Source organism: Elaeis guineensis, chromosome 2 (assembly GCF_000442705.2).
Source record: "Elaeis guineensis isolate ETL-2024a chromosome 2, EG11, whole genome shotgun sequence".
In the NCBI taxonomy this organism is placed as follows: Eukaryota; Viridiplantae; Streptophyta; class Magnoliopsida; order Arecales; family Arecaceae; genus Elaeis; species Elaeis guineensis.
This window is the reverse complement of record NC_025994.2, coordinates 21,047,220-21,119,308: the sequence shown is the minus strand read 5'-3', so window position 1 is coordinate 21,119,308 and position 72,089 is coordinate 21,047,220. Positions and strand designations below refer to the sequence as shown.

Below are 72,089 nucleotides of genomic sequence, written 5' to 3'. Positions count from 1 at the left end.
GGGGCAGGAGGTGGAGAGCTCGGCGCGGGGGTGCGACTGCGGTAGTGGCGATGAAGGGCCGGCCTCATCTTCAGACTCCTCCAGAAAGCCGAGATCGAGGTCGGGGTATCTGCTGGCCACCTTCTCTCGGCAGAGCTCGAACCCCTTTGTGAACGCCTCCAGGCCGAACTGGACGTTCAGTTCCCTCATCTCGCGGAGGCCTTGAACTCCTCCACCGCAAGGGCCCTGGCCTCCGAGACCAGAACCGGAGTTTGCTCGGCCAAATGGGCAACCTCGGCCTCCGCCTTCCTCACCGACTCCTCCAAGCTTCATCTCTCCTCCTCCCGGCTTGTCTCTCCTCTTCCCGGGCTTGCCCCTCTCTCTCCAGGGCCTCCTGGAGGGCGGCTACTTCGGCCGTCTTCGCTTGAAGGCGAGCAACCTCGGCCTGACAGTGCTCCTCCCCTGAAGGAGGTCCCTTCTCATGCGGCTCGACGCCTCGACATAGGCGAAGAGCTGGTGCCCAATCTGCAAGGACGGATAGAGAATTACAACAAAGGCCGAGTGACTATGCAAATAAACATCCGCTTACCTCAAGGAAGGACCCCAAAGAATCCCAACCCCGCTGCTCGGGATCGGCGCGGTCGATCCTCTCCACGACGTCGGACAGAATGCAGCCATCAAGCAGCCGCCTGATCAGGTCCTTGTCGTTGAAGGGTTCTCTGATCCCCCCTCGGAGCAGACGGACTCGTCTGCAGTAGCTCGTGGCTGCTCGCCCTGCGAGCCACCGATTTCTCCTCCTCCCCGCAGCGGGCGCCTCTGTAGGGCGGGCCCCGAAACGGGGCCCCAGTCGGCGGGCTCCTTGAGGAAGCCCGGGGGGCCGCTGGCTCGGCATCCGAAGGAATGTCGATGGCCGGGGTCGCCTGGACGGGCGCAGCCAAGCTCGTCTCCTCCACCCTGGCCCTCTTCGCCGATCCGGAGGCCGTCGCACCCTTTTCTTCTGAGCTCTCATGGCCTTGGCGAGCATCCGCGTGGCTTCGGCGTCCATTGCTAAAAAAAAAAAAAAAAAAAAAAAACAACAACGACAGGAAAAGAAAAGAAGAAGGAAGAAGCGACACCGATCAGTCCAGAGTCAAAAAAAAAAAAAAAAAAAAAGAGAAGAAGAGAGAAGAGAAAAGAAGGGAGAAAGAAAGAGGAAGAAAAGAGCGGGAAGAAAAAAAATAATAATAAAGAGAAGAAGAAGGCAAGAAAAGAAAAGATAAATACTTGCTGGATCCTGAGGGCTCAAGCCGATGTTGAAAAGAAGCTGCTCCCTCAGAAGATTAGGAAGGGAAGGAGCGGGATAACTTAGAAGCTTCTGGCGGCCTGGAGGTCGTCCTCTCCCAGGCCGGGAGCCCGACGGACGGAATCCCTCAGAGACCCCCAAGGGGGCAGGCCCAGTTCTAGGGTCGGGCAGTAGACGAAGAGAAATTTCCCCTTCCAGTTGTGAATCGAGGAAGGGGCGCCCTTCAGCAACCCCTTCTTACCAAACTGGGGGGAGAAGTACCACCAGTCCTTCGCTGAAGGATGGCGTTTGAAAGTGTAAAAATGCCTGAATAAGGAGAGGGACGGTTGGACCTCAGCTATGTGGCAGAGAGAGAGAAACCCTATCAAGAACCTAAAGGAATTCGGGGCCACGGAGGCGAGGGAAATGTCCAAAAAGCGGAAGAAGGCAGCAACAAAGACAGGAAGCGGAAGCCGGAGTCCGGCACGGAATGCCTCCTGATACAGACAAAAGCGACCAGGAGGAGGAGCGCTGGCCCGGTCAGAGGGGCCAGGTAGCTCCAGGTCGTACTTCGGAGGAACCCCGTACCGAGCCCTTATCAGAAGGAGTTCATCCGGAGTCGACGAACATGGAATGGCGCCCGGAGCAAAAATCGGGCGAGGCCCTGCCCCGGACGCGGGTTCGTCCGCAGAGACAGGGACCCGGGGGTTTGAAGCAGAGGAACTCTCGAAACTACCGGGAGCAGAAGAGTCAGAGGACATTTTGAACAGTTTCGGAGGGAGAACCTAAAGGATCCTAAAAAGGCAGACCGAAAGGGAAACGAGACGCCGAAGGCCAACTCGGAAGAAGACACAAAATTAATGAAGAGAGGAGAAGCCCCTAGGCGGTGAGAAGAAGGTTGGCACTAACCTATATTGCTCTGGGGACCTGGGGAGCGAGAAACGGGAGGCGCCTACGGCTCGAGAAGACGTTCACTAGAGCAGGCTCTCGAAGAGAAGACAGACGCCAGCAAAAAATCAGAAATGGAGTAGGACGCCTGAAGGGGGGAGGACGGGTTTAAATAGACCCTGGGATCCGACGCCATAATGATCGCGAATCCCCCCAGGCCAGTCCGCACCCGACGCGTGTCCCACTCCCCCTGGCAGACGGCTAAAAGCGGCTGGCGGTTGGCAGGATCATAATTGCGCCGTACCTAGGCCAGTGTACCTGTGGGATTTTCGAAGCGTCCCCTCGTACCGCTCCAATTCGAAAAGACTCCGGCACGCGCTAATTTAATGCCAAAATATCTGGAGACGGCAGGGCGCAGGATTCGAAGGGACGGTTCCGGCTGTACCCATCTTTCTCTCTGTGTACTTCCTTCATTTGAAATTCAAACTCGAAAGTAGGGGGACTGGTGTTGGGTATAAAATACCCACAGTCGAAACCCTCGACGGAATCGGCAGCACAGCCCCGCCTGGACTCCTACGGGAGTCGGGCTCCACCGCCGACGGCAGAACAGCTCCGCCCGGACTCCTACGGGAGCCGGGCTCCGTCCTTAGTATCAGCTACTGGTAAGCTCCGTCCGGACTCCAACGGGAGCTGGACCTCATCTTTAACTTTGATTGCAGGAAGACTCCGCTCGGATTCCTACGGGAGCCGGGCTCCACCGCTGACAGCAGAACAGCTCCGCCGAACTCCTACGGGAGCCGGGCTCCGCCTCCGGCAGCAGCACAGCTCCGCCCGGACTCCTACGGGAGCCGGGCTCCGTCCTTAGTATCAGCTACTGGTAAGCTCCGTCTGGACTCCTACGGGAGCTGGACCTCATCTTTAACTTTGATTGCAGGAAGACTCCGCTCGGACTCCTACGGGAGCCGGGCTCTGCCGCCGACAGCAGAACAGCCCCGCCCGGACTCCTACGAGAGTCGGGCTCCACCGCCGACAGCAGAACAGCTCCGCCCGGACTCCTACGGGAGCCGGGCTCCACCGCCGATAGCAGAACAGCCCCGCCGGACTCCTACGGGAGCCGGGCTCCACCGCCGACAGCAGAATAGCTCCGCCCGGACTCCTACGGGAGCCGGGCTCCGCCTTCGACAGCAGCACAGCTCCGCCGGATTCCTACGGGAGCCGGGCTCCGTCCTTAGTATCAGCTACTGGTAAGCTCCGTCCGGACTCCTACGGGAGCTGGACCTCATCTTTAACTTTGATTGCAGGAAGACTCCGCTCGGACTCCTACGGGAGCCGGGCTCCGTCGCCGACAGTAGAACAGCCCCGCCGGACTCCTACGGGAGTCGGCTCCACCGCCGACAGCAGAACAGCTCCGCCCGGACTCCTACGGGAGCCGGGCTCCACCGCCGACAGCAGAACAGCCCCGCCTGGACTCCTACGGGAGCCGGGCTCTCCATCGGATCTGGAAGTGGAGGCTTCTTCACTATCCTAACCTAATGTTGAACGGCTCTGAGAATAATATCGTATTCTGAAGCAATATCAACTCTTTGCACCTAGTGTCGATGGTGGGTGAACTCTCCTCCTTCAGATCAGGTGACCTTCTATGTCGAAGAGCTTCGGACGGACTTCGATTTTTGATTTCGGAGTTCGTCTGAAATCTTCAGGACTATTATGGTCTCTATCCCACTCAGCTAGCATCGAATTCGGTTCGATTTATAATTAGCTTGCTTTGTTGTATTGGTTAACACCGATCGAGTCTCATCTTTCTCTTTTTCGACCTTCTTTGTTCTCTGTCCCCATTCTAAGGCCAAGGGTTGGTGGTTCTTCAACCCAAGAAAAGGCCTTTCCTTCATTACCGATCTTCCATCATCAATTCACAGATGAAAGAACTAATTCTTTTTTGTTGCTTCATCTCTTCCCTGGGGCTTCCCTTCACGCTGGGGTGATCTGAGGATTGCCCCAACGAGAACAGTCGGGTGGAGGTCGACAATTGGGAAGACTTTCACCGATTGAAAGATATGGTGATTCCACTGCAGAGAGAGCTGATGACCGAACAAACTCTCTACGATGTCGATCATAGTTTGGTCACTAATTTAGATATAGCATAGTTGATCACTTTTATTTTTTCTTTGTTTGTTTCTGAATTGTACTGACTTCCTTATTTTGATTGTAGCTATGCAGTCAAGGGTGCGAATATCGACTATCGATATTCGCTAGCATGCTGCCAAGTGGAGGGCAGCGGCATCCGAAGCTGGACCCTTCCAACCGCCGAAGAAGGATCGGGCAACTACATCTGTGCAGGCGAGGGAATCTGACGTACCATGGATGTCGGTTCCTGAGCCGGTTCTGACGTTGTCAGCCCCGACAGTGCTCTCCAACATGTCGTTTGCTGAAGAGGGGGCTGCAAGAGAAAATGAGGCTGTCGTAGCAACATCAATAGCTCCACCAACTGAGGTTTGGATCGAGGTGGAAGCTACGGTCGAACCTGAACAATCAATGGCTGCGCCAGTCGCTCCCCCAGTAGGGCTCTCTCAAGCGTAGTCAAGCTCTAGCTTCTCCGTATTTTCAAATATGAAACTACCGACAGAAGATCGAGGGAAGGCACCGATGATTTCGACGAACGATGCAATGTCGGTGGGTCACACAGTTCACTTTGACATCAGAGTGTCCAAGCATGAGTTGGCCTTGTCCAATCCGATATTGGCCAGGCAGCTCATCCAAGCTGCTTTTCTCCCGATCGATCGGGAGAACAGAAAAAATAGAACTGTCACTGAGATATTCTCTTCTTTTTACCCGATGATACTCGGGGTAAATTTTCTTTCATATTTTTTTTTGTAATCTGATCCGACGTATCCTCTGTTTGCAGTTGGTACATGACATGTTCGATCTGGAGGCCGACTACAGGAAGGTTGCCAACTTCCATCGGACATGGATGAATAAAGTGGCGGCCGCCAATGCTGAGAAGGCGGCTGCCCTTAAGCAACTTCGGGTGGTGACCAAGCGGGAGGTGAAGCTTCAGGAGAAAGGCTCCCATCTGTCCGTCGATCTTCAATCCTCTGGAGCCGAACTTGAGTCGGCTCATCAAAACATCTTGGCTCTTGAATTGCGGATTAAGATCAAGAAATATTTCATCCACTGACTTCGATGAGAAAAAAATAGATGCATCCTTGAACTTGAAGCCGAACGTGGACGACATCGGGCCAGCTTGGAAAGATTGGCACTAGCTGATGAGGAATCAGATTCCACAAGAGCTGATGCAGAGTTGGCTAAGATGGAAGCAGAGTCGGCAAGGGAGGCCCTGAACTGGGCAATCAAGGATTTCAAGAATTTAAAAGAGTTCAAAAAAGAGATCCTCGAAAGCAGGTTCGCTTCCTACTGTGCCGGGTATGAGGATGATCGAGATGCGGCCGAAAAATTATATCCGAATCTTGACTTGAGCAGCATCGTTCCTCCAGTGTCAGAAGATGGAGCTGCTGAAGAAGACACTGAGCCGACTCAAGATAGAGCACCGACAGCACCAGAAGTTGTCCAAGTCCTCGATGCTACATCAGAGCAAAGAGACAGAGATGGTGACTGATGATCGATGTAATTTTTTATTTTTTTTTATAATCAAATACTTGTATTCGAACTTCAATCCAATTCTTTAATCTTTTTTTTTCAATGAATGAATTTTTTTTTCTAAGTATAAACTCTCTTCTGTGTGTTTGTAATATTGTAGAGTAATTATCGAATTATCGAATATCAAACTGAATATTTGATAGTACTTGTAGAATTTGTCTGTTAGTCGAATATCCATTTAACTACTGAAAATCAATCGACAAATCATACGTTCGACAGTACTTGTAGAATTGTCCATTAGTCGGATATCCATTTGATGTATTTTTAAGCATTAAGATAGACGGTAATAAGTCGAATACCCTATGTCCGATCTTAGTCAGGTTAGTACGTCAAGTTATTTAATAATCGGTGACAAGCCAAAAATTCTTCGACTGACCGTAGTCAAGTCGATATAATTTCAATCCAATCTTGATCGTATTGGCATAACATTCTGCTTAGTTAAGACTAAGTCGGCATAATAGTCATTCGACTATGATCGGCTTTTATAGTGAAAAATCGAAATATGTTTGGTACCGAGATAAAATCGGTATTGTGGCTTTTATAGTGAAAGCCAAAGTATAATTGATATGTCAATTTTTATAGTGAAAAATTAAAATATAGTTGATAATCGATGAATTGATCATCCATCTGTCGGTCCATTATCACTTTATAGTTGGCTGAAACTTATGATTCTGAAATTTAATGTTTCATTCTGAATAATGTATACACGGACAATTTTATTGATAATACATTTTTAAATTATCTATATTTCATGTTCGGAGAATGGTTATTCCCTCCAGAGTTTCTAGCCGATATGCATCCGGTCGAAGTGTCTCTGTTATTCTATAGGATCCTTCCCAGTTTGGAGATAACTTTCTCTGATCAAGAGGTCTTGAGACTTCTACTTTCCTTAAGATCAGATCTTTAGGATGGAAGACTTTCAGTTTAACTTTTGCATTATAATATCGATCTATCCTTTGCCGATAGGCTGCCATCCAAAGTTGAGCTTCCTATCGAACTTCTGAAAGTAGATCTAGATCGGCTCTCCAACATTCGAAATTGCTCGGCTCACTGTATTGCTCAACCCTTGTTGAAGGTAATTCGATTTCAAGTGGGATCATCGCTTCTGTTCCATAGGCTAAAATGAATGGCGATTCTTCCATTGGTATACGAGGGGTTATTCGGTATGCTTATAAGATCGGATATAGTTCTTCTACCTAGAGGTCTTTAGCTTTATTCAGTTTGATTTTGAGTCCATGCAGAATTGTTCGGTTGGTTACTTCCACCTCTTCGTTGGATTGTGGATGGCCGACTGATGTGAGTTTATGCGTAATATAAAATTTTGCACAGAACTCTTTAAAATTTTGATTATCGAATTATCGATCATTGCTAATAATGATGGTGTGTGGCAAACCAAATCTACATATAATTGATTTCTGAATGAAGTCCTCTATCTTGTTCTTAGTGATTTGTACCAAAGGTTCAGCTTCCATCCACTTGATGAAGTAATCGATGGCGACCACTATGAACTTTCTCTGATCAGATGCCAGAGGAAAAGGATCAAGTATGTCAATCTCTCATTGTGCGAAGGGCCATGACGCAATAATTGATGTCAACTGACTTGTCGGTTGGTGTTGTATATTTGCATATCTCTGACATGGTTCACACTTTCGGACAAGTTCAGCCATATCTTTCTTCATGATGGGCCAATTATATCCTTATCGTAGGATCTTGTAAGCTAGAGCTTTACCCCTCAAGTGATTTTCAAAAATCCCTTCATGAACCTTTCTGAGTGCATAATCGACATCTGTTGGTCCCAATCACTTCAATAAGGAAAGAGAGAATGACCTTTTATATAGATGGCCATTCATTAAAATGTGTTGAGAGGTCATCTATCTAAGTCGTTTGGCTTCTGAGGGATCAGCAGAGAGAGTCCCATCAGTCAAGTACTGGACAATCGGATCTATCCAGCTTGGTTCATCAGTGAGTTGTAGCACTTTCTTGACTTTATCAATACTTAACTATTCAAGGCATTCGACGAATGTCCGACCTAGCAAGTTGAAGGAAGTAGTTGCGAGTTGTGAAAGTACATCGGCTTGAGCATTTTCTGTCATTGGGATGTGAAAAATTTTAAAATACTTTAATGTTGAAGTGAGATCTTTTACCTTCTGAAGATATTTTATCATAATAGGGTCTCGGACTTCAAACTCGTCCTTAACCTATCCAGTAATCAATTGCGAATCGATGAAGACCTTCAGGCTATCAATGTCAAGCTCCCTGACAATTTTTAAGCCGGCTAAGAGTGCTTCATATTCGACTTGATTATTCGAAGCTTTGAAATTGAATCGAAGGGTGTATTCGGTAATAATCCCTTCAAAATTTGTAAGGATGAGACCAGCTCTACTGCCTTGTGCATTAGATGCTCCATCAATATATAGCATCACTACCGACGTCAAGTTGGATTCAAGAGTCATGGCCTGTTTTATTTTGTCATCAACTTCATCTTCAGATTTATTATCAGATATTGTACATTCGACGATGAAGTCGATCAAAACTTGCACCTTCATTAATAGCTATGGACAATATTGTATATCAAATTCACTAAGCTTTATTGTCCACTTTGCCATTCAACCCGATGTATCAAGTCGATGCAGGATTGCCTTCAATAGCTGGTCTGTCAAGACAATGATGGGGGGTGCTTGAAAGTACGGATGAAGTCATTGCGATGATATGACTAGAGCGTAGATCATTTTCTCCACTCTCGAATATCTCACTTTGACATTGTGAAGCACCTTGCTGGTATAGTAAATCTGTCGTTGAATTTAATTTTTATCTTCTTGGATGAGTATCGAACTGACCACTTTCATTGAAGTTGTCAAGTAGAGATACAGAGTTTCTCCCACCTTTAGTTTTGTCAGTAGTGGCGAGGATGCAAGCTATTTTTTCAGATCTTCAAAGGATTGCCGGCATTCATCCGACCATAAGAAATTTTTTGTTTGCCATAGGGTCTTGAAAAAGGACAAGCATCTTTCGATCGATCTCGAAATAAATCAACTAAGTGCGGCGATCCTTCCTTTGAGTTGTTGTATCTCTTACTTTAAGCTCGGGTGCTTCATGTTGATGATGATTTTTATCTTTTCGAGATTGACCTCGATTCTTCGTTGTGACACAAGAAATCTAAAAAATTTTTTGAAAGTCACTCCAAACGTATATTTAGTCGAATTTAACTTCATCTGATGTCATCAAAGTGTGTTGAAAGCTTCCTCCAGATTTCGAATATGATCTGAAGTTTGGGGGCTTTTCACCAACATGTCATCCATATAAACTTCTATGTTTTGCCTGATCTATGCTTTGAAGATCTTATTGACAAGCCATTGATAAGTGGCTCCGATATTTTTTAAATCGAAAGGCATTACTTTATAGCAGTAGATGCCTTTGTCGGTTATGAAGGTTGTATACTTATCTTCGGATGCCATCTGAATCTGATTGTAGCCTGCAAAGGTGTCCATGAAATTTAAGAGTCGATGATCCAAAGTTGCATCAACTAGTTGATCAATCTTTGACAAAGAAAAGTTGTTCTTCGGACAAGCTTCGTTCAAATTTGTATAGTCGATGTAGATTCTCTATTTCTCATTGGTCTTTCTCACCATCACTACATTGACGAGCCAATCAGGATAAGTAGCTTTTCTGATGAAGTCAGCTGCGAGGAGCTTGTTGACTTCTTCATCAATGACCTTCTGTCTTTCAGGAGCAAAAGGTATTTTCTTTTGTCTCACCGGCTTGACCTTCGGGTCAATATTGAGTCGATGAGTTATTACTTTTGGAGAAATTTCTAGCATGTCTGTTGCCGACCAAGCAAAAATATCAGATTTGCCCTTAGTAGATTTATTAATTGCTGCCACTCTGGATTAGACATCTGCGATCCAATTTGGATCGACTTCTCAAGATCTTCTTCTTTTAATGGGATGAAAACTAGTTGTTCGGCTGATTCACCCCTCTGTTCATTTTCTCTGTGGTCTAATTTATCAACGGACAGTCTTCAGATTTATTATTTTGTATGAAAACTAAGAAGTAGCATCGAGCAAGTTATTGATCTCTACATATCTCTCTGACTCCATTTCTTGTCAGGAATCAAACTAATAGATGATATATCAAGACTACTACTCTCAAGGCGAAGTCCAAGTCGTTCGAGTATGGCATTATAAGTCGAAGGAACTTGAACAATCATGAATGTCAAGAGTATAGTACTCTGTTATGGTTCAGTTTTCATGGTTAAAGAAAGAGTAATTTTCTCTTCCACAATAACAGCATCTCCAGTGAAACTGACCAATGGCATCGAAACTCTTCTGAGTCGATCAATCGATAGTCACATTTGAGAGAAAGTCGAGTAAAACAAAATATTTGTTGAGCTTTCATTATCTACAAAATTTTTTTTTACATCATAATTAGCTATCATTATCAAAACAACGACAGCATCATTATGGAGAGTTTGAATTCTCCAAACATCTTCTTTCAAAAAAGTAATTACATCATCGAGTCATCATTTCTTCACCGACTCTTCTTCGAAAGTTGCCCTCTAGTTTGGTCGCCCGAAGATCATGTTGATTACTCCTGCAGTCGGTCGATTGTTGATAGTCTTCTCAATTTATGGCTGAGGTTGTTGGTCAGCAGGAGGTTGAGTTGGTTGATCCTTTCGAAACTTCCTGAGGTAGCCTCATCGAATCAGGACTTCTATCTCGTCCCTGAACTAGATGCACTGTTCGGTATTGTGCCTATGATCATGATGGAACTGATAGTACTTCTTTCTATCTTGGCTCCTCGATGGTGCTTTCATTGGTGGGAGGTATCGTAAGTCTTCTGCTTCTTCGATCTCCATCAGGATCTGCGCATGAGGAGCAAAGAGAGGAGTGTAGGAGTCATATCTACCATAGTTCGGCTTCGGACTCCGTGTTCGAGGTGAAGTTCGCTTATTGACAGTCAGCCTACTTGATTCAGTCAGAGCTTCATTTTTCTTTTGTTTCTTTTTCTGACCTTTTCCATCTATTTGGCATCGATCAGAAGCAGCTTCATCTGCATGAATATATTTGTACGTGCACTCTAAAAGTTCAGCATAGGTCCGAGGAAGAGTTTTATCGAGAGAGTAAGTAAATCTGGATCTCTTCATATCCCTTTTCATTATCGATATAGCCATATCTTCATTGAGATCCCTGACCTCTAGTGTGGCTGTATTGAAACGAGCCATAAAGTCTCTCAGTGTCTCTGTCTCATCTTGCTTGATTGAGAAGAGACTGTCAGATGTCCGTGGCGGCCTTCGGTTTGTGCTAAAGTAGGTCGTGAAAGATTGCTCAAGCTGCTCGAAAGAGTTAATACTCTCCGACTGAAGTTCAAAATACTAGGCTCGAGTAGCCTTCTGAAGAGTTGTCGAGAAGTCAATGCATAAGAGGGCATCGATTGTCCTTTGGATCATCCTGAGAGCCTTATAGCTCTCCAAGTGGTCGATCAAATCAGTAGAGCCATCGTATGACTCCATTTGCGACATCTTGAATCGAGAGAAAATTGGTTCATCCAAGATGTGCCGAGAGAGAGGCTGGGCAGTGTAGAAGTCGTAGTCGTTGGAGAACTTTCGATCTTCCACTTGAAGTCGGACGAGCTGACGATCAATATTTTGAAACTTGCATTCATAGTCATCAAGTCGTCATTGCTGAAAAACTCTGAGGGTGGAACCTCCTGAAGAACTCGAAGAAGGAGAAGCAGAGGCATCCGTGGCCATTTTTCTTCTTGATGTTGTGAGCATGAGAAGGAGAAGGAGAACGTCGTGAATGATGGATGGCATGATGAGAGTATCGAGAATGTGATTGTCCATCTCGACGGGAGTGTCGAGATGATCGCTCCGAAGATGAGGAGGGAGAGCACTGTGGAGGACAGTAGCTGTGCCTAAACGGCACTGACTAAGCCATCGATTGCTCCACCGACGGCTGCTGCTACTGCTGGATTTGCTGTTGCTGAAAACTTTGAACCACCTCAGTCAAACTTTCATTTACTGCATGAGTGCAGTAATCTGTGCATCTGTGGTGACCACAAGATGCGAGGAATTGGGCTCTACCACCGGAGGTGGGGGAGGAACATCTTTTCGATGGGAAGACTGTCTTGTCGATCTAGTCAAGTGTTGAGCTCTGGTTCTCAGTATGATTGACTGTGGCTTCCTCCTACCTAGTGCACCAATCTATTGCGGCCAACTTCCTGTCGTCTGTCGTCGGTGAAGAGCACCTGCAAGATAAAATTCTCACAGATCCGAGTTGTGTCCGGCAGGAACCTTCCGATGCTTAAGTCAAAGAGGGGGTTGGTGAACAGTAGATAAAAATATATAGTGTAGCAAAGTCTTGGCCCAAAATTATCTTATCCGTGCTGCTCGTTTACCTCTCCTTTTATAAATGATTCTGATGTAATCGCCGAGCACGTGGTCTTACTTTTTATGCCGCTAAATTATCAGGCTATAATTATGGAGTTAGTGGGTTGTTTATTCCCACTAATGGCCGTGACAAGTAGTTGATAACCGTTCATAACGGTTAGAATAGTTGAGCAAATAAGCCGATTGTATGTTGGTAATACTGATAAGTCGGTAGAAGATCTGAATGTCAATCGGCTGGTAACTCTGATATGCCGATGGTATTCGATCAAAGATTAATTAAGTCATATGTTGTTGGTTGATAATAGCCGACTCTCGATTGGTCAATCGATTGTGAATCGATGTAATATGTTCATTCGATCAATGTAGAGTCGGAGTCGGGGGTCGGTTAATTTATTCCAATAATTGCCCCCCACTCCTAAGTCAGATCGGGCCAGAAAATTCTGATCCATTTTTGCAAGTGGGCTTTTTGGCCCAGCCCCCGTAGCCCATGGGCTGAATTAGGTTAGGACCAAGTTAGCCCGTGGGCCGGCCTACTTGATTTTTTTTTAAAGGATTTTCCTCCTCTCCTCCGGTCTCCCCCTCTTTTTGCTTCGACCGTGATACAGCAGCAATGATGCATCACGCCCGACCTCCTCCGTGCCCTCCCCTCCCTCCTTAGTGGTCCCACCTCCTCCGCACCTCCCCCCGCTAGTGTGGCAGAGAAATTTCAAAAAGCTTCAAATTATTTGAGGGCGTTGGAAGGATAGATCATCATTTTGAAGTCTTCGAGAACATCAATGAGGTTCTCAATCTCAAGGAGGGCAGGCTTCTTCTGCCTGGTCCTCTCCGTGTCCCCTATCTCGGCAGTAGCCATGACGGTCGCACTGATCTTGGAGACAATGGTCTGGGCCCAGGAGAGGAGGTGGAGTCCAACCGTCTTCCTCCTTTTGTTGTGGTCACTGTCAGGAGAGGATGGTGAGGCGGAGGTAAGGAGGTAACCCAAGGTGAGGCATCCGGCACCGACGAGGAGGGTGGCAGAGATGGCAAGCAGAAAGAGGGAAGACCCCATGAGGAACAGCGTAGCCACTACCGATGGTGGTGGATTCACACCGCCGGCAACCGCAGGATGGGCGAGGTTGAGGGCTTGATCACTGGAATGGAGAGAAATTTGGTTATCGAGTGGAGAAGTCAAGTGCCGAAACGTATCCCCCCACTGGTGCTTCCCTCTCCAGCGCCACTGCCTCCTCCCCACAAGTGGCGCACCGAAGGGGGTGGGTGCGGGTCGGCTGTCGGCAGAGAAAGGTGGGATGGAGGATCAGTCAGGGTTGGGGGGGTGGGACTTGGGAGGAAGGGAAGGGAAAAACCGAGAAGTGTGGAAAAGAAAAAAACAAGTGGGCTGGCCCGGCCCTAATCTATAGCCCACGTGGGCTAAGGTCGGGCTGGGTTTTTCTAGCCCATTTTAACAAGTGGGCCAAGCCCAGCCCAGCCCCCATACTCACAGCTCACATGGGTTAGGGTCGGGCTGGGCCAGTCCATTTTGGTAGCTCTAGTCAAGAAGCAGCAAAGGTGCTAGATCGTGGTAACCGAACATTAGTGCTATCCGGGAGGCATAGAGAATGTGTCATCTTCTCGTTGGTGTTTGTCGGCGGTGTGCGGCTTTAGGCATGATGTCATGAGTTCATGGGATCATTGCTATGGTGGTGTTCTCTATCGGAGGACGTCTTTCCCCCATTTGAGCATTGTTTCGGTCGACCGATCATCCAAGAAATACCTTCTACTATTTTTCGCTGACCATCTGTTCGACAAAATTTCAAGCCACTCTCCGACCATCATTTTCCCCTAGTTCTTTCATCAAACAGTAAGTGGTCTCTTATGAAATTATTTTAATTCATTTGATTGGTTTATGTCTTCGTGTAACTGCTGTCGTTTGAAGTCCTTTCAAAAAAAACTTTCAAGGTGATTGTGATTGCAGTAGAAATGTTTTGGGTGTGTATGTTGTGGTTTTGTTTTTTTGGTTAACTCAGGCTACTGAAGCTTTATAAACTGCAATCTAAGAAAGAAAGAAAGAAGAATTCATCTTTATTAATCTAAACAATGATGCAACTGAAAATGCTAGAGTGTTTGTCATTCTTGAATCTGTTGGAGAACTAATTAACAATATGCAAGAAATCAATAGCTTTCTAAACCTGGATAATGTTATTGAAGCTTAAGCGCAGGTATGAGCATGCGTTTTAATATCATGGTAACACCATATGTTTCTTTTAGTTATATATAATTTCTTATAAGACTAAGATTAGGGTATAGAATGCTTACAGTGTACCAATAAAGTATCCTCTTTGGATGATTACAATTTAGTTTCTAGGTCTTTCAAGAGAAGAAAATTCTAGGGAGTTGGGGAATTCATATTCTGAAAAAAGACTCATTAGTCTAGGTCTCTTATGTGTTCACAGAATCAGCCGGGCAAATATGTTAAAATCAGGAGAAAAAATGTAGGTTTTAGCAGCAGTTGATGTGCCTAAATGAGATTTAATTTCATTTCTTAAGGTGACTATTAAAACCTATACATCCCTCATGTTTTCAGGAAATTGGTGCTGGGCCGCAGCGACCACCACCTGCCTCAAAATAAGTTGCCGCTAATCTTCTAGTTATTAATGTGACTGAGGAAGTCATTCCTAGTTTGGGCACAGAAACACATTGTGCTACTTGCCAGGAGAACATTGTTATAGATGACAGACTCCAAGAGCTACCTTGCAAGCATCTCTTCCATCCCCTGTCTGAAACCATGGCCGGTAACATGGCACTTTCTTTATTATTGTCATAATAAACTCAAGTACTGAACAAAATACTATCAAATAATTTTCTGTGATCATTTTTATCTTAGCTTTCTCTTTTACTAACATACAGGATGAGCACAACTCATATCCACTATTCACAACCAACCAGCAGGGCACATCAACCCACTGCATTGCAGTCTATTGTGTTTTTTTTCCTTATAGTCTACATGTATGATTAATCTTAACTTTCAATTCATATACATCATATATACAGCCTCTTGATTGCATTATCATCATATTATCATCATATATACAGTGCGGTACATCTGAATTAATCTTTATTTATGAACTATATAGGAAATGAGTTCCATATAAGGTGCAAGCTCAATGCAAGATATTGATTTAGCAACAGATTTGAGGTGCTCTCCGCGACGACTGGCCATTATGATTGATAATTTAAATAGTGCATAGGATGTGACGGTACACTGGGTTTGCATTGCATAGTATGATTAAGTGATAAAGGAGAGGAAATATTGTGTCAAATGCCCAAACCCAATCAAGTGGATAGGATGTGGCAGTACACTGGGTTTGGCAGATTTGGCGGTACATTGGGTTGATTTAAATATTACATCATGACCTATTGATATGATTGATTTTATCCCAATGCAATATGATAGATAGGTTTGCATTAAATATATCTTATATATCTATGTATACATAACAGCTTCTGATTCATTGTTTTTTGCTTGGCGTAGGTCTGCATGTGGTATTTTTATGTTGATGTACATGGCCTATTGGGATGCCATGACATTGGCACTAAGATAATTCCTGCAGAAATTGGGCATGTGACAGTAATTTGAGACAGAAACTTGTGATAGAAACTAGGCATATTCGTATACAAGTGTGATAGAAACTGGGCACGTGACAAGAATTTGTGATAGGAATATGTGATAGTTCAATTGTGCATATACTAGAACAACAACCTTTTACAGGTCTATGATTTAATAAGAATTTGAGTAGACTCGTACATATCTAATAAATTTGTACAAATCTGCATATTTTGTGATTTACAGGTGTGATAATTTTCAGGTGTATGATTTACAGGTGTGATAATTCATGTGTGATAATTTTACAGATTCATTCAAATTTGTACTAACTTTTGACTGTTCCTTTGTCACATCTTATACAAATCTGTTTCTGTAATGAATGCCAAGTTTCTTGCGGATTTCAATGTTGGGATGGAGTAGAATTCCATCAATTGGTTATACTTGTATGTTTGCCCCTGCTCCGAAGAGACTGAGAGATTGAGAAAGAAGATGTTTGAATTTTAACAACCTCAGAACAAAATTTAAAATTCTCCATTTTCAAAAGCCAAAATATGAGACGGCTCTGTTAGTCTATTTTGACACCATAAACAAAGCTTCAGTAGTTCTCTTTTGTAAATATACTTTCCCAGGCCATCATGGTTCAACGGTCAGATCGGGTCGAGGGGATTAGTATCATTGACATGTGTTTAAAGTCTTCATGGGTTTAACGGTCGATACTAATGGGTCCGTATTATAGTACCGGCTCGGGATCGGGTTGATATCATGGTTGGCTCAATTTCCACACAAGGGTTTAATGATCGGATCAAGCGGGTACATGTCATGGGATCGGATTGAGATCAGACCGACATCATGGTTGACTCAGGTTCGCCATACATGTTTGATGGTCGGATCGAGAGGGTACATATCATGCTATTGGATCGGACTGACATTGACATTAGATCGAGTTTATCGGTAACATGGTGTCGGCTGGGGACTGGATGGAAATAGTGATTGACTCGAGTGTCCGAGTAGGGTTGGACTTACATCGACCTAGACTTGGATTCCATTATTGGGTGCAATCGGGCTGACATCGATCTTGACTTATATTCTGAGCATGGATTTATTGATCCAATCGAGTGCATAGGTATCATCGATGCTGACATCGAGCTTGACTTGGATTTGAAGAATGGGTTTAGTGATTCAATCAATTGGATACGTATCATTGGTGCCCGCATAGGATCGGACTTATATGGGACTTATTGGTATCATGGTGTTGGCTCCAAAAGGTACATATTATGGTACCGGCTTGGGATCGCACCGACATCGAGCTTGACCCAAATCATGGTCGAGCCATTTTAATCTCCATCCAATTTGACATGAGCTAGGGTAGAATCAAGTTCGGAGCATGTGTTTAGTGGTTCTTGCAATTGTATATGTATCATTGATTCGAAGGTGTGATTGGGTTGACATAGACCTAGACTTGGATTCGAGTATAGATTTAGCGGTCCAATCAAATGGATAGATATCATCGGTGTTCGAGTAGGATCGGATCGACATCAACCTAGAGAGGGTAGGATCGAGTTGAAATCGGGCCAACATCATAAGTTTAGCGGTCCAATTAATTGCATAGGTATCATCGGTGCGAACATCGAGCTTGACTTATGTTCGAAGCATGGGTTTAATGGTTCAATCATTAAGGGTAGGACCGCACCGACATCGACCTAGGCTTAGGTTCTAGCATTGGTTTAAGGGTATGATCAAGCTAATATCGACCTAGGCTTGGGGTCCGAGCATAAGTTTAGCGGTCCAATCAAGTGCATAGGCATCATCAATGCGGACATCGAGCTTGACTTGTGTTCGAAGCATGGGTTTAATGATTCAATCATTAAGGGTAGGATCGCACTGACATCGAGCTAGGCTTGGTTCAATCATAATTGAGCAATTTGTGCCTATATCGAACTTAAAATTAATTGGACCCAAATGAGCCATTTTTAGCTCCATAAAATGAGTTAGATTCAAATCAAATTTTAGTGATAATCCATCAAGGCGAGGGGATGCTGCATGTGCAGAAACACAGTGGGTGAGGGTCTGGCGGTGGAAGATGGTCGGATGCGGGCAAAAGGAGGGGTGCGGCAAAGGGAGGGGGGCACCGAATGAGAGGGGCAACACCTGCTCATGTTAGGAGGGGGCAGCCGGTGAGAGGAGGGGGTGAAGGGGGTGGTGCTGGGAGGAGGGGCCGAAGGGGAATGCCTGCTCGTGTCAGGAGAGGGCGGCCAGCAAGAGTAGGGGCCGGCGATGCTATCGTTGCAGGGAGGCCATAGGTATGGGGATGTAGCGGGTGAGGTTCGGGGGGTTGGAGATGCTCGTATGCGGCGGGGGAGAGCAGGGGGCCATGACGCTGTCGGTGCAGGGAGGCCGCCGCTGTGGAAGGCCGCCAATAGGGGATGCTACAGGCGATGGGAGGGGGCGACGAAGAAAAGTGGGGCACTGAAGGAATGGAGAATGGGGTTATGCTATGCTGGACAGAGATGTCACGCAAAAAAATAAAAAAAATTAAAAAGTAACTATGGGTTACCTGTTGGTAACCAATAGGAATCAAATACCTTAATTAACCTTACCTAATCAACGGCCAGGATGTTTTTTCATTTTCTATAAAATATATTAAAAGAATATCGTAGCACAACCCTTAAATCAAATATTAGTTGATGGAGAAATTAATTGTTTAGTCAACCAAATGTGTTCATCAGGTTTTCCATTATGTCTACATAAAGGTTAATGTGTTAGGATTAGAACTGCAAGTCAAATCTGCTATGCAGGGGGCTTTGGAAGGACTATCATAATTCAGGGTTAGATAATTTGACTATAGCATTTCTTTCCAACAAAAAAAAGAAAAAGAAAAAGGCACAGGACTTGACTCTAAAGTTAAATATCCTCTAGATATTATGAAAGATATGAGAAGTAAAGAGAGAAGAAAAAATCATATTGACACAGTAATTAACGTGGTTCGCAGTATGTCTACTCCACGAGCGAGGACACAGCAAAAGAATTTCACTATAATAAAATAAAGTAAAAAATAATAGTTATCTCTCAAACTCAAAATTTCAATACACCCAAATCTCACAAAAAGAAAAGCTCTCAAGTCTAAAACTCTCACTCTCTTGCCTTCTTTCAGATGGTGGTATAGAATAAGAATATATATAATAAGGAGAGAGAAAATAGAAGAGAATATTCAAAAAATAGTACTATCGGTTATGATCGATTCTCTTGATAGATTTTTTTAATTGCTAAAATCGTACTATTGATTATGATTGATTCTCTTGATAAATTTTTATACTTACCAAAATTGTACTGCTGGTTATGATTGATTTCTGTAACAAATTTTCTCAATTACTGAGATCATAGTTGACTTTTGATTATTGAAATCTTGGATTGATTTTATTATTTCTTTCCTTCTTAACTTGATTCTATAAAATCAATATGATTTAGATTATTCTATCAAATTGATACCATAACAAATATACCATACGATAAAATGAAAACTTAGCTCATTATTTTAGAGCCATATAACAAATCTCCATCTTGGCTTAAAATTGGATCAAGCTACACCAAATATAGTAGAAATCTTCTCCATCTTTTCCACTACTTCTCGAAAGAGAAGAAAAAAAAACTCAAATACTGCAAACACCAACCAAATCCAAGCAATGCTTGAACTTGACAATTGGAAGAGACTTTGTTAACATATCAACTGGATTATCTGCAGTACCAATTTTAGTTACAGTAACATCACCCTATGAAATAATATCACGAATAAAATGATACCTCACGTCAATGTGCTTTGTCCTCTGATGAAATATTTGATCTCTAGTCAGATGGATAGTGCTCTGACTATCACAATAAACAACAGTCACATCATGTACCAAACTGAGTTCACAAAATAAGCCTTTCAGCCAAATAGCTTCTGTCACTGCAATGTACTCAGCCTCTGTTGTCGATAAAGCAATAATAGATTGTAAAGAAGCTTTCCAACTAATAGCATATCCACCAAGAGCAAATACATAACCTGTAATAGATCTCCTCCTATTAAGTTCTCCTATAAAATCAAAATCAACAAAACCAACTATATTGCTGCCATATCTTCCGAACTCTAAATAAACATTAGAAGTACCTTGCAAATATCTAAATATCCATTTCACTGCGTGCCAATGCTCTTTACCAAGATTAGACATATATCTGCTAACAATACCGACTGCATGTGAAATATTTGGATGAGTACAAATCATGGTATACATAAGACTGTCAACAGTACTAGAGTAAAGAATGCCAGACATTTGATCTTTCTCATCATCTGACTGAGGAGATAAATTAGCTGAAAGCCTAAAGTGGGCAGCAAGTGGAGTACTAACCGGTTTGGCATCCTTCATATTGAAACGTTTTAATATTTTCTCAATATACTTTTTTAAGTTAAATGAAGTAATCCTACCTTCTGATCTCACTGAATCTTCATATCAAGAATTTTTCTGACTGCTCCCAAATCTTTCATCTCAAACTCACTGCTAAGCTATGATTTTAATCTGTCGATCTCAGACATATCTTTAGCAGCAATAAGCATATCATCTACATACAACAGTAAATAAATAAAGGATCCATCAATAAGCTCTTTAAAGTACACACAATTATTGTATTTGCTTTTGAAATAACCATAATCTATCATGAAAGAATCAAATCGCTTATACCATTGTCGAGGAGCCTGTTTTAATCCTTATAGCGATTTCTTGAGCAAGCATACATGATCCTTCATGCCTTCAATAACAAAATCTTTAGGCTAATGCATGTAAATGGTTTCTTCAAGTTTTTCATGTAAGAATGCTGTCTTAATATCAAGCTGCTCTAACTCCAAATTATCATGGCAACTAAGAAAAGTAACACACGAATAAAGCTATGCTTGACTATTGAAGAGAAGACATCATTAAAATCAATACCAGCAATTTGACTGTAGCCTTTAGCTACCAAATGTGCTTTATATCTAGCATCTTCTACTCCAAAGATACCTTCTTTCTTCTTGAAAATCTACTTACAACCGACAATCTTTTTTCTTGCAGGTGGTTTTACCAAGTCTCAAGTATTATTCTTATGCAGAGACTCAATCTCTTCATGCATGACCACTAACCACTTAGCAAAATCAATATCAGAAATTGCTTCTGCATACGTAGAAGGCTCGCTAACATCACCTGTCTCTTGAGCTATAGATAAAGCACAAGCAACAAAATCAGCATGACTAGATTGTGCAACATAACTATACCTGACAGGTGGCTTTATCTCCCTCCTCTGTCTATGCTTGGCAATACAGTAAGGCTCATCTTGTTGTGAAGTCTGCTCTGAATTAACTTTTAGCATCTATTCTGAATGAAACTCAGGAGTAAAATCCTGCAAAGGATTAGAATCAACTACTCCTAGCTCCACCTGCTTGATGTTACCTTTAATCTGTGTAGATTTAGGGCTAATAGTATTTTTCTATCTAGGATTAATCATAGTATATTCATCAAAAGTAACATCTCTACTAATCATAAACTTTAATGATTTGGGATCAGAATACCATAATCTAGGCCCTTTCACCCCAGATGCATAGCAAAGAAAATTATATTTTTTAGCTCAGGCTCTAGCTTTTCTTCATCAACATGAGCATATGCAAGACAACCAAATACTCTCAAATTAAATAATTAAGGGGATTACTGGACCATACCTCTTCAGGAGTCTTGAACTCGATAGCTAAAGTAGGAGATCTATTTACCAAATAATTTGCAGTGGAGATTGCTTCTGTCCAGAAGTGCCTAGACAAGCCAGTATTCAAAAGCATACATCATGCTTTCTCCAATAAAGTTCTATTCATACGCTCAGCTATCCCATTCTACTATGATTTGTGCCTCACAGTCTTATGTCTAATAATACCTTCATTCTTACAGTATTCATCAAACTCAAAAGAATAGAATTCTAGCCTATTATCAGTTCTGAGTCGCTTAATTTTTTTACCAGTCTGCTTCTCTATCATCACCTTCCACTGCTTGAAGTTCTTAAACACTTCACCCTTGTGCTTCAGTATGAACACCCAAGTCTTTTTGGAGTAATCATCAATAAAAGTTAGCATATACCGAGCACCACCTATGGAAGGAACACGTGAAGGCCCTCAGAGGTCAGAATGAATATAGTCTAAAGTAGCTTTTGTTCTGTAAACTCCTGCATTGAAGCTAACTCTTTTTTGTTTTCAAGAACACAATGCTCATAGAAATCCATTGTTCCCACACTTTGACCACAAAGAAGACCTCTCTTACTTAAAAGGAGTAGTCCTCTCTTACCCATATGACCAAATTTCATATGCCACAGCTTGGTAAGCTCTGAGTCAGACATGAAAAATGTAGAAACTGCAATTGAACCTATAACAGTAGCATCCTACAAGACATATAAATTTGGAAACAGTCTCTTTACTTTCATAGCAATCAAGGCACCTCTACTGACCTTCATGACTCCACCTTCAAATAAATATTTGTACTCTTTAGCATCAAGAGTACCTAAAAAAACTAGATTTTTCTTCATCTCAGGGACATACCGACATCTGTTAAAGTCCTCACCACACCATCATGCATCCTAATTCGAATTGTTCCTATCCTACAATTTTATAAACTGCATTGTTACCCATTAGGATAACTCCGCTGCTCACAGTCTCATAGGTAGAGAATCAGTCCCTATTGAGACATATGTGGAAAGAACAAGCCGAATCCATGAGCTAGTTATTTCTAAAATAAGCATCACTGGTTGCAATCAGAATATAGTCAGCACCATCATAATCTTTTCCACAACATTAGCTTCTGCCTGTTTTTCAATCTTTTTCTGATCCTAACCATATTTGTTATTCTGTTCTTTATTTTTTAATTTATAACATTCAGATTTAATATGCCCCTTTTTCTTGCAGTAATGACAAGTTAAGTTTTTATTTCTTGACTTAGACCTATACTTCTGGCTACTATTATCCGAACCTCTATCATTAGACCTTCTCTTGGCAACTAAAGCATCACCCTGTCTTTTGATAACACTCTCAGACATATGCTTTTCAAGTAGCTCTTTAGAAGATAATGCAACTTTAACATCTTCTAAAGATATAGTTTCTCTATCGAAAAAAAATATTTTCCTAAAATGCTTATAAGAGGGAGGTAAAGAATACAATAATAATGGGGCCTCATCTTCCTCTTCAATCTTAACATCAATAGACTTTAAATCTATAATAATAGAATTAAATTCATCAATGAGTTTTATAGGTGTACCTTCAACCATACGCAGTATGTATAAATGGTGCTTCAAATATAACTTGTTGGTAAGAGACTTTATCATCTACAAAGATTCCAACTTCAACCACAAACTGCAGCTATCTTCTCTGAAAGCACCTCTCGCAAAATCCATCAGACAGACACAAGTGGATCACTGTCAAAGCTTTATCATCCATCTCCTCTTTCTGCTCTTCTATCAAATTACTGGACATCTTCTCTTTTCTAGCAGTACCTTTTTCAAGCCTTCTGTGTTAGAACTGCATGCATCTTAATTTGCCATAAATTAAAACTGCCGATACTATCAAACTTCTCAATATCAAATGACGAAGAAGCCATAGCGATTGATCTCACGAAACTGGCTCTGACACTGGTTTGTTATGAAAGATATGAGAAGTAAAGAGAGAAAAAAAAATCACACTGACACAATAATTTACGTGATTCGGCAGTATGCCTACTCCATGAGCAAGGACAAAGCAAAAAAACTTCACTATAATAAAATAGAGTACAAAATAATAGTTATCTTTCAAACCCAAAATCCTAATACACCCAAATCTCACATAAAAGAGAAGCTCTCAAGTCTAAAACTCTCATTCTCTTGCCTTCTTTCAAATGGTGGTGTAGAATGGGAATATATATAATAAAAAGAGAGAAAACAAGAGAGAATATTTAAAAAATAATACTGTCGGTTATGACAGATTTTTTGACAGGTTTTCTTAATTGCTAAAATCGTATTGTCGGTTATGACTAATTCTCTTGATAGATTTTCTTAATTACCAAAATCGTACTGCTGGTTATGACTGATTTTCTTAACAGATTTTCTCAATTGCTGCGATCATAGTTGACCTTTGATTATTGAAATCTTGATTTTATCATTTTTTCCTTCTAGATTTGATTCTGTAAGATCAATATGATTTGGATTATTCAGTTAGATTGATACTATGATAAATATACCATACGATAAAATTGAAACTTAGTTATTATTTTAGAGCCACATAACATTTCATGTTACCATGGTACTTCTGTTTTGTTTTTTTTTTTTTTTAAATTATACTTTTGTTAAACATGAGTATTTCAGACATTTTGCCTCTGTAGCTCCACATGTTTTGCATGATATGCTCAGAATTTATCACTTTTGTTCGAGCCAAACCACTTCTGGGAATTTCTTAACTACACCTTTGTGCATGCGACAAACGCAGCACTTCGTGCTAGATAAGAGAAACCTGAGAAGAAGAACAAAAGGCATCTTTTGACGTAGTCTAAGATCCCACAATGAAAGGAGCCTGATGCATCAATTAGGCAGGAAGCTAGCAAATTTTCTGAATAACACCTTGGTTATTGCAGACTTGGATCTCGACGAAGCAACTAAAGAACTATCATGATGACGTATCTGTTTGCTTCATTCTTTTGGCTTTGTTTCAGATATTAATGAACAACGCTTCGATTCATGGCTCTAGATTAGCCGTCATGCAGTAGCTTGGTTGGCATATGCCCTCAAAGTGCTTGTCCCAAGAGGACTCCAAGTTTCAAATCCTGGGTATTGCTCAAAATGCTGGATCTAGATACCGTATGGAAGACACAGAATATAATATCAATGAAACCATCCCACACTTGGCTACGTGAGGACAAAATAATGGTCCACTGGTAAGAGCCAGTAATATCTAATTTATAAAAATATTTATAAAAATAATTTAATTTTTAATTTATTTATCAAAATGATGCAAATAGGATAAAACATCATTCAAAATGATATTTTTGATTGCCACCTCATTCCATCCAAATTTCCAGTAGATGAAAATAAAATAAAATAAAATCGCCATTTGAAATGGCATTTTTGAAAGCATCATTTCAAATGGCATTTTCAAAAATATTATTTTTTTTTTATTTTATTCCAAAAATATCATTTTATCCCAAAAATAATATTTTATCCCAAAAATACCATTTTATCTTTTTTTTTCATGTTATCCCAAAAACGTCTTTTATCCCAAAAACCATTTTTTTCCTTTTTTACGGTATTTTTTATTTTTTTAATTTTTTAAGATATATTTTTTTGAGATATTTTTTAAAAAAAATAATTTTAAAAGAAGATTGTAATTTGAAATGATGATTTTTATTTGAATTAAAATTATTTTTTTTTAAATTTAAAATTTTTATTTTTATTTTTTTCTCATTTTTTTCTTTTTTTTATTTTATTTTTAATTTATTTAATTTATTTTTTAGGGATATTTTTTAACAAAATTAATTTTAAAAGGGGATGTAATTTGAAATGATGATTTTTATTTGAATTAAAATTAAAATTTTAAATTTTTTTATATATTTTTTTTAAAAATAATTTGAAATGGGGATAGTAATTTGAAATGATATTTTCTATTTGAATTAAATTAAAATTTTATTTTTTTAAATTTTAATTTATAATTTTTATTTTTTCCCATTTTTTACTTTTTTATGGCATTTTTTATTTTTTTATTTTTTTGAATTCAAATTAAAATTTTAATTTTTTTATAATTTAAATTATAAATTAATTTTTTTTCATTTTTACTATTTTTTTATTTTTATGGTATTTTTTTAGGTATTTTTTCTTTGTTTGAAATATTTTTTAAAAAAATTAATTTGAAATAGGGAAAGTAATTTGAAATGATGTTTTTTATTTGAATTAAAATAAAAAATTTTATTTTTTTAATTTTAAAATTATAATTTTTATTTTTTCTCATTTTTTTTATTTTTTTTTATGTATTTTTTATTTTTTTAATTTTTAAAGATTTTTTGAATATTTTTTTAAAAAAATTAATTTGAAATGGGAAAAGTAATTTGAAATGATGTTTTTTATTTGAATTAAAATTAAATTTTTATTTTTTTAAATTTAAAATTATAATTTTTATTTTTTTCTTTTTTTTTGATTTTTTTATGATATTTTTTATTTTTTAATTTTTTAAATTTTTTTGGGATATCAAAAACGCTATTGTTTCTTTTTTTTTTTCATTTTATCCCAAAAATGCCATTTTATCCCAAAAACACATTTTATCTTTTTTTTATTTTATCCCAAAAATATATTTTATCCCAAAAACGCCATTTTATCCCAAAAACGCATTTTTTTTTTTTTACAGTATTTTTTATTTTTTTAATTTTTTAAGATATATTTTTTTTGATATTTTTTAAAAAAAATTAATTTTAAAATAGATTGTAATTTGAAATGATGATTTTTATTTGAATTAAAATTAATTTTTTTAATTTAAAATTATAATTTTGATTTTAAATTATAAAAATATTATAAAAATCAAAATTATAATTCAAAATAAAAATTTTAAATTTAAAAAAATTAATTTTAATTAAATAAAAATCATCATTTAAATTACAATCTTTTTTTAAAATTAATTTTTTTTAAAAAAATATCTCAAAAAAATATATCTTAAAAAATTAAAAAAATAAAAAAATAGTAAAAAAGAAAAAATGACGTTTTTGGGATAAAATGACGTTTTTGGATAATATGAAAAAAAAGATAAAATGGTATTTTTGTGATAAAATGATATTTTTGGATAAAATAATATTTTTGAAATAAAATAAAGAAAAAAAAATAATATTTTTAAAAATACGTGTGAAATGGCGTTTTCAAAAACGTCATTTTAAATGGCATTTTCAAAAACACATTTCAAATGGTGATTTTATTTTTATTTTTTTTCATCTACGTAAAATTTAGATGAATGAATGAGGTGAATAAAAATGTCATTGAGTGTTTATTATTATATTATTTTATAATAAATAAAATTAATTTTTTTATATATTTTTTTAAAATTAATTAATAAATACCCACTTGTTCGTCGGTTTAACGCCTCCATGACTTTGATGGCGATAGGGTGGAGATGGATCTGATTAAAGTCACATCTGGTACCTGTTGCCTGCAATCATCAAGATGGCAGATGCCTTCACATGTCATGTCTGTTGACATAAGCACTGTTGCTGATACGGAATGCTGCCAGATCGGTCTAAAATTCTAAATTTCTTGCATCGGAGGTAGAAAGAAATGGAGATACTCTGGAATGATGTGAAGATAAAACTTCCAAATGGGATCAATTAATTAGCATTTAGCACCCAAGAACTTCTTGACACTCGAAGAGAACCAACAGAATCACTGTTGTTGGAACAACTTGAAAATAATTACATTTTGTACTCTAAGGAAGACATTACATCCTCATCTGGCTCGCTAATAACCTCGAGTACCAATGCTATCTTTATTCTGATACTTGTGGCTGCTAATGTGTGAAAGATGTGGAATTTCTTACGTTTCTAATATAGATTTTTGCTTGACTGCAACCAAGAACAGCTTGTCATCTTTCAACTTGGACACCAATCATACGGCTTCAGTCACAGGGCACTAGTGCTTCATAAGATCACTGTGGATTCAAGGAATCCATCCAATTTTCTGGCTGCTTCTCCTTGCACTTCATTAGTGAAAGCCTCTGGGCTGATTCTTTCTGATGCGATTCTTTTTTGTGTTGCTGAGAATTCTCAAGCTCTGCCTCAAAATGTCGATCTCCCTATCTCTTTTAATGCCCTCCTTTTCCATTGCTGCTATGCGTGGTCTCAGTGTTTGCAAGGTCTCCTCCTTGTTCTTCAACTCCCTGTGCAGCCCTTCGATCATGCCTTCTTCAACTCCCCAGCAGAATCATTCACCCCTATAAGAGAAGATCATAAGAATCATGACATGTCTAATGATGTTCGTCTCTCTAAATTTTTATAAGATTATCAATGGAATACAGAATAGCTGTTAAAACGAAAGCTGGAAAGATTATGAAACTATAGTTTAATCACCACAGCAAGAAGTGATATAATTTAATTAGTAGTTTATCTAGGGAAAGGATAGTGAAGAGAAACATATTTTGGAGTCAGCGTTACCTGCTAACTCTAGCATACTGGCTCGGATCCACAAATTCACATTGCCGTAGGATGAAGTTCTGTGGACCTGATGTTGACATCGGACCAACCAACCCAAACCAGACGTGATATTGAAGCCATTGACTTAAGAAGAAAACTATTCTAGTGAGGTTTGGATGAGCTAACCTCATTTTAAACCCAGGCTGACCTTATTAGAAACCAATTCAGATAAGCTCTAGTCAATTGCTGCTGTGTCTCATGGCACCGCTTGTGTTTGTCTTTCTTGATTTTCCACCAACTTTTCATCTGACAGAATTATAGTCGTGTGTTATAATATCTCTGTTAGGATTTAACACTTCGAGATTCGATCTATATTGAGCCTACAGCGAGATCCGCGACGACGAACAGAATCCACGAGTCCAAGATCACCTCAAACGGAGTCCGAATGAACGAAATACACTCGATTGAAGTTGGTACAAATTTGAAATGGCAGAGGCCGATGCCGGGCCGCAGAGGCAGCGGTGGCGCGGCCACGCGTGGCAGCGCCCGACCAGGCCTCGAGCGCGTGGCCCAGCATGCGAACACATGGGTGTGCCTGCATGCGAAGCGCGGCCCAGGCCCAGCGTGCAGGCGCGGGCCATCCCAGCCCACGCGGGCGCACGTGGGCACGGCCCGTGCGTTTCTCTTCACGCGGTCTATGCATAGCGCGTGGACCGGCGGTCCACCGAGGACCCGCATGAACCAAGAGGACGTTTTCCCTCGTTTCTCATGGTCTACCATGGACCGAGAACCATTTCCCCTCGATTCTCATGGTCTATGGGGTTTTTTGTGGATCATATGCGATCGGACGGCCTGGGGCGCTGTTGGTCATGATCTGAGGGTTCTGGGAGATTTTTTGGATGCTGTGAGAGTCTATAACCTATTCTTTTATGGTTTTAAGCCTTTAAAAGATCTGTTCATGGAACAGGGGTATGTGCGTGCGGCTTTGTTCGACAGAGAACCTAGAGAACAAAAGCGAGGCACCGACAGGAGCAGGAGCAGGAGCAGGAGCTTTAGGCAGACTATTGAACAGCGGACAGCAGTCGCTTCAGGAGTTCAGAGGGATCTTTCTAGAGAAAGAGCTTTTTGAGGGAGAGCTTTCTGTAAGGAAAAATTGGATGTACAAGATTAAGGGTCTGATCTCCTCTTATAATTTTTTTCTCTTTTCTCATAGTGAAGCTTGCATGCCCATGGAGGTGAGCTTTTTCTGGTTGATCTACGTATTTGATTGTTTTCTGTTTTATTTCTTTTTTCTTCCTGCTGCGACGCACGATATTGAAAAGGTCCTAAGAGGTGATGTCCTAACCAGACATCCACTATCAAGTGATATCAGAACGAGGCGGTATCTAGACACAGATTGCAGCGGTAGTGAGTAAAATTGAAGATAAAAAAGACAAGATCAATCAAGATGGAGATCAATAAGTTTGATAGAAAAAGCAATTTTCTTTATAGTAGGCAAGGGGGAAGGACGTACTCATCCACCAAGAGTTAATCGATGCTCTCTTATACGAGGAGAAGCGACCATCATGAAGATGGAGAATTGGAGGTGGCTCCAGATGCAGACAGTGAGTACCATCCGCATATACCTAACGGATGAGGTGGTGATCCATGTGCTTGACGAGACTTCCCCGACGATGCTGTAGTCGAAGCTCGAGAAGTTGTACATGATGAAATCTCTCACAAATACTCTTTTTCTCTGGAGGTAGTTCTACCAGCTGTCGATGACTAAGGGACAGAGCATGCAGAAATATCTCAGCCACTTCTAGAAGATCTTCACCGACCTCCTCAGCGTTGATGAGAAAGTTGAGGAGAAGACCAGGGCGCTGGTCTTGCTAGCGTCGCTCTCTCCTTCATATGAGTCCTTAGTAATTACTTTTCTAGTGAGGAAGAGCACCATCAAGATGGATGAGGTCACCATAGTGATTCTTCAGAACGAGATTCTTAGGAGGGAGAATCCAGCTTAGAGCTCAGGTGGCGGCAGCTCAGCTTTGGTGGTTTCTAGAGGAGCAGGAGATGGTAGAGGAGCGATAGAAGATTGCGATGAGGGTGGTCCAAGTTCAGAATGACGGACTTGAGCAAGACTAGATGTTATCAGTATGATGAGTTGGGTACTTAGCTAGAGATTGCTCTCAACTCAGAGATCGGACGAAGGCTACTGCAGCGACGGCAGTAGCGATTTAGAGGGTGATGTCCTGAAGATATCTGATAAGGTATCTACTTCTTTCCAGCAGCAAATTTTAGATTCTGCATGCACCTATCATGTATATTACAGAGAAGAGCAGTTTGACTCTCTTGAGAGCAGTGAGGGCACTGTTTATCTATCGAATAGATCGAGCTGTGCGATCAGAGGCATCGAGACGGTCAGCTGGAGAACACATGATAATGCAGTGAGAAGATTGGGAGAAGTCTGATATATATCTGATTTCAGATAGAATCTTATCTCATCAGCAAACTGGATTCAAGAGGCTACAAAATGGTAGCTGGTGGAAGAATCCTGAAAATATTGCATGGTGATAGGATTGTTCTGGAGGGAAAGAAGAGGATGAGAAAATATTACTAACTGATGGAGAGTCCAGTGCGAGGTGGAGCTTCAGGAGTCAGGAGGAGCTCAGAGCGAAGTGGAGCTCCAGATGGAGGTAGATCGGGCATGAGATACGAGATTCGAAAAGATGAGAGGCGATATCGCAAGGTGAGATTTTTATTACTGTAAGATGATACCCGAGCAGATCTCAGGTCAAAAGGAGCACAGCATATGACAGAGATGTGATCGAGCGATCTGACTCGACTCTTATGTTTGCCCATCCATGATCAACAGACGATTGTCCCAAGACATGGGGCGAGGAGATCCAGAAGCTCTCAGAGTTAGGAGGAGGCCGAATGTCGAGTTGAGATGAAAATTGTTAAGATTTGACGTCTCAAGATTTGATTCATATTGAGCCTACAGTGAGGTCCGTAATGACGAATGAAGTCCAACGAGCCCAAGATCACCTCGAATGGAGTCTGGATGAACGAGATACGCTCAATTAAAGTAGGCACAAAATTCGAAGCGATGGAGGTCGATGGTGGTCGATGGAGGCAGCGGTGGTGCGGCCATGTGCGGCAGTGTGTGACCAGGCCATGAGCGTGCGGCCCAGTGTGTGAATGCACGAGTGTGCGCATGCGAAGCGCGGCCTAGGCCCACGTGCACGGGGCAGCCCATGCATTTCTCTTCACTATGCGTTGACCGACGGTCCATCGGGACCTACATGAATTGAGAGGGCGTTTCTCCTCGATTTTTCACGGTCCATCATGGATCGGGAGCCATTTCCCCTCAATTCTCATGATCTATGGAGTTTTTTTGTGGACCATATCGCGATTGGACGGCCTAGGGTGCTGCTAATCATGATCCGAGGGTTCTAAGAGGTTTTTTGGGTGCTGTGAGAGTCTATATTCTATTCTTTCACGGTTTTAAGCCTTTAAAAGACCCTGCTCACGGAACAGGGGGTATGTGCATGTGGTTTTGTTCAGTAGAGAACCCAAAGAACAGAAGCGAGGCATCGACAAAAGCAGGAGCAGGAGCTTCAAGCAGATTGTTGAACAGCGGACAGCGATCACTTCAGGGGTTCAGGAAGTCTTTTTAGAGAGAGAGCTTTTGTGAGAAAGAGTTTTCTGTGAGGAAGAGATTGGGTGTACGAGGGTTGAGGGTGTGATCTTTTCTTATAATTTTTTTCTCTTTTCTCATAGTGAAGCTTGTATGCCCCGTGGAGGTGAGCCTTTTTTGGCTGATCCACATATTTAATTATTTTTTATTTTCTTTTTTTTTTCTTGCTATGATGTACAGTATCGAAAAGATCCTAGGAGGTTGTGTCCTGGCCAGATATCCACCATTAAGTGGTATCAGAATGAGACGGTACCAGAACGTAGATTGTAGTAGTGGTGAGCAAGATTGAAGATGGAGAAGACAGGATCAATCAAGATGGAGATCAATAAGTTTGATAGAAAGAGCAATTTCTCCTTGTGGCAGGCAAGGATGAAGGATGTGCTCATCTACCAAGGGTTGATCGATGCTCTCTTATGTGAGGAGAAGCCGACTACCATGGAAGTGCAGGATTGGAGGTGGCTCCAGATGCAAACGGTGAGTACCATCCACATGTACCTAACGGATGAGGTGGTGATCCATATGCTTGGTGAGACTTCTCCGACAATGCTATGATCGAAGCTCAAAGAGTTGTATAGGATGAAATCTCTCACCAATATTTTTTTTCTCTGGAGACAGTTCTACCAGCTGCGGATGACTGAGGGACAGAGCGTGTAAGAGCATCTCAGCCACTTTCAAAAGATTCTCACCGACCTCCTTAGCATTGACGAGAAAGTTGATGAGAAGATCAGGGCACTAGTTTTGCTAGCGTCCCTCCCTCCTTCATATAAGTCTTTGATGACTGCTCTTCTAGTGGAAAAGAGCACCATCAAGATGGACAAGGTCACCATGGCGATTCTCTAGAACGAGATTCTCAAGAGGGAGAACCTAGCTTCGAGCTCAGGTGGCGGCAACTCAGCTTTGGTGATTTTTGGAGGAACAGGAGGTGATAGATAGAGTGACAGAAGATCGCGATGAAGGTGGCCCAAATCCAGAACGAGGGACTTGAGCAAGATCAGATGTTATCAGTATGACTAGTTGGGGCATCTAGCCAGAGAATGCTCTCAACTCAGAAATCGGACGAGGGCTACTGCAGTGACGGCCAGTAGAGATTCAGAGAGTGATGTTTTGGAGATATCACGAGGTATCTACTTTCCAGCAGTAGATTTTAGATTCTGCATGCACCTATCATGTATATTGTAGAGAGGAGTAGTTTGACTCTCTGGAGAGTAGTGATGGCACTGTTTATCTATTGGATGGATCGAGTTGTGTAATAAGAAGCATCGGGATGATCAGCTGGAGGACACATGATGGTGCAGTGAGGAGATTGGAGGAGATCCAATACATATCCAATTTTGAATGAAATCTTATCTCACTGAGCAGACTGAATTCGAGAGGCTACAGGACTGTAGCTGGTAGAGGAATCCTGAAGGTGTTACACGATGATAGAATTATTCTGAAGGAAAAGAAGAGGATAAGAGGATATTACTACCTGGGGGGAGCCTAGTGCGAAGTAGAGCTTCAGGAGCCAGGAGGAGCCCAGAGCGAGGTAGAGCTCCAGATAGAGGTGAACCGGGCACAAGATGCAAGACTTGAAAGGATGAGAGGCGATATTGCAAGGTGAGATTTCTATTACCGCAGGATGATATCCCAAGCAGATCTCAGGTCAGGAGGAGCACAGCATATGATAGAGATGGGATCTAGCAGTCTGGCTGGACTCTCATATTTATCCATTCATGATCAGCAGACAATTGCCTCAGGGCATAGGGGCGAGGAGATCTAGAAGCACTCAGAGTTATTAGGTCGAATGTCGAGTCGAGATAGAGATTGTTAGGATTTGACATCTCAAGATTCCATCTATATTGAGTCCACAATGGGTTCGCGATGACGAACGGAGTCCAACGAGCTCAAGATCATCTCAAATGGAATCTGGATGAACGAGATACGCTCGATTAAAATTAACACGAAATCCGAAGCGACGGTCGGTGGAGGCAGTGGTGGTGCGGCTTTGTGTGACAGCATGCGACCTGAGGGTGAGCATATGGCCCAGTGTGCGAATGCGTAGGTGCGCAGCCCAGGCCCACGTGCGCGGGCATGGGTGCGGCCTGCGCGTTTCTCTTCACGTAGTCCACGCGTAGCACGTGGACCAACGGTCCATCGGGGATCCGCATGAATCGAGAGGGCATTTTCCTTTGGTTTCTCATAGTCCACCATGGATCGGGAGCCGTTTTCCCTCAATTCTCGTGGTCTACGGGGTTTTTTCATGGACCACATCATGATCGAATGGCTTGGGGCGCTGCCGGTCATGATCCGAGGATTCTAGAAGGTTTTTTGGGTGCTGTGAGGGTCTGTATCCTATTCTTTCATAGTTTTAAGCCTTTAAAAGGCCTCGTTCACAGAGCAGGGGGTATGTGCGTGCGGTTTTGTTTGGCAAAGAACCCAAAAAATAGAAGCGAGGCACCGACAGGAGCAGGAGCAAGGGCTTCAGACAGACTGTTGAATAGCGGACAGTGGTCGCTTTAGGGGTTCAAGAGAATCTTCCTAGAGAGAGAGCTTTTGTGAGGAAGAGCTTTCTGTGAGGGAGAGATTGGGTGTACAAGGGTTGAAGGTGTAATCTCCTCTTATAATTTTTTTCTCTTTACTCATAGTGAAGCTTGCATGCTTCGTGGAGGTGAGTTCTTTTTGGCTGATCTACGTATTTGATTATTTTCTATTTTATTTCTTCTTTCTTCCTACTGTGATGCGCAGTATCGAAAAAATCCTGAAAAGTGGTATCCTGGCCAGACATCCACCATCAATCTCAACCGGATTAAAGAAGTTAAGATTTTGTTTGGAAAGAAGGTACCAAAAATTGTCGATAGTTTTTTTCCTACTAGAGGGCTGTAGTTGGAAGGGGAAACAAGCAGAAAAAGTGAATCAAGGAAAGGATGACTGATTTGGTGAACTATAGAAGTAACTTTGTAGTTCAAACTGATGGATGTGAGCTGGTTGTGGGGTCATCGGAGGGAGGGCTCCACTCATTTACCATTAGCTGATATTTAGAGATTTTTAAGGGGGATTGCTTTGTCGAATATTCAGCATGTCTATAGGATTACGGATAGTGTTACAGGTTGGATCGTATTTTCTATTGCAGAGCATTCTAATGATATTTTATGGATTGATGAGGAGTCTGTTCTTAGATCTTTTGGTAATATTATATTTTTTAATTCTTTTTGGATGTGTTTTGTGATGGCCCGGCCCGAATAAGAATCTCAGCCCAGAATCAGCCAAAGCCCAAATGAAAAAAAAACAGAGGAGAAGAACTCTCGAAGGGAGTCTTCTTCCTCCTCTCGCCAGCTCCCAATCGGAGTCGGAAAGAGCCCCCTTCGGCTCTATTTAAGGAGGAGAACCCTCCTCTCTCCCTCTCATCGAGAAATTCCGAGGCAAAACGGCAGAGATCGCTGAAAAATTCTCACGGAGACCCGTCCCTGTGCTCGTCCAATTACTCGTCGGAAAAGCCTCGCCGGCGTCAGAGGTAAGCCTCCTCCCCTTCCTCTCTTCTCCCTTTTCCTTTCCGTGTCGATGTGCATGCTCGCCGACGATCGGAGTCGTCGAATTTTGTTGCGGAAGAAACTTTTATTTTTGCCATTTTTCTTTGATTTCTGACATCGGTGGTCACCGCCGACCACCGGTTTGGCCCTCCTCTTGTCGTTGGATCGCCTCCCTCCCGCCGACGGTCGTCCCACGCCGGTTGCACCGTCGGCCGACCAGCCAACAGGGGATTGTGAGATCCCCTGTTTCGGTCCAAAGGAACCCATGGGAAGAAGGAAGGAAAAGAAAAAGAAAAAGAAAAGAAGAAGAAGGAAAAGAAAAGAAAAAGAAAAGAAAAAGAAGGAAAAGAAAAGAAAAAGAAAAAGAAAAGAAAAAAAGAAGAAAAAGAAAAATAATATAACAATAATATAATAATAATAAATAGGATTTTCTCTCCTCTCTCTTCCGTGAAGAAAAAGAAAAAAAAAAGAAAGAAAAGAAGAAAAAAAAATAAAATAAATTAATTAATAAATAATGATATAAATAATAAAATATGAAAAAAAAATTTCTCTCTCTTCCCTCTCTTTCTTTAGCCTGAACTAGTATTTTCTCTCTCTAAAATTGAACTTTCTCTCTCTAAAATCCTCCCTCTAGATTATTTCTCTCTCCTAAGATTTCTAGAATTTTGAGAAGAATGATAATGAATTTAAATGATCCTCGTGATGGATTTTTGATCTGTGATCGTCGGACGGTACACCGACATCCACTTTGATCAGATCAGGTATTTTGAGATTCTATTTTTCATGATTTTATTGAATTATCCACATGATAATCTGAGCATGATTTGATCTGATCGATCGAATTTGTTGAATCATATTGTCTAAAGAATTCAAAATGAGTTTTCTATCTCTAGAATTTTCTCTCTCTAGAATTTTCTCTCTCTAAAATATTCTCTCTCTTGATTGATTCTCTCTCTAAAAAGGTTAGTGAATGAAGAAATTTTTTTTAATAGTCATGATCTGATTCTAATGAAGAATCCTGATCCATGGTTATCAGACATCGTACTGGCAACCACCTTAATCAGATCATGAATCTTTAGATTTGATCATCCATGATTTCGATCTAGCCATGACTTGATTTGATCATGTTGATTTCATCAATCGAGATATTGGATCAATCGTAATATTGGATTCTGTCGCCTGATCAATTCGAATTGTACCTCATGAATTCTCTCTCCTCTAATTGTCTCTCTCTACTTGATTTTATAAAATCGATGAAGAAACTTCGGTCCTATCACTTCGAATCCAATTTGATCTGATAGTCAAATTTTGGATCGTTTAGGTTCTAATTAAATTTTGATTAGATAAAATTAGATGATCGGACTCAATCTAAACCGTTGAAATATAGTATTCATATTCTTCTAATTATTGAAATTGATTCTGTATAGGATTGTGGATGTTTGATCATGGGATATCGCGATATGATCTACGAACAGAATTTTTGAAAGAAAAATTTATAGAATTATGTGAGTTTATTGGAATACGTTTGAGGTAAGTAATATTTTATTTTTTTTAGATTTATCAATAAATTATAATATATTTTTTCTGACATGATTTGTGAAATGATGCATGAATTGGATGAATGGTATTTTGTTATGAAAATATCTTATTTGAAATGTTATGATGAAGCAAGATTGAACATATTGATTTTATGATGCATTAAATTGATTTATTTCGATACTATATGATTATATATTTTATTATCAAAATTAGAATATGAAATATGATTTTTGAAGAATTATGATATAAGAAACATTATGAATTGACAACCTGACTATGTAAAGGACCCTGCCAATGAGGGCATATATGTTGGCAATTGATTTATCCTGAGGGTTCATATCGCCAGCGAGACCAGCGACAAACCGTCAGAGAGACTAGCGATTTCGAAGGACTTTGCTGCCAGATGATTCGCAGCTCACCGTAAGAAGATACGCGGTGTTATGACTCTGCCACAAGAAAAATATGGTTATAGCTCATGGTTGACGAAAAGAATTGAAGAACGAAAGAAATTGAAAACTGGAAAGAAACTTGAATTTTCGAAAAAGAAATGAATTTGGCATGAATTATATTGCATAATTGGAAATTAATTTGAATTGATGAACTCTATATGCTTATTTTCTATAAATGATTATTTACTTAAATGCCTGATGAAATCTGTTGAAAAGTGATCATTGCTTATTGGGCTGTCTAGCTCATTACCTCCTATTTTTACTATTTTTACAGATATTGAGGAATTAAGATGATACAAGATATGAATGGAAGAGTGATCAAAAGCAGAATCTCTATACTTTTATTTTCGGTTGAAAGTCTTATTGAATTTGATGTAAGGACTATGAATCATTGTTGAATTTATTGAGACATTAAAGAAAAAATTTAGGTCGTTATATTTTGGATTTAAATTATTGACTAATTATTCTGCTGTTGTTTTAGGATAGTATGATAAGATGCCTTGCATGCTTATGGGAAGAGTTTTCTATAAGTATGCGACGGTTGCCATGACCCTCGATTCATAACCTCGAATCGGGGGCGTGACAATTAAAGTGGTATCAGAGCATAAGTGGATGAATTATGAAACATAGAATCAGATATAGAATGGGTATAAGTGGATAGACACTAGAGACATTATAGTGTAGATCTTTGATGATTGTAGTGGGAGAAATATTTAAAAATTTTGATTAAATATTGAGATTATGTATAAAAAGATCGCAAGAGATTATGATATATGGAGTTTGAAATATGATGGATAATTTATAGATCATGATATGATTAGTTAGATCTTGATCGAAAGTAATCACAAAAGGATTGACATAAAATTTTATTGTGCATTATGGTTATTAATTTGATCATAGGTTATTCAAGTGAATCGTAAGTTCAAATTCGATGTGAGAATAATACTATGATATTACTTTTAGTTGAGAAGTTGACTATTATTGACAAGATAAAGATTTGATGATAATATGTTGTTCCAGGATGGACTAAGAAAATCTTTTATGATGCTTGATTGGAATATTTATCGAAAGTGAACTTGATATGTGGATTATATATAAAGTGGCATATTAAGATGAATGCATATTTGGAGATATTGCAAAGAAGCCTATTTCTTATTGATGAAATTAATTTTGAGATTGTAGAATATTCATCATACTAGAATCTTTAATCATCATCCTTAGATCTAAATAATAAATCTTATTATGTCTTTTGGAGACTACATGATGTGTATGAAATTTTAATTTAAAGATTTCGTATCTAAGTTGATCAAGAGATTTTCTGATATTATTGTTGAGGTTGTTAATAAAAAATTGATATCTTTAGATTAAGATAAAAGATTTGATTTATATTTATTTCAGATTAAGGGATCCATGTGAATTTACAATTTAAAAATTTTGGATTTAGGAATTGATACGGAGTTCCTTTGCTTTTGTTAACGAGGTCCCTAATTGAATCTACTATTAAATAGAGATTTGATTTTTTTGAAGTTTGTATGATTATTATGAAAGGATATTTGATAGATATTGAAGATCCTGATGATAGAAATTTAAAAAAAAATAATGATTTGAAATTCATATATATTCTGATTATATCCAAATTTGGTGGAGCATCGAAGGATTTTCTCATTGATTTAACTTATAAGAATTTTTGTTTGAAAATTATCAAATTAAATTGATATGAGAATTAAGATTTGATTCATATTGATTATAGTAAATCTATATGATGGTTTTAAATATGATATTGGACTCAAGGGTTAATCAAGATTATTGTACACTAGTAAAAGTATGAATAAGAATCAGAAGTTAATCTTTGGCTTCAATTAAAATTTAAAATTTAAAATTTTTTTTCTATTGATAAGGTAAAGAAATAATTTGATCAAAATTTTTTTGGTGAAGCTAAAAAATTTTGATTGCTAGATCAGAGTGCGCAGCGGAAGCATGGTAATCTGGATTACTTTGAGTAAATCAGAAATATTGATTCTTTGAGTCAAAGAATTATGATAGATGATATGATTTGATACAAGAAATTTATTGATATTAGAAAGAATAATATTTTAAAAATTTTGAATTATTTTAGATATCCTAATGTGATTTTTAAAAATGGTGCTTCCACCTACTATGCTACAAAAATAATTAGCATCCTAATTCTAGGATGAGTGGACCTTTAATTTTTGACTTTAGATTTAGAATATTTAGAGATAAATTTTTCTATCCTAGAATTAAATTTTATAATTCTCTATTTATTAGAAAGAATTTGAGATTGTTTATCGAATAATGATTTTGATTTTAAATTATTATACTCAAATATTTAGCTCCAGGGTATAATAAAATTTGAAGTTTGAACTCTTTTGATCATTATTATTTCTCTGACTGAATAGAAAAGATTAAGGTTATCTATTGATATTGACGATTATTCTACGAAAGATGGATTGGAGTTATTTATAATTTAATTTGATAATGAATCGATTAATTAAGAGTTGTTAATATTTAGATAAAGAAAATTGATATACTTACTTAGAATAGAGACATTGATTTTGATTATAAGAAAAATATAGTTTTGATTTAGATCAATTTTTGAGTTATTAATTTTTATTATGGAATGACTTAATGATAAAATTTGCTTCAAGAATTAGAATATTTAAGAGTTTGAGGGTTTGAGTAAGAAAATTTCGATGATTAGAAATAGTGATATTGATTCAATCAACAATGGTAATATTGATCTTTATGAAATGACTTAATGATGAAGTTGTATCGAGAATTAAAATATCAAAAGTTCGAGAATGAGAGTGAAATGATAAATCTTCAACCTTTGAAAGTACGAATAAGAGAAAATATTTTTGAATTTTGATTGATTGGGATGTCATCATATGATTCACATAAGTATGTTTTTCCTATCTTATGATGGGTTGAAATTAAGAGTGGATAATATTAAAAAAAATGAATGATGATGATGAATGAAGTTCTTATGCAAGAATAGAGACATTTATTTTCTTCTACCTACAAGAGATGGATTTAATTTTAATTTGAGTCGTGAGATATTGAACATGATTTTTATAAGAAATGAGATTATAATTTCAAAATCCTGAAATATTGAAAATCTTTAAGATGTTGATCTTGATAAATAAGAAAATGAATGGTTCCGTTTCAGATCAATATTTGATGTATTAACTTTTTCTTATAAAATGATTTAAGAATGAATTTTATATCAAGAATTAAAATATTGAAATATTTATGGATGAGATTCAAGTAAGAAACTATGAAGACTCAAGCAAGAAAAATTTCGAGGATAAAATTTCTTTTAGAGGGAAAGAATGTGATGGCTCGGCCCGAATAAGAATCCCAGCCCAGAATCAGCCAAAGCCCAAATGAAAAAAAAAAAACAGAGGAGAACTCTCGAAGGGAGTCTTCTTCCTCCTCTCGTCGGCTCCCAATCGGAGTCGGAAAGAGCCCCCTTCGGCTCTATTTAAAGAGGAGAACCCTCCTCTCTCCCTCTCATCGAGAAATCCCGGGGCAAAACGGCAGAGATCGTCGGAAAATCCTCACGGAGACCTATCCCTGTGCCCGTCCAATTGCTCGCCGGAAAAGCCTCGCCGGTGTCGGAGGTAAGCCTCCTCCCCTTCCTCTCTTCTCCCTTTTTCTTTCCGTGCCAGTGTGCACGCTCGCCGGCGATCGGAGTCGCCAGATTTTGTTGCGGAAGAAACTTTTATTTTTGCCATTTTTCTTTGATTTCCGATGCCGGTGGTCATCGCCGACCACCGGTTTGGCTCTCCTCTTGTCGTTGGATCGCCCTCCTCCTACCGACGGCCGTCCCACATCGGTTGCACCACCGGTCGGCCAGCCAACAGGAGATTGTGAAATCCCCTGTTTCGGCCCAAAGGAACCCACGGGAAGAAGGAAAGAAAAGAAAAAGAAAAAGAAAAAAAAAAGAAGAAGAAGGAAAAGAAAAGAAAAAGAAAAGAAGAAAAAGAAAAAGAAAAGAAAAAAAATAATATAATAATATAATAATAATAATAAATAAGATTTTCTCTCCTCTCTCTTTCGTGAAGAAAAAGAAAAAAAAGAAGAAAAAAAAATAAAATTAATTAATTAATAAATAATGATATAAATAATAAAATATGAGAAAGAGAGTTTCTCTCTCTTCCCTCTCTTTCTTCAGCCTGAACTAGTATTTTCTCTCTCTAAAATTAAATTTTTTCTCTACTTTTTCTCTCTAAAATCTTCCCTCTAGATTATTTCTCTCTCTTAAGATTTTTAAAATTTTGAGAAGAATGATGATGAATTTAAATGATCCTCGTAATGAATTTTTGATCTGTGATCGTCGGATGGTACACCGACATCCACTTTGATCAGATCAGGTATTTTAAGATTCTATTTTTCATGATTTTATTGAATTATCTACATGATAATCTAAGCATGATTTAATCTGATCGATCGAATTTGTTGAATCATATTGTCTGAAGAATTCAAGATGAGTTTTCTCTCTCTAAAATTTACTCTCTCTAGAATTTTCTCTCTCTAAAATATTCTCTCTCTTGATTGATTCTCTTTCTAAAAAGGTTAGTGAATAAAAAAATTTTTTTAATAGTCCTGATCTGATTCTAATGAAGAACCCTGATCCATGGTTGTCAGACACCGTACTGGCACCCACTTTAATCAGATCATGAATCTTTAGATTTGATCATCCATGATTTCGATCTAGCCATGACTTGATTTGATCATTTTGATTTCACCAATCGAGATATTGGACCAATCGTAATGTTGGATTGTGTCGCCTGATCAATTCGAATTGTACCTCATAAATTTTCTCTCCTCTAATTGTCTCTCTCTACTTGATTTTATGAAATCGATGAAAAAACTTTGATCCTATCACTTCGAATCCGATTTGATCTGATAGTCAAACTTTGGATCGTTTAGGTCCTAATTAGATTTTGATTAGATAAAATTAGATGATAGAACCCAATCTAAACCGTTGAAATATGGTATTCGTATTCTTTCTAATTATTGAAATTGATTCTGTATAGGATTGTGGATGTTTGATCATGGGATATCGCGATATGATCTACGAACAGAATTTTTGGAAGAAAAATTTATAGAATTATGTGGGTTTATTGGAATGCGTTCGAGGTAAGTAATGTTTCACTTTTTTTAGATTTATCGATAAATTATAATATATTTTTTCTGACATGATTTGTGAAACGATGCATGAATTGGATGAATGGTATTTTGTTATGAAAATATCTTATTTGAAATGTTATGATGAAGCATGATTGAACATATTGATTTCATGATGCATTAAATTGATTTATTTCGATACTACATGATTATATGTTTTATTATCGAAATTAGAATATGAAATATGATTTTTGAAGAATTATGATATAAGAAACATTATGAATTGACAACCTGACTATGTAAAGGACCCTGCCAATGGGGGTATATACGTTAACAATTGATTTGTCCTGAGAGTTCATGTCGCCAGCGAGACCAGCGACAAACCGTCAGAGAGATCAGCGATTCCGAAGGACTTTACTGTCAGATGATTCGCAGTTCACCGCAAGAAGATACGCGGTGTTATGACCCTACCACAGAAAAAATATGGTCATAGTTCATGGTTGACAAAAAGAATTGAAGAACAAAAGAAATTGAAAACTGAAAAGAAACTTGAATTTTCAAAAAAAAAATGAATTTGGCATGAATTATATTGCATAATTGGAAATTGATTTCGAATTGATGAACTCTATATGCTTATTTTCTATAAATGATTATTTATTTAAATGCCTGATGAAATCTGTTGAAAAGTGATCATTACTTATTGGGCTGTCTAGCTCATTACCTCCTATTTTTACTGTTTTTACAGATGTTGAGGAATTAAGATGATACAAGATATGAATGGAAGAGTGATCAGAAGCAGAATCTCTATACTTTTATTTTCAGTTGAAAGTCTTATTGAATTTGATGTAAGGACTATGAATCATTGTTGAATTTATTGAGACATTAAAGAAAAAATTTAGGTCGTTATATTTTAGATTTAAATTATTGACTAATTATTCCGCTGTTGTTTTAGGATAGTATGATAAGATGCCTTACATGCTTATGGGAAGAGTTTTCTATGAGTATGCGGCGGTTGTCATGACTCTCGATTCATAATTTCGGATCGGAGGTGTGACATGTTTACTCTAAATTTATATGGATACTCTATCTTAAGGAGCAAAGAAAAATACCAGCTGGCACTTTGCTTCCTTTACAACTCAAATTAAAAAACAAAGAAAAAAAAAAGACTGGCGGATGCCTTTTAGAGAGTAGGGGACAGGTAGAGTATTAATAGACATATTCATGTGAAGTATAGGCAGAAATATGTCATTTTCACGAAACAGTTTCTGAACGAAGCCGCATACTTTGTCGTTCTCATTGTTTTGGCAGTTCTCTAAGGAACAAGTTTCCTGCTACGGAAATGAACACGACAATGCATCCAACTCTGTAGGCATTCAAATGTAAAAACTAGGATGAACAAGGGAGGGAGTTCTTAGTTTTCTGTTAGTTACTGGTGTCTACATTTTGGTTAGATGCTTTAGTAATTCCAGGAGCATAAGCTTTAGTCAATGTTTTTTTTGATTTGAGCTCTTATTGATCGACAGGAAAATACCAAGGGTTGGAAGTTATAATATATATAAAAAAAATAAGAACAGGGTGTGGCTTTAGGTTCAAAACCGTGTTCTTAAAGCATTAAAGATATAAAATGGCATGATTTTTCTCTCGGAAAGTTACAGCATTATTTATTTACGAATTAATGATTTTTTTTTTTTTGGAGTTCAGAAATAATCTTATCCTACTTTCTTCTGTTGCATTTCAGAGAGATGATTCATATTAAAGCTACATTCAATAAGTTCTGTTATACCATATGCCACCAGCATTAGGACAACATGATTTACTTGTGCCCTTGGATTCTATCAAAGGAAGTATCTTGGTAATTAAATGGCAACTTCCACCAAAAAATATGGCGACTGCAAACATGAAAAGGATTTAAAAAAGAATGCGTTCCATAGATTAATAACCAAAGCTATTTCACATAATCTCGTAATGTGGAACAGAATATAAATTCTGGTAAGGAATGTATATCCTATAACCATATCCTCATTTTTTAAGTAATGTACTCCACCTTAAAGTGTATACAGATGTGCACTCACTCCATTTTCAATTCAATTCTTAATTATTAGAACATAATTATATTCTTCCTAGTTTTCGTTTTTTCTACTCCGACCCCAACTACATTAATAGATTGTTATGACTTGATTTTTGAAATGGATTGTTATGACTTAGTTGAGTAAGTTTAGCTAAATTGGTCATGTATAAGGCTTGTAGATTGGAGGTGCGAATATGTTTTCCTTTACACTAGTCCTCCTGCCGTCTCTGTTTCAGACAAAGTCATCATGAAACAAGCACAGGTGACTGATGTGAAGTTTCTATAGATCTTTGCAATCTTGCCTGGTGAATCATTAGAAAAGTGAGATTTGGAGCAGATCTCAGAAGAATCCAAGCAAAATGCGGCTACATTACCTTGTCGGGTCCTCACGATGAGGTCGTCAAGCTCGGTCTTGATGGCAAGCTGCGTAGAGCTGCTTCCACTTCTCCACCGCCTCCTCCCTCCGCGCTTGCTCCTCTTTCATGTGCTCCACAACGTAATCAGTGCCTACTCGATTCCACTTCTTGTCACCTCTGCTTGCTGTCACCGCACCTCCTCCAAACTTCTCATCCTATCCTCCTCCTCCCTGAGCCTCTTCCTTAGCTTCGCCGCCTCCTCCTTATGCTTCTTCCTCTCTCGCTTCCACTCATCCTCCTTCCTTGCAAAGACCGCAGCCTGTTGCTCATGGACACGAGCCTCCTTCTCCCTCGCACGTTTCATCTCCTTGATCTCCTCCTCTAGGATCTGGATTTTAGCCTTTGAGTTCTCTGCACGTTTCATGGCATTTGGTGTAACAATTGCTGGTGACGATGCCCATTTTCTTCGTGAGAGCTCTTTGGCTTTCCCTCTCTGCTCTCTTCGATATCCTTAGTGCGGTTATAAGAAGGAGCTGGACTATGGGGCCATGGGAGCTGCAGTCGAGGTTTTGCGTGCGTTTGGATGTTGATGGGAAATGGACATAAACAGGTTGGAGGGAGAATCTCGTGGAGCAGGGAATGCCATCCCGAGACCTTCTACTGGCTGGGGTGGCTACCTAACAATAAGTTCTGCGATAAATGTGGGTGACAGAGTGTGAAGGGTCGCGCTCCTTCCCCTGTATGCATCCAACGTGAGAGACCTAGAGAAGAGTAGGGGTGAGAGAGCTCTTTTCCTAAATAATATAAAAAAAAAATTATTTATATAAATAATTTAAAATTTAATTTTTTATCAAAATAATATAAAAGAGAAAAATGTCATTTTGAATGGCATTTTCTCGCTGCCACATCATCCCTTTTTTTTCACGATGGCATTGTCCCGAAAAAAAAACACCATTTTGAATGGCGTTTTTAAAAACACCATTCAAAATGGTATTTTCTATTTTTCCCATAAAAAAAAAATCGGGAAAGAATGGGAAAAAAATAAATTTTAAAATTTTAAATTAATAAAAAAATTAAAATTTTAATTTTGAATGAAATTTAAAATATAAAAATTTAAATTTGTAATTAAAATAAAAAAAATAATTTTAGATGATTTTTTTTGAATTATTTTTTTAAAAAAATATCTAAAAAATCTTAAAAAATTAAAAATTTAAAAATATCATAGAAAAAGAAAAAAAGAGAAAGAAATACGAAAGAAATAAAAATTTTAAATTTAATTCAAAAATATCATTTCAAATTCTTGTCAAAAATATTCAAAAAAATTAAAAAATAAAAAGTGTCATTAAAAAATTAAAATTTTAAAAAAATTGAAAAAAATAAGAATTATAATTTGAAATTTAAAAGAAATAAAATTTTTAAAATTAATTGAAATAAAAATATCATTTCAAATTACTTTCTCAAATTCAAATTAAATTATTTAAAAAATATTCAAAAAAATAAAAAAATAGCCTAAAAAAATTCATAAAAATAGAAAGAAATATAAAAAATAGAAAAATTATATAATTATAAATTTGAATTAAAAAAATTTATAATTTGAATTAAATTTTGATAAAAAAATAAATGCATAAAAAAGTGAAAAAATGAGGAAAAAATTGAAAAAAAAAAGAAATTTATAAATTGAACTTTAAAAAAAATAAGAATTTTAACTTTAATTCAAATAAAAAATATCATTTCAAATTACGTTATCCATTTTAAATTATTTTTTAAAAAAATTATCTCAAGAAAAGAAAAAAGTATTGTAAAAAAATAAAAAAATTCTAAAAAAGAAAAAAAGAAAAAAAATATAATTAAAAAAAATAAAAATTCTAATTCTAATTGAAAAACAAAATTTTTAATTTTTAATTTTAAAAAATAAAATTATAATTATAATTGAAATAAAAAATATCATTTTAAATAACTAAATTAGTTTAAATATAATTATTTAAAAAATATTTTAAATAAAGAAAAAGAATACGTAATAGAATGCCAAAAAGATAAAAATAGAAGGAAACTAAAATTATAATTTCAAATGATAAAAATTTTAAAATAAATTTCAAAAAAAAATGTCATAAAAAAATAAATAAAAGAGAAAAATGGTAATAAAATAGAAATTATAATTATAAATTAAAAAAATTAATTTAAATTTAAATTAAAAATTATCATTCAAATTACTATCCTCATTATTTAATTAAATTTATTTATTAAAAAATTATAAAAAATAATTAAAGAAATTAAGGAAAAAATTAAAAAAACCAAAAAAAAGAAAAAAAAAAGGAGAAAACGTTAAAGAGAATGGCATTTTCTCCCTCCCCCCCCCTCTTCCCTACTTCTCCCTTCTCCCTCTTCTCCCTCTTCCCTCTTCTCCGGCGTCTCTCCGGCGGCACGGCGGCGAGCTCTCGACGGTGGTGAGCTGCCTCCTCTGGGCGGCGGGCCCCAGGCCCCGACGGTGGGCCCCGATCCCCTCCTCTCCCTCTTCCTCTCTCTCTCTCTTCCTCTCTCTCTCCCTTTTCCTTGGCCACCGGCCACAGACGGTCGGCGACAGGCCGCGCGCCCCGACGGCGGGCCCCGCATCCCTGCGGCGGGCCCCGACCCCCTCCTCTCCCTCTTCCTCTCTCTCTCTTCCTCTCTCTCCCTTTTCCTTGGCTGCTGGCCACAGACGGCCGGCGGCGGGCTGCGCGCCCCGGCGGCAGGCCCCGCACCCCGGAGGGGGGGTGGGGCGGCGGGCCCCATCGTGGTGAGGCGGCGGCCCTCTGTGGCGAGCCCTGACCCTCCCCTTCTCCGACGGTGGGATACGACAGGTCCCACGCGATGGGCTGCGATGGCGGCGAGCCCCATGAGCTCCGACGGTCGCTCTGTGACGGTTTCCGACGGTGGCTCCGCGACGACCCTCGCGATGGATCGTCTATTTCAATCTTTTTTTTATCTCATTAATTTTTTTTATTTTTATTTTTATCTCATTAGATTCAGATGTATTTTAAAATTCAATTCGATCGTATTTTAAAAATTTTTAAATATATTATATTTCATGAAAATGTAGACCCGTCAATTGACCAATGTAGAATATTGTATGTTATCTATATAAAATATATATTAAATATATATTTTTGTATGAATATCATAAAATATATATATTGGTCAATTGATTGTCCAGTTTGGACAGTTTGAAAATTGTATTTAATTCTATAGATAATTACATTATTCGAATGATATGCGGAGGGTTCGAGAGAAATTTCGGACAGTATTTTTCTTTAATTCTCCTCACACATTTTGAGTCGTGTTGGGAGAACTAAGGAGAAATGCTGCCGAAATTTTTTTCGGTCCTTTTTGTGTATCGTTTGATTAATATAATTAATCTATAGAATTAATGCAATTCCCGAATGGGATAGGATCGACGTGTATTTCTGTGAGATTGTATTTGAATTTACGTGTTTAATATCCTGAGATGAACTGAATTTTGTGTTTAAGTTGTATTGTGTGACAATATTGGGTTTAAATTTTTTTTAAAATATATTGTGTCTTATTTTTTAATACATCTGTGATAATATCGTTATTTTAGATTCATTAGCGTATTATTGCTTACGATCCGCGGTATCCCGATCCTCGAGACAGCAGTATTCTTACATTGCAGGAGCACCATCGATCACAGACTATTTTAGATGGCGGCGTAAGCATTACAATCCTATTTACTATTTAAATTTTTATTTTAAAAATCATGTACTGCATCTAATTATTATATTTTATTGTACGAGCCCAGACACCTTCGTCTATGATGATCCGATGCTGACTTCTGGAGGACAGAGGACATCCCACATAGAGTGTTAGATTATTTACGATATTTGAGATTTTATGGAGTATATCGGATTGGTCGTATACAGATGGATGTTGGTCTTATTACTGCTTTGCTTGAGAGATGGCATCCAGAGACACACATTTCATCTTCCATTTGGTAAGGCGACCATCACTTTACAGGAGTTGATCCCATGCTTACCATTCTGGAGTGGCAGGCTTTGTGCTTGCGATTGTTAGGGTTTGAATCCAACGCATATTTTTTCGATCATTCACGACTCAGGATTGAGTGTTTGGATGATCGTTATCGACATTTTCATATTGCGGATGATGCACTAGAGGAGATGATGCAGCAGTATGTTAGGGGTCAGGTGCTGCGGTTGTTAGGTGGTGCCTGTTACCCGATGCTTCATCGAATAAGATGAAGTTGATGTTTTTGCCATTATTAGAGGATTTAGACTTCGCTCGTCGACTCAGTTGGGGCAGTGCAGTACTAGCTTGCCTATGCAGAGCTATGTGTCGGGGTTCTTATGCTGATCAGAGCGAGTTTGAAGGTTATCTTGTATTATTACAGATATATAAATTAAAAATTTTTATTTTTAATATTTAATTATATTTTACATTGGGTATATCATCTATTTAGTTTTTGAAATTTGCAGATTTGAGTATGGGAGCGTATGCCGACTATCAGTCCATTACGACGACAATTGCTCGAGCTGCCATCAGAGCAGTAGGATCCTGATGTTCCATTCAGACTAGACGGATCATTGGGATATAGATATCAAAATATTATTTTTTTTATTTCAAATTTACTATTTTAAATTTGATAAAATTTATTTAACATTAATACATTGTGAAACAGATGGAACGTTGCATTCAACGTTCATCACGTATCGACGAGAGTGGCACGGGTTTATAGGTACCAGTTGGATACATTAGTTGATACATTTAGACGGATAAATTTTGAATTTTTTACAAATATTATTTCACAGTATTCATAATCTATTAAAATTTTAGCTTACTAATTTTTTTTATTTTAACTATATTAGTTTTTGTGGGAGCCATATACGGATGAGATATTGGCTATACTGCCGCAGATGTGTACAGTTGGACACGACATATGGACTGCTAGGGTGCCACTTATTTGTTTTGATGTGGTAGAGTGGCATCTTTTCGATCGTGTCCTGCAGCAGTTTGGTCAGATTCAGGGCATCCCAGAGCAGTTTGATACCAGCCAGGGACTTCATCGTATTGATCGACGAGGGAGAGCTCGTATTGACTAGCGTATCAGACATGCAGAGTACATCGATATTTGGGATGTATGTCGAGATCACATTGTTCATGGTGATCCTATTTTGAGAGGCCGTTCATATACCGATGACTATATGGCTTGGTTTTTTAGCATTACGGTGCGAGTCATTGGATAGTCTCGGTATGCAGTTCCTGGATACGAGGGCGAGAGTTCTACTGTGAGTCTTTTGGTAAGATTACGAAAATTACTTTATATTATTTGTGTTATATTTTTATTTTATATTTTACACTATACTGACTGTTTTATTTTTATTTTGTAGGCTGATTCTATGTCGAATCTCGTGTTGGACACTCGTCGTGCTTTATCTACGACTGATGAGGACGAACGGATTCGGATACTGTGGGAGATAGAGAGAACAAGTTCCAGAACATCGATGGTGATTGGTGTTGATCCATATACCTATGCGTCTTGGTATGGAGCAGCTCCGATGTCAGATATGAGATATACGCCGTCACCATATATTTCATATATGCCATCACCACATATTCCGCAGATGTCATCATTAGATGCTGCACAGATGCCACAGCCTTTTGATCCACAGATGGCAGCACCTTCTTCTTCTTACATCTCCCAGATGACATCATCGGGTACCAGTTGGTCACATGAGTATGATACTTTCTTTCCAGGTCCATCCATGTATCCAGATGAGAGGATTGAACGGGTTTCTCAGTCTGTAGATGATCCAACAGTATCAATTATTCCTGAGCAGCATGATCAGCAGATCTCCTCCACTGATATAGCGAAGGAGCCATCACAGCAGGAGCAGCCGGTGAGGACCTTCCTGAGAAGGTCCAAGCGACCACGGGCACCGCGACGTCCTTGTGGGACTTAGTCTTTGTTATATTTGTACTTAGTATTTTTTATATTTTTATTGTACTATTTTTTATACGTTTGACATTTTTATTCTATTTAATAATATTAAATATTAATTTTATGAAGTATTATTTAATTTCAAGTGATCGGATATTATGCTTTGTGCATATGAATACACATACTCGAATGTGTCTCAGAACATTGAAGAGAAAAAGTTATGCTAAAAGGATTATAAAAATTATAACGTAAATAATAATATATCGAATGTTGCTCTTTGAATTGATTTTGATGATTACAAAGTATTTGAGGGGATTACTAATGATTTTGGCTTGGAAAAAGATTTATTATATTTCAGAGATAAAATCATAATTTTATCAGACCTGATTCGGAAGCCTCAAGAGCAAGAACAAAAGATGTGTAATCTATTGGAGGTAATTTCAATATTTTTGAAAGTGTATTTTGTAAGAAAAACATGTTTGTATTTTTAAGTCGACCTCATGAATCGACTAATGGCTAAAAGGGCTGAACGGCATGCAAAATTTTTGGCTGGCACACTCTATGAGTCGACCCCTTGGCTTCTTTATGGTAATTTTTATTTTTTTAATATTTTTTTAAAAATTTAATTTTAAATAAGAAAAGTAAGTTGAAATGATATTTTTTATTTAAATTAAAATTATTATTTTTTTTAAAATTTAAAATTATTCCTTATATTTTTTTACCGACCCTCTGATGCCGGCGGCCAACGAAAAAGAGGGAGAGAGAGAAAGGAAGAGGGAGGGAGAGAGAGGAGGCAGCTCACCGCCGTGCCGTCGGAGACAACATCGAAGATTATTACCATTTTTTCTCTTTTATTTATTTTTTTATGATATTTATTTTTTAAAATTTATTTTAAAATTTTTATCATTTGAAATTATAATTTTAGTTTTCTTCCATTTTTATCTTTATGGTATTCTATTACGTATTCTTTTCCTCATTTCCTTTTTTTAAAGTTCAATTTATAATTTTTTTTAATTATAATTATTTTTTTAAAGTTCAATTTATTTTTTTTTTAAAGTTCAATTTACAAAGTTCAATTTTTATCTTTTTGAAATTATAATTCTTATTTTTTTTAAAGTTCAATTTATAAATTTCTTTTTTTCATATTTTTTCCTCATTTTTTTACTTTTTTATGCATTTATTTTTTTCTCAAAATTTAATTCAAATTATAAATTTTTTTAATTAAAATTAATAATTATATAATTTTTCTATTTTTTACATTTCTTTCTATTTTTATGAAATTTTTTTAGGCTATTTTTTTTATTTTTTCGAATATTTTTTAAATAAATTAATTTGAATTTGAAAAAGTAATTTGAAATGATATTTTTATTTCAATTAATTTTAAAAATTTTATTTCTTTTAAATTTTAAATTATAATTCTTATTCTTTTTCGATTTTTTTAAAATTTTGATTTTTTAATGGTACTTTTTATTTTTTTTAATTTTTTTTTGAATATTTTTGGCAAGAATTTGAAATGATGTTTTTGAATTAAATTTAAAATTTTTATTTCAGAGCGAGTTTGAGTTTTGAAGGGTGCCACAGAGCTATGTGTCGGGGTTCTTATGCTGATCAGAGCGAGTTTGAAGGTTATCTTGTATTATTACAGATATATAAATTAAAAATTTTTATTTTTAATATTTAATTATATTTTACATTGGGTATATCATCTATTTAGTTTTTGAAATTTGCAGATTTGAGTATGGGAGCGTATGCCAACTATCAGTCCATTACGACGACAATTGCTCGAGCTGCCATCAGAGCAGTAGGATCCTGATGTTCCATTCAGACTAGACGGACCATTGGGATATAGATATCAAAATATTATTTTTTTTATTTCAAATTTACTATTTTAAATTTGATAAAATTTATTTAACATTAATACATTGTGAAACAGATGGAACGTTGCATTCAACGTTCATCACGTATCGACGAGAGTGGCACGGGTTTATAGGTACCAGTTGGATACATTAGTTGATACATTTAGACAGATAAATTTTGAATTTTTTACAAATATTATTTCACAGTATTCATAATCTATTAAAATTTTAGCTTACTAATTTTTTTTATTTTAACTATATTAGTTTTTGTGGGAGCCATATACGGATGAGATATTGGCTATACTGCCGCAGATGTGTACAGTTGGACACGACATATGGACTGCTAGGGTGCCACTTATTTGTTTTGATGTGGTAGAGTGGCATCTTTTCGATCGTGTCCTGCAGCAGTTTGGTCAGATTCAGGGCATCCCAGAGCAGTTTGATACCAGCCAGGGACTTCATCGTATTGATCGACGAGGGAGAGCTCGTATTGACTAGCGTATCAGACATGCAGAGTACATCGATATTTGGGATGTATGTCGAGATCACATTGTTCATGGTGATCTTATTTTGAGAGGCCGTTCATATACCGATGACTATATGGCTTGGTTTTTTAGCATTACGGTGCGAGTCATTGGATAGTCTCGGTATGCAGTTCCTGGATACGAGGGCGAGAGTTCTACTGTGAGTCTTTTGGTAAGATTACGAAAATTACTTTATATTATTTGTGTTATATTTTTATTTTATATTTTACACTATACTGACTGTTTTATTTTTATTTTGTAGGCTGATTCTATGTCGAATCTCGTGTTGGACACTCGTCGTGCTTTATCTACGACTGATGAGGACGAACGGATTCGGATACTGTGGGAGATAGAGAGAACAAGTTCCAGAACATCGATGGTGATTGGTGTTGATCCATATACCTATGCGTCTTGGTATGGAGCAGCTCCGACGTCAGATATGAGATATACGCCGTCACCATATATTTCATATATGCCATCACCACATATTCCGCAGATATCATCATTAGATGCTGCACAGATGCCACAGCCTTTTGATCCACAGATGGCAGCACCTTCTTCTTCTTACATCTCCCAGATGACATCATCGGGTACCAGTTGGTCACATGAGTATGATACTTTCTTTCCAGGTCCATCCATGTATCCAGATGAGAGGATTGAACGGGTTTCTCAGTCTGTAGATGATCCAACAGTATCAATTATTCCTGAGCAGCATGATCAGCAGATCTCCTCCACTGATATAGCGAAGGAGCCATCACAGCAGGAGCAGCCGGTGAGGACCTTCCTGAGAAGGTCCAACCGACCACGGGCACCGCGACGTCCTTGTGGGACTTAGTCTTTGTTATATTTGTACTTAGTATTTTTTATATTTTTATTGTACTATTTTTTATACGTTTGACATTTTTATTCTATTTAATAATATTAAATATTGATTTTATGAAGTATTATTTAATTTCAAGTGATCGGATATTATGCTTTGTGCATATGAATACACATACTCGAATGTGTCTCAGAACATTGAAGAGAAAAAGTTATGCTAAAAGGATTATAAAAATTATAACGTAAATAATAATATATCGAATGTTGCTCTTTGAATTGATTTTGATGATTACAAAGTATTTGAGGGGATTACTAATGATTTTGGCTTGGAAAAAGATTTATTATATTTCAGAGATAAAATCATAATTTTATCAGACCTGATTCGGAAGCCTCAAGAGCAAGAACAAAATATGTGTAATCTATTGGAGGTAATTTCAATATTTTTGAAAGTGTATTTTGTAAGAAAAACATGTTTGTATTTTTAAGTCGACCTCATGAATCGACTAATGGCTAAAAGGGCTGAACGGCATGCAAAATTTTTGGCTGGCACACTCTATGAGTCGACCCCTTGGCTTCTTTATGGTAATTTTTATTTTTTTAATATTTTTTTAAAAAATTTAATTTTAAATAAGAAAAGTAAGTTGAAATGATATTTTTTATTTAAATTAAAATTATTATTTTTTTTAAAATTTAAAATTATTCCTTATATTTTTTTACCGACCCTCTGATGCCGGCGGCCAACGAAAAAGAGGGAGAGAGAGAAAGGAAGAGGGAGGGAGAGAGAGGAGGCAGCTCACCGCCGTGCCGTCGGAGACAACATCGAAGATTATTACCATTTTTTCTCTTTTATTTATTTTTTTATGATATTTATTTTTTAAAATTTATTTTAAAATTTTTATCATTTGAAATTATAATTTTAGTTTTCTTCCATTTTTATCTTTATGGTATTCTATTACGTATTCTTTTCCTCATTTCCTTTTTTTAAAGTTCAATTTATAATTTTTTTTAATTATAATTATTTTTTTAAAGTTCAATTTATTTTTTTTTTAAAGTTCAATTTACAAAGTTCAATTTTTATCTTTTTGAAATTATAATTCTTATTTTTTTTAAAGTTCAATTTATAAATTTCTTTTTTTCATATTTTTTCCTCATTTTTTTACTTTTTTATGCATTTATTTTTTTTTCAAAATTTAATTCAAATTATAAATTTTTTTAATTAAAATTAATAATTATATAATTTTTCTATTTTTTACATTTCTTTTTATTTTTATGAAATTTTTTTAGGCTATTTTTTTATTTTTTCGAATATTTTTTAAATAAATTAATTTGAATTTGAAAAAGTAATTTGAAATGATGTTTTTATTTCAATTAATTTTAAAAATTTTATTTCTTTTAAATTTTAAATTATAATTCTTATTCTTTTTCGATTTTTTTAAAATTTTGATTTTTTAATGGTACTTTTTATTTTTTTTAATTTTTTTTTTGAATATTTTTGGCAAGAATTTGAAATGATGTTTTTGAATTAAATTTAAAATTTTTATTTCAGAGCGAGTTTGAGTTTTGAAGGGTGCCACAGAGCTATGTGTCGGGGTTCTTATGCTGATCAGAGCGAGTTTGAAGGTTATCTTGTATTATTACAGATATATAAATTAAAAATTTTTATTTTTAATATTTAATTATATTTTACATTGGGTATATCATCTATTTAGTTTTTGAAATTTGCAGATTTGAGTATGGGAGCGTATGCCGACTATCAGTCCATTACGACGACAATTGCTCGAGCTGCCATCAGAGCAGTCGGATCCTGATGTTCCATTCAGACTAGACGGACCATTGGGATATAGATATCAAAATATTATTTTTTTTATTTCAAATTTACTATTTTAAATTTGATAAAATTTATTTAACATTAATACATTGTGAAACAGATGGAACGTTGCATTCAACGTTCATCACGTATCGACGAGAGTGGCACGGGTTTATAGGTACCAGTTGGATACATTAGTTGATACATTTAGACGGATAAATTTTGAATTTTTTACAAATATTATTTCACAGTATTCATAATCTATTAAAATTTTAGCTTACTAATTTTTTTTATTTTAACTATATTAGTTTTTGTGGGAGCCATATACGGATGAGATATTGGCTATACTGCCGCAGATGTGTACAGTTGGACACGACATATGGACTGCTAGGGTGCCACTTATTTGTTTTGATGTGGTAGAGTGGCATCTTTTCGATCGTGTCCTGCAGCAGTTTGGTCAGATTCAGGGCATCCCAGAGCAGTTTGATACCAGCCAGGGACTTCATCGTATTGATCGACGAGGGAGAGCTCGTATTGACTAGCGTATCAGACATGCAGAGTACATCGATATTTGGGATGTATGTCGAGATCACATTGTTCATGGTGATCCTATTTTGAGAGGTCGTTCATATACCGATGACTATATGCCTTGGTTTTTTAGCATTACGGTGCGAGTCATTGGATAGTCTCGGTATGCAGTTCCTGGATACGAGGGCGAGAGTTCTACTGTGAGTCTTTTGGTAAGATTACGAAAATTACTTTATATTATTTGTGTTATATTTTTATTTTATATTTTACACTATACTGACTGTTTTATTTTTATTTTGTAGGCTGATTCTATGTCGAATCTCGTGTTGGACACTCGTCGTGCTTTATCTACGACTGATGAGGACGAACGGATTTGGATACTGTGGGAGATAGAGAGAACAAGTTCCAGAACATCGATGGTGATTGGTGTTGATCCATATACCTATGCGTCTTGGTATGGAGCAGCTCCGATGTCAGATATGAGATATACGCCGTCACCATATATTTCATATATGCCATCACCACATATTCCGCAGATGTCATCATTAGATGCTGCACAGATGCCACAGCCTTTTGATCCACAGATGGCAGCACCTTCTTCTTCTTACATCTCCCAGATGACATCATCGGGTACCAGTTGGTCACATGAGTATGATACTTTCTTTCCAGGTCCATCCATGTATCCAGATGAGAGGATTGAACGGGTTTCTCAGTCTGTAGATGATCCAACAGTATCAATTATTCCTGAGCAGCATGATCAGCAGATCTCCTCCACTGATATAGCGAAGGAGCCATCATAGCAGGAGCAGCCGGTGAGGACCTTCCTGAGAAGGTCCAAGCGACCACGGGCACCGCGACGTCCTTGTGGGACTTAGTCTTTGTTATATTTGTACTTAGTATTTTTTATATTTTTATTGTACTATTTTTTATACGTTTGACATTTTTATTCTATTTAATAATATTAAATATTAATTTTATGAAGTATTATTTAATTTCAAGTGATCGGATATTATGCTTTGTGCATATGAATACACATACTCGAATGTGTCTCAGAACATTGAAGAGAAAAAGTTATGCTAAAAGGATTATAAAAATTATAACGTAAATAATAATATATCGAATGTTGCTCTTTGAATTGATTTTGATGATTACAAAGTATTTGAGGGGATTACTAATGATTTTGGCTTGAAAAAAGATTTATTATATTTCAGAGATAAAATCATAATTTTATCAGACCTGATTCGGAAGCCTCAAGAGCAAGAACAAAAGATGTGTAATCTATTGGAGGTAATTTCAATATTTTTGAAAGTGTATTTTGTAAGAAAAACATGTTTGTATTTTTAAGTCGACCTCATGAATCGACTAATGGCTAAAAGGGCTGAACGGCATGCAAAATTTTTGGCTGGCACACTCTATGAGTCGACCCCTTGACTTCTTTATGGTAATTTTTATTTTTTTTAATATTTTTTTAAAAAATTTAATTTTAAATAAGAAAAGTAAGTTGAAATGATATTTTTTATTTAAATTAAAATTATTATTTTTTTTTAAATTTAAAATTATTCCTTATATTTTTTTACCGACCCTCTGATGCCGGCGGCCAACGAAAAAGAGGGAGAGAGAGAAAGAAAGAGGGAGGGAGAGAGAGGAGGCAGCTCACCGCCGTGCCGTCGGAGACAACATCGAAGATTATTACCATTTTTTCTCTTTTATTTATTTTTTTATGATATTTATTTTTTAAAATTTATTTTAAAATTTTTATCATTTGAAATTATAATTTTAGTTTTCTTCCATTTTTATCTTTATGGTATTCTATTACGTATTCTTTTCCTCATTTCCTTTTTTTAAAGTTCAATTTATAATTTTTTTTAATTATAATTATTTTTTTAAAGTTCAATTTATTTTTTTTTTAAAGTTCAATTTACAAAGTTCAATTTTTATCTTTTTGAAATTATAATTCTTATTTTTTTTAAAGTTCAATTTACAAATTTCTTTTTTTCATATTTTTTCCTCATTTTTTTACTTTTTTATGCATTTATTTTTTTCTCAAAATTTAATTCAAATTATAAATTTTTTTAATTAAAATTAATAATTATATAATTTTTCTATTTTTTACATTTCTTTCTATTTTTATGAAATTTTTTTAGGCTATTTTTTTTATTTTTTCGAATATTTTTTAAATAAATTAATTTGAATTTGAAAAAGTAATTTGAAATGATATTTTTATTTCAATTAATTTTAAAAATTTTATTTCTTTTAAATTTTAAATTATAATTCTTATTCTTTTTCGATTTTTTTAAAATTTTGATTTTTTAATGGTACTTTTTATTTTTTTTAATTTTTTTTTGAATATTTTTGGCAAGAATTTGAAATGATGTTTTTGAATTAAATTTAAAATTTTTATTTCAGAGCGAGTTTGAGTTTTGAAGGGTGCCACAGAGCTATGTGTCGGGGTTCTTATGCTGATCAGAGCGAGTTTGAAGGTTATCTTGTATTATTACAGATATATAAATTAAAAATTTTTATTTTTAATATTTAATTATATTTTACATTGGGTATATCATCTATTTAGTTTTTGAAATTTGCAGATTTGAGTATGGGAGCGTATGCCGACTATCAGTCCATTACGACGATAATTGCTCGAGCTGCCATCAGAGCAGTAGGATCCTGATGTTCCATTCAGACTAGACGGACCATTGGGATATAGATATCAAAATATTATTTTTTTTATTTCAAATTTACTATTTTAAATTTGATAAAATTTATTTAACATTAATACATTGTGAAACAGATGGAACGTTGCATTCAACGTTCATCACGTATCGACGAGAGTGGCACGGGTTTATAGGTACCAGTTGGATACATTAGTTGATACATTTAGACGGATAAATTTTGAATTTTTTACAAATATTATTTCACAGTATTCATAATCTATTAAAATTTTAGCTTACTAATTTTTTTTATTTTAACTATATTAGTTTTTGTGGGAGCCATATACGGATGAGATATTGGCTATACTGCCGCAGATGTGTACAGTTGGACACGACATATGGACTGCTAGGGTGCCACTTATTTGTTTTGATGTGGTAGAGTGGCATCTTTTCGATCGTGTCCTGCAGCAGTTTGGTCAGATTCAGGGCATCCCAGAGCAGTTTGATACCAGCCAGGGACTTCATCGTATTGATCGACGAGGGAGAGCTCGTATTGACTAGCGTATCAGACATGCAGAGTACATCGATATTTGGGATGTATGTCGAGATCACATTGTTCATGATGATCCTATTTTGAGAGGCCGTTCATATACCGATGACTATATGGCTTGGTTTTTTAGCATTACGGTGCGAGTCATTGGATAGTCTCGGTATGCAGTTCCTGGATACGAGGGCGAGAGTTCTATTGTGAGTCTTTTGGTAAGATTACGAAAATTACTTTATATTATTTGTGTTATATTTTTATTTTATATTTTACACTATACTGACTATTTTATTTTTATTTTGTAGGCTGATTCTATGTCGAATCTCGTGTTGGACACTCGTCGTGCTTTATCTACGACTGATGAGGACGAACGGATTCGGATACTGTGGGAGATAGAGAGAACAAGTTCCAGAACATCGATGGTGATTGGTGTTGATCCATATACCTATGCGTCTTGGTATGGAGCAGCTCCGACGTCAGATATGAGATATACGCCGTCACCATATATTTCATATATGCCATCACCACATATTCCGCAGATGTCATCATTAGATGCTGCACAGATGCCACAGCCTTTTGATCCACAGATGGCAGCACCTTCTTCTTCTTACATCTCCCAGATGACATCATCGGGTACCAGTTGGTCACATGAGTATGATACTTTCTTTCCAGGTCCATCCATGTATCCAGATGAGAGGATTGAACGGGTTTCTCAGTCTGTAGATGATCCAACAGTATCAATTATTCCTGAGCAGCATGATCAGCAGATCTCCTCCACTGATATAGCGAAGGAGCCATCACAGCAGGAGCAGCCGGTGAGGACCTTCCTGAGAAGGTCCAAGCGACCACGGGCACCGCGACGTCCTTGTGGGACTTAGTCTTTGTTATATTTGTACTTAGTATTTTTTATATTTTTATTGTACTATTTTTTATACGTTTGACATTTTTATTCTATTTAATAATATTAAATATTGATTTTATGAAGTATTATTTAATTTCAAGTGATCGGATATTATGCTTTGTGCATATGAATACACATACTCGAATGTGTCTCAGAACATTGAAGAGAAAAAGTTATGCTAAAAGGATTATAAAAATTATAACGTAAATAATAATATATCGAATGTTGCTCTTTGAATTGATTTTGATGATTACAAAGTATTTGAGGGGATTACTAATGATTTTGGCTTGGAAAAAGATTTATTATATTTCAGAGATAAAATCATAATTTTATCAGACCTGATTCGGAAGCCTCAAGAGCAAGAACAAAAGATGTGTAATCTATTGGAGGTAATTTCAATATTTTTGAAAGTGTATTTTGTAAGAAAAACATGTTTGTATTTTTAAATCGACCTCATGAATCGACTAATGGCTAAAAGGGCTGAACGGCATGCAAAATTTTTGGCTGGCACACTCTATGAGTCGACCCCTTGGCTTCTTTATGGTAATTTTTATTTTTTTAATATTTTTTTTAAAAATTTAATTTTAAATAAGAAAAGTAAGTTGAAATGATATTTTTTATTTAAATTAAAATTATTATTTTTTTTAAAATTTAAAATTATTCCTTATATTTTTTTACCGACCCTCTGATGCCGGCGGCCAACGAAAAAGAGGGAGAGAGAGAAAAGAAGAGGGAGGGAGAGAGAGGAGGCAGCTCACCGCCGTGCCGTCGGAGACAACATCGGAGACAACATCGGAGATTATTACCATTTTTTCTCTTTTATTTATTTTTTTATGATATTTATTTTTTGAAATTTATTTTAAAATTTTTATCATTTGAAATTATAATTTTAGTTTTCTTCCATTTTTATCTTTATGGTATTCTATTACGTATTCTTTTCCTCATTTCCTTTTTTTAAAGTTCAATTTATATTTTTTTTAAATTATAATTATTTTTTTAAAGTTTAATTTATTTTTTTTTTAAAGTTTAATTTACAAAGTTCAATTTTTATCTTTTTGAAATTATAATTCTTATTTTTTTTAAAGTTCAATTTACAAATTTCTTTTTTTTCATATTTTTTCCTCATTTTTTTACTTTTTTATGCATTTATTTTTTTCTCAAAATTTAATTCAAATTATAAATTTTTTTAATTAAAATTAATAATTATATAATTTTTCTATTTTTTACATTTCTTTCTATTTTTATGAATTTTTTTAGGCTATTTTTTTTATTTTTTCGAATATTTTTTAAATAAATTAATTTGAATTTGAAAAAGTAATTTGAAATGATATTTTTATTTCAATTAATTTTAAAAATTTTATTTCTTTTAAATTTTAAATTATAATTCTTATTATTTTTCGATTTTTTTAAAATTTTGATTTTTTAATGGTACTTTTTATTTTTTTTAATTTTTTTTTGAATATTTTTGGCAAGAATTTGAAATGATGTTTTTGAATTAAATTTAAAATTTTTATTTCTTTCATATTTCTTTCTCTTTTTTTCTTTTTCTATGATATTTTTAATTTTTTAATTTTTTAAATTTTTTAGATATTTTTAAAAAAATTTAATTAAAAAAAATCATCTAAAATTATTTTTTTTATTTGAATTACAAATTCAAATTTTTATATTTTAAATTTCATTCAAAATTAAAATTTTAATTTATTTATTAATTTAAAATTTTTAAAATTATTTTTTTTTTCGATTTTTTTTTGATAAAAAAAATAGAAAATACCATTTTGAATGGCGTTTTTGAAAACGCCATTCAACATGGCATTTTTAAAAATATTATTTTAAATGATATTTTTTTTTTTTTTCGGATGATGTCATCGTGGAAAAAAAAAGGTACATGGTAGGGAGAAAACGCCATTCAAAATGACATTTTTTTTTATATTATTTTGATAAAAAAATTAAATTTTGAATTATTTATATAAATAATTTTTTTTTATATTATTTAAGAAAAAAACTCAGGGGTAAGAGGTCCTCTTTTTACTGTTACATACTGGTGAGAGGTACTGGTACCTACTGAACCATTTTGACCATCCTTCCTCCCTGTCTTCCTATTTGTTGTGGCAGTAACCATTTTCATCATGGTTACAAGGAAACCTTTGTCCCTTGTAACACCTTTCTTTTTCCATTTTGAAGGTAAAAGATAATTTCTGTGTTGATTTTTATTTCTTTCTTTGACGCATCCTGTTTCTGCTTTTTGGATGGTTATTATGATGGGATATATTCGATGCACATCTCTTAAACAAGTTTTGCTTCAGTAAAAATTGTTTCGGCACGTCTGCATTGTTCATTCCTTTGTAAAAAGACCGAAAGGACATGACCCAGGATCGGCTCCGAAAGATAATTTGTATTTTAATTTTTTGAACCGTATGTTCATATTAAAATGATGTGACTGTCAATTACATCAAAAAAAAAATATATATCTGAGAAGTCCAAGCAATCATTCGGTTCAAACAGAGTGAACAATCGCAAGGTGTGATCCATCGTGTTTGGTCGTTATTGACCGCAGTAATCTATTTGTTGCGGCCAATCTTTCCATCATCCGATCATCAAAACTGTACACCTACAAAAAAAAATTTCATTGATCGGAGATATCTCTGACAAAAATCCTTCGACGATCAAATCAGAGAGAAAATTAAGCAACAGTGAAAAATCAGAAGCTCAGCGAGAAAAAGAAAAAGAGCTCAAGAGCTTAGAGGCGTTTCAGAGAGCTTACCCATATCTGAAAAAGCTTACCAAGACTGTTGCCTTATCCCATTTTATAGTAGAATACGGTATGGTCCCGTCATTAATGATGCAGACAATTGGAGAGTTGTCAAATTACCGGGGACTATCAAATCGGCATGGGTTATCAGGTCATTAACCCATGTCCTTGCAGGACAACGCCCCACGGCGGTCGTACAGCATGTCCTTGGCAAGAGAATAACCCATAGCGGTTGTACGGCATTTGGATGGACTGGCCGACTATATGTCGGTATTCGACTGCCGGATCGTCGGGTGGTGACTCGGAGACACCGTCGGCTGATCTGGTGCCTTGTGAAAGTCGGACGTCAACTGCCACCCCCGACAGTGAGTCGGTGATTCGGATTCGGCCGCTCGATCGGTCGAAAATAGTATGGGTCTATTCAGCAGACATACCTTCGGCCGGATGTGGTCGACAGCCGTCGTCGGTAGTCATTATCGGAGTCGTCCGTCGGTCCAGTGGGTAAAGTCGGACGTCGATCGGACCGGTCCGAGGGTGAGTCGGCGTACGGAGGTCAGTCGATATATCCCAACAGTTGCCCCCCCACTCCTGAGTCCGATGTCGTGTTGGCCCCGTGAACACGTGGATGATGGCTCGGGCGAAAGGAGTGGTTTTCCATCGCATCATGCCCCTTGCCGAGACATCCCCGAGTGTATAGGTCGTAGCTCCGACATACCTCGTTAGGACGTTCGGTAGGATCCAACGTAGTCGATTAAGGTAGTCAGTGGCATGCGCCATACTAAGGGCAGAGTAAGCCCCGATCGTAGGTCGGCGTCCTGACTGTCATGCAGGTTGCACAGGATCCGATGGTCGAGAGTCGTCCTGACTGTAGGTCGAGCGTGCACGTCGGGTCGGATGTCGGTCAATCTCCGAATGTGGCATGTCGACATGATCATCCCGTAAAGTCTGATAGTCGAGTAGCGTCCGACGTATTCGGATAGGATAACGATGACAAGTCGAATATTCGTTGTCCGGCCCTTGGTCGGGCGTGCACGTCGGGTGGTATGATAAACGGTGGCAAGCCGAATATCCTTCGTCCGATTGTGACCAAGTCGGTGTGTCGCAAGTCGAATACCCATTGCCCGGACCTTGGTCGGGCGAGTACGTCGCGGTGCATGATAAACGATGGCAAGCCGAATATCCTTCGACCAGCTGTGATCAAGTCGGTATATCGCGAGCGCGACTGCAGTCATTCTGACGTTTTGCCCTTCTTAGTCGAAGCTAAGTCGGCAAGTTAGCCAGCCGCGTTGGTCGAAGCCCCTTTGCCTTCAGAGGCGGAGGTCGTCGGTTTGGCGATCGACGATCGAGGCATAGATTCGGTGATCGACGATCGAACCATAGATTTGGCGATCGACGATCGAGTCGTAGATTCGGCGTAGATTCGATGATCGAGCCGTTGGTTCAGTGATCGATGATCGAGCTGTAGATTCGACGATCGACTATCGGGTCATGTTGGTCGAGGCCCTTTGCCTTCAGAGGCCGAGGCCGTCGTAAATTCGACGATCGACGATCGAGCCGTGGATTCGATGATCGACGACGATCGGGGTCGCATTGGTCAAGGCCCTTTGCCTTCAGAGGCTGAGGCCATCGTTTATATCGTTTATTTGGTGATCGGCTATCGAGCTGCGTTGGTCGAGGCCCTTTGCCTTCAGAGGCCGAAGCCGTCGTAGATTCGGCGATCGGCTATCGAGCTGTGGATTCGACGATCGACGATCGGGCCGCATTGGTCGAGGCCCTTTGCCTTTAGAGGTCGAGGCCGTCGTAAATTTGATGATCGACGATCGAGCCGTGGATTTGGTGATCGACGATCGGGCCGCATTGGTCGAGGCCCTTTACCTTCAGAGGTCGAGGCCGTCGTAAATTCGACGATCGACGATCGAGCCATGGATTCGACGATCGACGATTGGGCCACGTTGGTCGAGGCCCTTTGCCTTCAGAGGTCAAGGCCATCGGTTCGGCGATCGACGATCGAGCCGTAGATTCAATGATCGATGATCGAGCCATGTTGGTCGAGGCCCTTTGCCTTCAGAGGTCGAGGCCGTCGTAAATTCGACGATCGGCGATCGAGTCGTGGATTCGGCGATCGACAATCGGGCCGTGTTGGTCGAGGCCCTTTGCCTTCAGATGTCGAGGCCGTCATAAATTCGACGATCGACAATCGAGCCGTGGATTCGGCGATCGGTGATCAGGCTGCATTGGTCGAGGCCCTTTTCCTTTAGAGGCCGAGGCCGTCGTAGATATTTCGCTTCTTCGATCTCTATCAGGATCTGCGCACGAGGAGCAGGGAGAAGGGTGTAGAGTCATACCTGCGATGCGTCGGTCTCAGACTCCGTTGTCGGGACGAGACCCGTCTATCAGTGGTGGGGCCTACTGGGTTCAGTAGGAGTCCGATTTTTCTTTCGCTTCTCCTTCTGACCCGTGTCCTCGGTTAGGTGCCGGTCGGAAGCTCCTTCGTCCACGTGCATGTATTTATACGCGCGCTCTAGCAATTCGGCATACGTCCGAGAGAGGGTCTTGTCCAAGGAATAGGTGAATCGGGACCCCCTTAGTCCCCTCTTCATGGCCGAGATAGCCATGTCTTCATTGAAGTCCCGAATCTCAAGTGTGGCCATTTTGAATCGGACCACAAAGTATCGGAGCGTCTCATTTTCTCTCTGTTTGAGGGAGAAAAGATTGTCCGAGGTTCGCGGCAGCTTTCGACTGGTGCTGAAGTGGGCCACGAAAGAATGCTCGAGCTGTCCGAAGGAGTGGATACTTCCTGAGCGGAGGTCAGAGTACCAGACCCTGGCAGCTTTACGGAGCATGGCGGGGAAGCTGATGTAAAGGAGGGCATCAGTCACCCCCTAAATTGTCATGAGAGCCTTGTAGCTCTCCAGATGGTCAACTGGGTCAGTGGAGCCGTCGTAAGGCTCCACATGAGGCATCTTGAACCAACTAGGGATTGGTTTGTCAAGGATAAATTGGGAGAGAGGTTGGGTGGTCCGGAAGTCGACGTCGTTCGAAGACTTCTGACCATTCGTCTGGAGTTAGGCAAGCCGACGGTCGATTTCTTCGAACTTACGTTCGTAATCGTCCAACCGTCAGTGTTGTGAAACCCCAGAGGGCGAACCTCCCAACGAACTTGAGAGTGAGGCAGATGGTGTCCGCGGCCGCTTCTCCTTTCTCACCCGCTCCAACTAGAAGGAGAAGGACGTTGAGACCGGTGGGTATCGCGCCGTGGCCACCTCACCTCCTCTCGATGGGAGTGCTGAGACAGCTGCTCTTGAGGAGGAGACGAAAGTTGATGCGGATGTCGGCGGCTACTTTTGGATGGCAGAGGGTGCGCCACCGGTTGTTCCACCGGTGGTTGCGGCAACTGAGTCGGTTGCTGTTGGAGATTTTTGATCGCGTCCGTCAGAACGGTCATTTGCCGTACGATCACCGTGATTTGCACCTCCGTAGTTACCACCAGATGCGGAAAGTTGAGCTCCGCCATGGAAGGTGAAGGAGGGGCCTCTTCCCGACGGGAAGAGCGCCTCGCCGATCCGATAGCTCTCGATCGTTGAGCCCTAATTTTCGTCATCTCGAGAGATTTTTCAAGCTCTATGGAGCTCGCTGTCTTATCTCTATCGATCCCTACCTGGCGTGCCAAATCTGTTGCAGCCAATCTCCTCCGTCGCTCGATCGTTGGGGTCGCGCACCTGCAAGAAGAGTCCTTACTGATCGGAGATGCCTCTGGCGGGGACCCTCCGACGGTCAAGTCAGAGAGGAGACTAGGCAACAGTGAAAAATCAGGAGCTCAGCGGGAAAGAGAGAGAGAGCTCAAGAGCTTAGAGGCGCTTCAGAGAGCTTACCCATGCCTGAGAAAGCTTACCAAGACTGTTGCCTTACCCCGTTTAATAGTAGAATGCGGTATATCCCGCCATTAATGGTGCCGACAACTGGAGAGTTGTCAAATCATCGGAGGCTGTCAAATCGGCGTGGGGTGTCAGGTCATTAACCCATATCCTTGGCAGGACAATGTCCCACGGTGTCGTACAGCATGTCTTTGGCAGGAGAACAGCTCATAGCAATTGTACGACATTTGGATGGGCTGACCGACTGTATGTCGGTATTCGACTGTCGGATCGTCGAGTGGTGACTCGGAGACACCGTCGGCTGATCTGGTGCTTTGTGAAAGTCGGACGTCGGCTGCCACCCCCGACAGTGAGTCGGTGATTCAGATTCGGCCGCTCGGCCGGTCGAAAATAGTACGGGTCTGTTCGGTCAACATACCTTCGGTCGGATATAGTCAGCAGCCATCGTCGGTAGTCATTGTCGGAGTCGTCCGTCGGTCCAGTGGGTAGAGTTGGACGTTGGTCGGATCGATCCGAAGATGAGTCGGCATACGGAGGTCAGTCGGTATATTCTAATACTGTTCATATTCAAATATAATGGTGAAACTCCAAGCACAATGACAATTGTGAATAGAAACTACCGTGTAAGGTTTTACCCCTCAAAAAGTCATGCGTAATCTTCTCCTTTTTTTTCTGGTTTACGTTCAACCATCGAAGGTGTAAACAAACCCACAACTAATTTAGTCTCTACATGCACATTCTCGCAATCAAGTCGTCCAAAAGAGAAATCAAAGGGCAATGCTGCACCCTTGCAGGTGTTCAATCATTATCAGCTCGATTACATATGCTCCTAGAGAATTATACCATCCTGCATTGCACGCTTCCGAATGTTTTTTTTTTAATTTATTTATAGACCGGCACTCCATTGGTGTATTGGTTGCCATTATTTTAGACAGTCCAGGCAACCTTAATTGGATTCTTTTGGCGGAAAGACAGCTCTTAATTCTTGACAACATTAGGGTGTGGTCCCCTCGCTATGCTACGATTTACGTGGTCCAGTTAATCCCTTCTCTTTTGTTCATGTACCGTTGGTCGCATTTCTTTTTAGTGACTATCCCTTCTTTGGAGTCAGGATTCCATAGGTGAAAAGGACTCGTGCCGTGAAAAGGACTCGTGCCTGCGCCTAAATTGCAAGCAAAATGGTGGAGTCGGCAAGCCAAGGAGGCCTATGCAAAGGCCATGGTCTTCACCTAACTCAATCGGGTTTGAGTTTGGGTTTAGATTCACTTTTGCTTTTGGACGGACAATTGGACCAATCAGTGTCTTTATTTCGGTTGCCTTGGGCCTGAGAATCACTGAAAGTGTTCTAAACTGACGCCAATTTTATTAGACCCGTACCTGACTTCGGCTCTATTTGATATTTGATGATAGTAGAACTTTTGAAATTTTTGAAAGTAAAATTTTTGAAAAATAAAATTTTTAAAATAAATTTTTATAAAAAATTATTTACTATTTGATAATCATATTGATAAAGTACATTGAAGAAAGCAAAACAGTATTCCAACATTAGTTAGAAAATATTTTTGAAAAAAACTTTAAAATACAGTTTTCTTCGAATAGATCTTTTTAATTTTCTGACAAAGTCAAAATAGATTCTTGATATTTTTATCAAATACCACTATATCACTCCAAAGTACTTTTTAAGAGTCAGAAAGTACTTTCTAGCACTTTAAAAGCTTACTCAGGATTTTCATCTGATCCCGACGAAGGGTGTGGCTTTTGGGCGCATGGCAAGTCCAAATTAGATTTGGTCCAAGCACACCAAATCCAAAGTAGACTGTCATTGTACAATGAAACTGTTGGAGCATCACTGTTAGGGAGGTCAGGTTCGATCAAATTCGATCTAGACTCAAAACTGAATCGATTTAAGCCCATCTTCTAAAATCAAAATTAAAATTGAAGCAACCATCTACAAAAAATGTTTGAAATCAGATCCAAAAAAATTTAATGTAATTCGATTTGATTTATTGAATTGATATTTTATTGTATTTACAAAAAATATAAAGAAAAATTTAAAAATTAAAATTTATATTCATAGATATATGCATGTGGGGTAAGTTGTTTTTTAATTAATTTTCTAAAAATTCAAATCAAAATTGAACTTATTGTGGTGTAGAACGAAGGATATCATTAATCCCATGTTGATTATTGTGATTGATACATACAGGCAATGTTGCAGTAAAATTATTAAAAATTTAATTGATATGTTTGGTATGACAATCAGATTACTGGTAATGTAACATTAAATTCTCAAAATATCCTTAAATCAAATTATTAGTTTAGTATTTAAAACTATTTATTAATTTTTTAATGATAAAAATTATTATATAAAAAATTTAATAATTTTTTAATACATATTATTATTATTATTATTATTTATTTTTTTATATTTTTTTCTCTTCCTTCTCCTTCTTCCGCATGCCACACCCCTCCTCTCACCCCCCACCCCCACCCCCACCCCGACAGTCGTGCCTCCGGCACTGCCCTATCGGCACCAGTCGAACCCCGAGTGGGTACTATGGAAGAAGATGGTGGCGGTGGGTGGCAAGTGAGGAGTGGCGGTGTTGATATACTTTTGAATCTCGTCGCCGGCAATGGTGCCGATGGCAGTGGCGGGGAGGACATGACAGTCGGCGACGAGGCCCTCGCCATCAAAGATGCCCTCATCATCGAAGACGCCATTGGTGAGGATCATCCTGACGCCGTCGGCCTTGTGGATGACCTCGCCTTTGGTGGCACGGGAGTTGACACCCCGATCGCAGATGACGATCTTGCCGCAGATGGCATCGGGGTTGAGGGAGCCCTCGAGGTAGAGGGAGGAGGAGTACCCATCTCCGCTCCTGCTCCGATGCGGCTGAGTGCGGCGGCTGTGTAGATCAGCGGGTAGAGGCGGCCGAGGGCAAGGACGGGGCCGCCGTAGATGCTGATGCCGGGAAGGGGTCGGTCGTTGTTGAGCTTGATGTGGCGAGCAAGTCGCGATCCATGGAGCTAGCGCCGACAGTGGTGACCCAATGGGCAACATTCGGGGGAGGGGGGAGAAGGAGGACAGTTTTATCCAAAAAAAATTATTATAAAATTATCAAAATAGTAATAACTTGGATAGCCATTTATTCTTTTGGTAATCCAGATTATCTAATAGGAGGTAATCTGGATTACCAACCCAAAAAATATATCAAACATAATAATCTGATGGGATTCTTTTAAATTATCAATAACCTAGATAGATTGTCAGCTATCAAGCATTTCCTTGTATTTATAGAAGAGCTCGGACGTCATGCCTGATGTTAGTGTGTTTTATGATTGTATGTGACCCTTCCAACACATCAAACAGTAGCCTGAACTAGATGCAATAGGGACTCGATGATCTGATCTTTCTTGTCCCATGCGTTACCAAAAATATTTGTGTAAGCGTTTAGCATGAGCTAGAGTTGATAAAAAGAGTTGATGTCTATTCAATTTTGGCTTGGTTTACGATTGTTAGCCCCACGTAGTCCATTCTTTATTAAGTGGCCAACACATAATCATGATTCAATGGATTCATATCATCCAAGCAAGCATCGTACATGCACCGACTAGGGAGTAAAATGTAATTAACAATGAAACACATGCTTGTGTCAAAAGAAAATAGTCAAACATATGTAATCACGCAAAGAAATTTTAGTTAGGTGACAAAACAACGCAAATAACCGTTTCACCCAAAACCTTGGACCTTGTTTCTCATTCGCGAAAACATAACTTTTATGTTGAGCAAATCTCCTTCGCAATCAAACATCTGGGTAGATGGTTATTGATTTTTTCCATGGATAAAAGGCAGTCGGTAGGCCTTTTTACTGTATTTGAGTGAAATCTTCGGTGTAACTAGAATTTAAATCCAGGGACCAGAGGATGAACAGTCGAGCAGCAAAATGCCATACTTCAAATGTGCGTACAAGCGCAGCTGTGCTATTACTTCTATGGGCCCAAAATTCGTCTTGAAATATGGCGACACGCAAACGTGGGACACGCGATTGGTTCGGTACACGCAAGTTGTTGATACGAAACACTAATCGTATTTCGACACGCGGCATGAGTGCCGGTCGTGGAGGGAAATTTTTTTTTTTTTTTTGGTACACACGGAGGGAAAAGTTTTTATCAACAGTGCCGGCCTCGTGGATGCGTTAAAAAATTGGTAATATCTAGTCATCTCCTAGCGACGGGCCTGATGTCATTATGGGCATATGCCAGAGTACGCTCTCACGTCATCGGGGTCCATGTCAAGGAACTAACAAACAAGCCCGCTGGTGACAAGCTGGGCTTTGATCTGCACGTTGACAAGGCATGGGAAACCGAAAGAGAAAAAATTTATACCTGCATCGGGTGCACCACCATGACATACATCAGTATGATCATACACATAATAACCAAACATGACCGTTGGTTTTTTAGGGTTGGTCCACTGAGATGCACGATTGATGAAGGAGCCTCCATCCGCTATTGGCTGCCATGAGAACGGGTGTATGTGGCGTAATGAAATCCACGGGAATGCGGCTCGAGGATTGGCTGCGAGCACGGTCAGTGGCGGGAGTGGGATCAAAATAGTGTTCCACCGCCGCTACCCTGCGATGCACGCCACAGAGCTGGGCCGAGCTCATAATTCAGCAAGGTCACAATCCGTCTCCAAACTCCGAAGGCACAGCAGCAGCAGGCTCCTCGCCCGCGTTCATACATGCACGAAGTATCTTTAAAGCAATAAATGATGAAGCTGACCCGCATCCTTTCCGACGGGCCCCATTCCCCTTACCTCTCCCTCCTCTCCGCCGCCGCTGCCTCCACCCTCCCTATCCAAGGTATTCCTGATTGATGAACTAATACCTACCCTCTCCTCTGTTCTTGTTCATCTCTCTCTCACTCTGTCCGTGTGAAGGGCTGGGATGTCGTCATCGTCGTCTTCCTCCCAAACGGAGCAGGCTGCCGGTGCCTCGCCTTCCGTCCCTCCGCTCCCAACCAACCGAATCGTGGTGAGTTTCGATCGATAGAAATTCATGCACTGAACTTTATTCTTCAGCAATCTTGTGAATCTTGCTTTGCTGTTTATCTGGCTCGTCAGTTGGGTTGCGGGGCAGCATCGGTGGATTACTTGGCTACGGTCGCCGCCTTCCCGAAGCCTGATGATAAGATTCGTAGCACGAGCTTGAAGGTGGGTTTTTCCTTCAC

General features: G+C 38.4%; 1 protein-coding gene, 1 long non-coding RNA gene and 1 pseudogene across 2 annotated transcripts in view; 2 read left to right on the top strand and 1 right to left on the bottom strand.

Moving 5' to 3' along the window:
• The first annotated feature begins 13,773 nt into the window (after positions 1-13,773).
• LOC140855424 (uncharacterized) lies at positions 13,774-15,342 on the top strand. The gene is made up of 3 exons (XR_012138356.1): positions 13,774-14,007; positions 14,731-14,938; positions 15,054-15,342. It is a non-coding gene; the product is annotated as an uncharacterized lncRNA (long non-coding RNA).
• Positions 15,343-27,226: 11,884 nt separating this feature from the next.
• LOC140855423 (uncharacterized) lies at positions 27,227-45,120 on the bottom strand (annotated as a pseudogene).
• A 26,227-nt stretch (positions 45,121-71,347) lies between these two features.
• Positions 71,348-72,089, top strand: part of LOC105032621 (uncharacterized) — a 16,835-nt gene continuing 16,093 nt past the window's right edge. The window contains 4 exon segments of the mRNA XM_019846361.3: positions 71,348-71,683; positions 71,686-71,722; positions 71,800-71,893; positions 71,983-72,072. Of these exon segments, the coding sequence (XP_019701920.2) occupies positions 71,629-71,683; positions 71,686-71,722; positions 71,800-71,893; positions 71,983-72,072 (276 nt within the window). The 5' untranslated portion in view covers positions 71,348-71,628.